Raw genomic sequence first — 71299 nt, forward strand, 5'->3', positions numbered from 1 at the left:
GCGTGATTCTTCACCCTGCCACAGTGGTGGAGAATGCCGGCAAGAGTGTGAAGAATCACCAACCACCCCGGAAAATTTTTTTTTTCTCTCTCACACAGTCAACAAGGATCGAAAAAAAGGGAGCGGCGCCTTTCCCTCGGAGGGTGGTCCAGGAGCGACGCACGGCTCCCGGCCCCGTCAACGAATCAATGCCCACGGAGGAACCGGCCCCGCCGGTGCGCGCATGGTTGGCTGGCTGCAGCGTCCACCAGGACCCGCCCCGCGGAGCTCCGCGAGCAGAGGTGAGGATCAACGGGCGCCCGGCTCTGGCCCTCCTGGATTCCGGGAGCACTGTCAGCCTTGTTCAGGCCGCCGTCCTACCACCGCAGAAGAACTCCAAGCCCCAGCTGCCTATCACCTGCGTGCATGGCGACACTCGTCACGTTCCGGCCCGGCAAGTGACGATCTCCGCTGGCCCCGGCACATGGCCGGTAGAGGTCGGCATTGTGAAGGATCTTCCTCTCCCTGTGCTCCGGACGAGACTGGCCGGGTTTCGAAGAGCTGCTTCGCGCCTCCACCCAGCCCACCAGCCCGCACCCCATCCTCTCCCGCACTTCGTGGTGAAAAACGGCCTGTTGTACTGTGTCGCCCAGCAGAAGGGGGAGGTAAAAGAGCTGCTTGTGGTGCCAAAGCCGAAAGTGGAGATGATCATGGAGCTAGCCCACAGTCATCCGATGGCCGGCCACCTGGGACCCGCCAACACCGTCCAGCGCATCCAGGACCGTTTCCACTGGCCGGGCTTGGATGGAGATGTGAAGCGGTTCTGCCAAGCCTGTCCGACCTGCCAACGGACCGCACCACGAGCTCCTCCCCCCAGTCCACTCATTCCGCTCCCCATCATCGGGGTACCTTTCGAGCGGATTGGAATGGACCTGGTGGGGCCGTTGCCTAAGTCTGCCCGAGGACATGAACACATCCTGGTGATCGTCGATTACGCCACCCGGTATCCAGAGGCACTTCCCCTTCATAAGGCAACGGCAAAGAACATCGCCAAGGAACTCTTCCTCCTCTGCACCCGAGTCGGCATCCCAGCGGAGATACTGACGGACCAAGGGACCCCCTTCATGTCCCGGCTAATGGCTGACCTCTGCCGGCTGCTGCAGGTAAAACAGCTCCGAACCACCGTCTACCATCCCCAGACAGACGGCCTTGTAGAGCGGTTTAATCAGACCCTGAAGCAGATGCTCCGGTGGGTGGCCGCAGAAGACAAGAGGGACTGGGATCTAATGCTCCCCTACGTCCTGTTTGGAGTCCAAGAAATTCCCCAAGCATCTACTGGTTTCACTCCGTTTGAGCTGCTCTTCGGCCGTCAGCCAAGGGGCCTGCTGGATGTGGCCCGCGAAGCCTGGGAGCAGCAGCAGCCGGCACCTCTCCGCTCGGCCATCGAGCATGTGAGGGAAATGCGTGAGCGGATCGAGAGGGTCATGCCGTTAGTCCGGGAACACCTCACGAAGGCGCAGCAGTCCCAACAGCGGCTGTACGACCGGGCGGCTCAGCCACAGGAATTCCAGCCGGGCGACAGGGTCATGGTGTTGGTCCCCACCTCGGTGTGCAAGTTCCTTGCGACCTGGCAAGGTCCGTTCACTGTCGTCGAGCGAGTGGGACCGGTTAACTACCGATTGCGCCAGCCGGGTAGGCGGCGTGAAGAACAGTTGTACCATATCAACCTGTTGAAGAAGTGGGTGGGGACCCAGGACCAGCTGGCCGCCCTGGCCTCTGTCGCATCCCTGGTGGTGGACGTCGGAGACCAGCTGTCTGCCGCCCAGAAGACGGAGCTGAACCATCTGGTCCGTCAGTTCTCTGATGTGTTCTCCCCACGTCCCGGGCAGACCAACGTCATCCAACACGACATCCGCACGCCACCTGGAGTCATCGTGAGGCAGCGGCCCTATCGGGTCCCAGAGGCTCGGAGACAAGCCATTGAGAATGAGATTTGTGAGATGCTCAAGTTAAGGGTAATCGTACCATCGCGCAGCGCCTGATCCAGCCCCATCGTCATGGTACCGAAGCCGGATGGCACCCTCCGCTTCTGCAATGACTTCCGCCGGCTCAACAAGGTCTCGGAGTTCGATGGCTACCCGATGCCCCGTGTCGACAAGCTGCTGGAACGTCTGGGGAGGGCCCGGTACATCTCGACACTTGACCTCACCAAAGGTTACTGGCAAGTTTCTCTGACAGACTCCGCCAAGGAGAAGACGGCCTTCTCTACACCCAGTGGGCATTGGCAATACCGGACCCTCCCCTTCGGCCTGCACGGGGCACCCGCTACGTTCCAGAGGATGATGGACATCCTGCTTCATCCCCACCAAGCGTATGCGGCGGCCTACCTCGACAACGACGTGGTCATCCACTCCGAGACCTGGCAGGACCACCTGGAGCGGCTACGGAGGGTGCTCCTGGAACTCCGGCGGGCTGGACTGACCGCCAACCCCCGGAAATGCCATCTTGACCTCGCCGAGGCTCAGTACCTGGGTTTCCGGGTGGGTAGAGGACTGATACAGCCCCAGAAGAGGAAGATCGACGCCATCCTGTCGGCGCCCCGCCCGGAGACCAAGACCCAGGTACGAGCCTTTTTGGGGTTGGCGGGTTATTATTGCTGCTTTATCCCTAACTTCTCCACCATAGCATCTCCCCAGACAGACCTGACCAGGAAGGGGCAGCCGGAGAAGGTAAAATGGGACAGCACCTTGGACGGGACCTTCTGGGACATCAAGACCGCCCTGACCACGGAGCCGGTCTTGAGGGCGCCCGACTTCAACTGCCCCTTCCTGCTGCAGACGGACGCCTCGGACACGGGCCTGGGGGCGGTCCTCTCCCAAGTCCAGGAGGGGGAGGAGCATCCCGTCACCTACATCAGCCGTAAGCTGACCCCAGCCGAAATCAGATATGCGGCGGTGGAGAAGGAAGCCGTGGCCATCAAGTGGGCAGTCCTGGAGCTCCGCTACTACCTGCTGGGACGCCGCTTCACTCTGATGACGGATCACGCCCCGCTACAGTGGATGGCCCGCGCTAAGGACACCAAAGCCAGAGTGACGCGGTGGTTCCTAGCGCTCCAGGACTTCCATTTCATGGTGGAACATCGGGCCGGGACGGCCAACTCCAACGCCGACGGACTCTCCAGGCTGTGGTCAGCTTACGCAGGTCTGTCAGGGCACACTCCCCGCCCACCCCTGTGTTCCTCAATGTATGTGACTAACTGTAATTACAGGACCAGTGTGACGCTTAGGGGGACGCTTAATATTAACTCTTATAGTATAACTTTAATTTCCTCTAAACCTTTGTAAAATACTCCACACAACCACACTTATACATGACAATGGCCTTTATTGTCGATGAGTACAGCAATACAGCATATATTACAGTTTTGACATGTATACAATATTTTACAACATATTTACAACATTTAAACTCATGTAACAAACATTTTTGAAGTAAAAATTAAACATTTAAAAGTAATTCAAGCGTAATCAACCTGTCTGTTATCCTATTTCCACCGTATCAGCGCCGTTTCTCGAGCCTGAGATGGACTCGCGCTCTGCGGGTGGACTTTGAACTTGAGACGCCGTCCAGCGTTTCACTCGTAGCTCAAAGATGCTGCAACGCGCCTGACTCCATAACCTGCCAATAAACAAACAGTGCACAGTTTTAAGAACATTTTATCATCCAAATTAATTATATTCATTATCTTAAGGAATAAAGTCGTGTGTTTTGAGCAAGGCAGTAGCACCAGGGGCGTCAATGCAGCACTCGTTTACTCACATTGCGTCCCTGTAACTTATGTTGTTTTGCATTAAATAAAAAATTTTTAAAGGGTAACTAAACCCCTGCTCAGAGCTTAACTCCACCCACTGGCAAATTTTGAAAAATGCTGGAAAAGTGGGTAGAGCCCAGCGGAGACAGAGGGGACGAACCGAGGGCGGAACTGTGCGGAGGGTGTGCACCTGAGACCCGCAGTAACGGGTTGATTGATAGCTGTCAGACTCGTGAGTCGCAAAGATGGAGAATGACTGGAGTGACGCCAGCTTTGCAACAGAGCGGTCATTTCTCCTACCTTCACCTGAATTGGAGGAGGGTGAATTGTCTGTAGACACAGACGCAGAACCTTATCAATGCGAGCCGCTGCTCAAACTGCGTTAACTCCCGATGCCGACGATGCTAGTGAAACAGCAGAGCTGTTCAGACCTAAAAGCCTATTATAAACAGATTTCCTCAAATAAGTTAGACTATATACGCCAGCACGTTACAGTATTGTTGTCCGTTACCGCATCCGCGGCAACCACTTGCGTGTCAGGGTTTGAAAGCGCGTCTCATGTATGAAAATTATCTGTACACATGACAGGCGGCAATAATATCGCAAGAAAAGCCTGACGTGTACTGACAACTGCATTATTTAACCGTATTTTCTTCAATACAATGTTAAAGCAAGTGTCAAGTTAGTTTCATTCATAATGTTTCTACTTCATGTAACATGACATTTCAAACTGGAGTGAAGCCGTTCTCATCATGTGATTGGGGGAAACATTTCTGAGGGCGTGGTGAGCTCGTGCTAGGGGCGCGGATAGTGAGCCGTTGGAAGTGCCATCCTACGTCACAATGTACCACAACGTCCAATAGGAAAATTCAACTGCAGTAGCCACCGTTCAACCTTAAGAGGGCAGCACTTTGGCAGTTTTACACCATATTTTATAGAATTAAAACACTTTATACTCAAATGTCAAAACATTTACTCGAATCAATGAACAGCATTTATAAAGCCCCAGTATTACAGATCATTAACTAAAAAAAGTTGGTTTAGGGTTTAGTTACCCTTTAAGCTCAGTACTGATTTTATAGATAAAATAAAACACACAAACCTGAATTTCACAGAGGAAATGTTCCAATTCTGCGACGCTGAGAAGAAGGAACTCCTGAGAGGAAAACAGCAGCGCTCAAGCAACCGTCGAGCCGTCGGCACGTCAAGGGGCGGGGGAGGGGTGCAGTGTTATAATCAAGTAAACGTACTAAATTTCTTCAGTGCGTGTTAAATATTAATAATCTTGATTTTAATTAAGTAATATTTGTGGTTCTTGAAACAGATCGATTTAATTCTCCTTTCTCAAATATTTTGATAGAAATTTCACAAATATGTTAAGTATATTTGAAATAAATAATTGGTTATTCGAACACTAAATTCTTTTAGTGAAAAAAACTTAAAGGTCCCATGGCATGGCATTTTTCTATTATTTTATAATGTTTCCTGAGGTGTACTTATATTGTTAGTATGATTTTTACATCATAAAATGTCATAATTTAGAAATAAAAGGCATTTTTTCTATACTGCTATTTGCCCTGTGGCTGTAGGCCCTGTTACAAGAGGCGTGTCTGCTGTGAGACTTCATTAAAAACGCCCACTGTTGTGATTGGCTGACATCTTTGCATTTGATATGAGCGGAGGGGATGTGGTTTAACGAGGTCTACAAGGCACGAGCAGGCACAAGCTGCTGCCAGAGAGATGGATGGACCGGAGTTCACTTCACATCGGTTCTGTCAGTATCAGATCAGTGAACTGTTTTAGTTACAGCATATACTTCAGGTTATTAGTCTATTTCTAGTCGGAGGGACTGTCACTCATGTCAGAAAGTTAGTAACTTTAGTAAATTATGGATCAGCGCTGACTGGAGATGCGAACCGTTTAGAGCGATTCAGTCCGATTTGGTGAACTGATTCGGTTCACTAAAAAGAACCGGTTCAAAAGAAAGATCGTTCGCGAACCGGACATCACTAATGTACCAGAGACTGAGCTCAGCGATCGCTAACAAAGTTATTTATAGTAACTACTGAGTTATGAGAGCGCTGTCAGTCAGCGCGAGTTTATTGTGTTTGTATTTGAGAGTTCTGAATAAACACGAGTCCCAGTCACGCCGAGTCCATCTTCATCATTATTACCAACTTTGTAACACATGCAAAGTACCATTACAGCTGTCGAGATGAACGAGTTATGAGTAAGTGTTGATAATAGCATTATTTTTAGATATGTTCCTATCATATGGAAAGCGTCAGTGACGCGCATTGAGTACACAGCGCAAACAAAGTTTTTTTATTGTGGGAATAGCTGGCTAGCCCAGATACCCTCACGCTTACCCCCGTTCTGCTTATTCTCGCGCCGCGTTTGGTGCCTCTGCTGTGGGCCAGATGCAGTACTGGGGGTCGGGGATGTTGGAGGCCGACCGGTCAGTGCATCCCGAGCTTCGGCGTGCGTGAGGTTTATCTCTAAAGATGTGGCTCTGCTGATGTTGAGCAGAAACGACTGTATGCACATTGTAGAACAGATAGACGCGACGTGGACGTACAAAAACACTGACTCACAAGATAGAAAACACGAAAACACCGTTCTGTCGGGAGAGAGAGAAGCCGCTGCGTGTGCATGAATAATAAATAATTAGCTACACATAAGAAATCCCTGATCAGAGATCAGAAGGAACTGAAAAAATACTTCTGTTTTCATTTGTACATCCAAACACTGAGAAACTGCCAGCGTTCACTCGTTGCCAGAACTCGGGTTTACACCGATCAACATTTCTATCCACTTGGGGACAATATTCAGGCTAGGGGAACTCATATTAATTACATATTAAATTAAAAACCTCATAAAATTAAAATTTCATGCCATGGGACCTTTAAATATAACTGTAAATTTGAGACAAAATTAACTGTTGGATTTTTTGTCAATTATGTTGGTATGTTCAACTCAAAACATCAAATAAATGATATTTAGAAATTTTATTAAGTTAATAAAGTTAATTATTACTGTGATATTTACTAAGCCACTGAATATTTTTTTAGAGTGTATATGTTAAAAGATACACTATATTACCAAAAGTATTGGGACACCCCTCCAAATCATTGAATTCAGGTGTTCCAATCACTTCCATGGCCACAGGTGTATAAATCAAGCACAAGGCCTGCAGACGCTTCTACACACATTTGTGTTAGAATGTGTCGCTCTCAGGAGCTCAAGCGTGGTGCTGTGATCGGCTGAAACCTGTGCAATAAGTCCATTTGTGAAATCTCCTCACTACTAAATATTCCACGCTCAACTGTTAGTGATATTATAACAAAGTAATTGGGAACAACAACAACTCAGCCACGAAGTGGTAGGCCACGTCAAATCACAGAGCGGGGTCAGCGCATGCTGAGGATCACAGTGCGCAGAAGTCGCCAACTTTTCTGCAGAGTCAACAGCTACAGACCTCCAAACTTCATGTGACCTTCAGATTAGCTGAAGAACAGTGTGTAGAGCTTCATGGAATGGGTTTCCATGGCTGAGCTGCTCATCCAAGCCTTAAATCACCAAGTGCAATGCAAAGCGTGGGATGCAGTGGGGTAAAGCGCGCCACCACTGGACTCTAGAGCAGTGGAGACGTGTTCTCTGGAGTGACCAATCAGGCTTCTCTGTCTGGCAATCTGATGGACGAGTCTGGGTTTGGCGGTTGCCAGGAGAACGGGACTTGCCTGACTGCATTGTGCCAAGTGTAAAGTTTGGTGGAGGGAGGATTATGGTGTGTGGTTGTTTTTCTGGGGTTGGGCTTGGCCCCTTAGTTCCAGTGAAAGGAACTCTTAATGCTTCAGCATACCAAGACATTTTGGACAATTTCATGCTCCCAACTTTGTGGGAACAGTTTGGGGACGGCCCCTTCCTGTCCCATCATGACTGCGCTCCAGTGCACAAAGCGTTGGTCCATAAAGACATGGATGAGTGAGTTTGGTGTGGAGAAACTTGACTGGCCTGAACAGAGTCCTGACCTCAACCCGATAGAACAGCTTTGGGATGAATTAGAGCGGAGACTGAGAGCCAGGCCTTCTCGTCCAACATCAGTGCCTGACCTCACAAATGCACTTCTAGAAGATTGGGCAAAAACTGCCATAAACACACTCCTAAACCTTGTGTAAAGCCTTCCCAGGAGAGCTGAAGCTGTTAGAGCTGCAAAGGGTGCGTCAACTCCATATTAAACCCTACAGATTAAGTTAATGTGCATGTAAAGGTAGACGTATAAAACCTTTTGGCAATATAGTGTATGATTTTTAGTATGATTTTAGTATCACAGATGTTTCTTTTTTTTTAAGATTACTGGTATTACCCTAAAACGCAAATGTATGCATTTCTTTGTTAACTGTAGCATAAATGTTACTTAAGTGCTTTTTTAACAACAATTGTATGCAAAATCCAATCTGTCCATTAATACAGCCACAATAATAGCTCGAAACCACCAAAGTAATTTGAACTATAAAAAAAAAATAATGTTGCCTGTTGATTAATTTTTATTTTGTGTAAAAATGGTATTAACAAAAGGGTTTTTTTTCCTTATACTTTAAGATCAATTTATTAAAAGGGATCATTTGATTCTTGGAGGCACTGGATTTGTCCTCATGCACTTTCATTCTGAGAGTTTAAAGTTCACATGAACCTCTTATGTTTGGTGAACATAAAGTGGCATATAATTACGTTACTCAGTGTGACAGAGGAAATAATATAAAAAGGATATTAAATATAATTAATATGAAATCGTAAGCAGTGATAGATTATGACTGCATATTAACTCAAGATCATGAAATATTTACAGACAAACCCAGAGTAACTGTGAAGCCCCAGAGTTCAGTGTTCACTGGAGACACAGTTACTCTGAGCTGTGACGCGAGACGCTCAACTGAATGGAGGATTACCTGGTACAAAGAGTCCAAGATAATAAAAACAGGTGATGAAACGAACACACTGAGTGATGTGAGAGTCTCTGATGGAGGAGAGTACTGGTGTGGTATACAAAACCTAACAACACCAGGTCCAGGAGTCACGCTAACAGTGAGAGGTATATACTGTTTTTAATAGTATAATAATGTCATCCATCAACGCATTATCTTGTGCTGTCAGTTAAACATCAAATCTTTGCTCTTTGTACAGAGAGACCCAAAGCTGTACTGCATGTTCATCCTGATGGACGAGTGTTCAGAGGACAGACGGTCACTCTCACATGTGACATACAGGAGACGGACGTCCCTCACTGGACCTACAGCTGGAATAAAGATAATTCAGAGATTCATGACGGTCAATCACAGGAATACAGAATCGGTTCTGTTAATGAATCTCACACAGGTCATTACAGCTGTAGCGGAAGAGAGAGGCGAGGATCACGACACACACACACCAGTGATGAAGTTACACTGATGGTTTCAGGTGAGTGTGAGAATGAATCATCTTCACATCAATCTGACTACATTCAGACACCAAACCAAAGCAACTCTGATTTTTCAATAGACCAAAACCTTGCTGAAATACAGCATATTTACAGTTCAGCGTTAGATTGTGTGATTATACTGCAGAGTTTCTATAAATAAATCAAAAAGACTTTGATAACTTTAGTGTGGTTGCTTTGAAGATCAATTAGTGCTAACTTTGTTGATTTGGATAAAATTAGCTGTTATCAAACTCCATGATGGTGCCAATTGAAATAAATTATAATCAATAGCTTTACTGAGCCCTACATGAACCAGAACTACACCAGAAATCAAAGAATTACATTTTCTATAAAATACATAAATCTGATCAGTCTGTGCTGAAATTGTTACATTAATTCATAATTTGGTTGTGTTTAGTTTTTACCCTGACGAAATCGACACAAAAATTGTGTATTTAGACCACTGTATGTGTATGGGAAGCTTTTAGATTTAGGTAGGCCAAATCCAGGCGGAAATGGTCCCAGAGTAATTTTGTGTTAATAAGTTACTTTGTGTAAAACAAATGCCAAAGTGATGCATGTCTCCAGAAAGTAAGCTTTCAAATGGTACCACATATGAGGTCAGAGCTCCTCCACAGACATTTAAAATTTAGTATATGTACTTGATGATGTCATTCCGGACAGGGTCCGCAAAGTTTAAGGGGTTAAAACTCTTTTAAATATTATGTGCATCGAAGAATAACTCACTGTATGCTCCTTTTAAGTATAAAATATGAATTATGAACAGTGACAGATATGTTAAATATTCGTTGATTTAAATGTTGGATCAAATTAGTTGTCAAAGAAATTCAAATCAATGGCTTCACTGAGCCCTACATTACACAAGAATATTTAAAAGTTTCAAGCAGAAGAAAACTAAAATATGAGCAGTTGGTGGCGCTAGAGGGCACATAATTTTTTCTTATAGATAAGACAATCTAACAAGTTTGGATGATGATGAAATAATTTGGTGTTTAATGTTTTCAGGTTCAGAAGCTCCATTGCCAGGTCTCAAACTGATCAGTTTTCTACTGGCAGCTTCTCTATATCTGCTAGTGACCGTCATTATAGGAGTCAAATGTTACAGAGCTCATGGTGAGATTCTCTCTCTCTCTCTCTCTCTCTCTCTCTCTCTCTCTCTCTCTCTCTCTCTCTCTCTCTCTCTCTCTCTCTCTATCTCTCTATCTCTCTCACTCTGATATGTTCTCTGACAGATTAATTTAAACCGATCTTTCATTATTATAAATTGTTAACTGTCAGCATCCTGCCTCTTGTTGTTTGTCTCCGGGCCTCTAGAGGTCCCCTGTGTTCCCCTCTGCCTTAGTTCTTCCTTGTGTGTCCTTGTTAACGTTATCCAGGTCAGCTGTGCCTTGTTTCCCCTAGAGTATTTAGCTGTGTTTTTTCACTTGTTCCTCACTCAGTTTTTGAGTCTTGGCTAAGCGTGTCCTGCTGTGTCCCCACTGAGTCCTTCCAAGCTGTCTCAAGTAAGGTGTTCTTAGTTATTGGTGTTCTCTGTTTTTGTTTTTCTCCCCTCGTGGAGTTTTTATTTTCTCCTGTGATTCTTTGCAGTATCACTATTTTTACCTCAGTCTGAGAAGAACTTTTGTTGGATTTTTTGTGACTTGCAAAGTTCCTTTTTTTTATTAATAAACCTTCCTTACCTGAAGTGTTGCGTGGAGTGTTTCGTTTGGGCCCAACATTCCTGCCTCTGTGGCTAAGTGGTAGATCTCTCACTCACCACACCAGAGACCCGAGGTTGAGCCTGGCTCGTGACAGTTAACATGTCACTTATTCCATATTTTGTGTGTTTTACAGCTCAGTCTGCTCCGATCGATCAAAATGCTGTCACGGAGTGAAAGTCTGGATGAATGAATCCCATTGTGTTTTTCTCTTTTTCAACATTATTCAGTTAATGTTTCTGAATTTGACAAAAATAAGGCTCAAATTAAATCTGCCTGAGTTATTGCAACTTCCCTTTGAATCATATCTTTATTGTATTTTCTTCTTCTGTTTTTCAATGTTCTGAATATGTTGAAGTAATTTGTCAAATGTTTATCCTCATTGTTTGCCGAAATTATTTTGTAATTAATATGAGGCTACCATTTTAATTCCAGATTAAGTCTTTATTTGTTTCACAATATTTTGCATTTCTACTCCATTTAATAAAGAAGACTATATAACATATATAGAGGAGAATAGCTCATCTTTCCCAAATATATCTTCAAAACACATCAGTGAGTGACGTTGGTGTTGGGAAAGTGACTCAAAATTAAGTTAAAGTCACTGGTTTTGGGTCACTGAATGCTTGTGCTGGTCTTTGTGGTAAGATTTGGTTTTCTGCCAGTACATAAGTTATATTTAATGCAATATTAGTTTTTGTGCATGTTAAATCTGAAGTAATGTGAGTAGCTATTTAGCAAAATAGTCTGTCATAAAAAGTATCGCTCAATTTTTCCAAGGATACTAACTATCCAGCTAACAGGGATCGTTCTCATAACTCAAAAGGTTCTCTCAAAGTTATGAACTGACATTGTTCCAGTAATGTTAAAAGAATGTTTGTTTGTTAAATGTTATCTTGTATTTAATAATGTTTTCAAAAGGTTACCACAAAAATGTGATTTATACATTGTCTGTCCTCATAATGTTGGGTGAAAACGTTCTTAGAACATTCTTGGAAAATCCTTAACCATTCAGAATGACAACTAACTTGAAATGAATACGGTTGTGTGTGCTGTTTTAAAAGAACGTCCTTGGAACTTGGGAAAGTTTTGTAGCCTGTCCCGTAGTTATTGTTCTTGCATAGGCTATGGCTATAGTGTTAGAATTAAACCATTTCAAAACAATGTTGATGAAATAATCACATATTACTTCACATATCACGCCTGATGTTAATGAGTAGAATCACTGAAGGGAAGAGGAACAAACATTGTAATCAGTGTTTCGTGTCGACTTTAGATTTTTTGTATTAGTTTTTCCACTGGCTGCAGTATTAGTGTGTTCTGAAAGGTTTTGGTTACTGATATAACCAGTGGTAGTTGACACAATCACTTCAGCGAGAGCCCCCTCAACGAGTCGTGCTTACGAATTGAAGTGGAACCTCTTTGTTGATGGGTGTTCCTCCCGCAGGGCAGATCCCTGTAGATGTCTGATCAATGTCATGCTTTCTTTACTGCAAGACGGGTTGGAGCAAAGGCTGTCTCCCTCCTCCCTGAAAGTGTATGTTGCCACTATCACTGCACATCACAACGCAGAAGATAGTAATTCTTTGGGGAAATACAACCCGGTCTGGAGATTGAATTCTCCTCTGCCAAGCCTCGTCCCCTCTCTCTGGTGTTCTACAGAGAGCAACCTTTGAGCCCTTGCAGTCATAGAGATTAAGACCCTTAAGACAGCGGTCCTGACTCTGCTCACATCCATTAAGAGGTATGGGGACTTGAAGGTATTTTCTGTTAACAAAACTTACAGGGACCAGCTGGTGAACTTGCAAGCGCTGCCCCTGTAGGAGGCAGACCCAGCCTTTGCATTGCTGTGTCCTGTGCACGCCTTATGTTTGTACGTGGACCGCACACAGAGCTTCAGAACCTCAGAACAGCTCTTTGTCTGCTATGGAGGCCAGCAGAAGGGAAAGGTTGTCAGATAGTGGATGCCATAGTCTTGGCACACCAATCCCAAGACGAGCCGTGCCTCTCACTCGACTCAGTTGTTTCTTCCTGGGCTAGAACAAAAACGTTATTTGCATAAAAAAGTTTTGTATATGCATGCATATGCACATGGCGCCTCTCTGGCAGACATATGCAGAGCTGCGGGCTGGGCGATACCTAACACATTTGAGCTGATCTCTTCCCATGTGTTGGGTACAAACAGGTTAGGTAGGTAGGGAATTGATTGATTATCCTTTATAATCTCCCTTAGGAGACATTTGTCTTGGGCAATCGAGAGACATAGTACGAGAGTTCACCTACTATTCACTATACCAATACACTTCATCCATACAACACCAAAAAAAAAAACATAAAACTATTCCAAATGACACCGCACTTCAGTCATTACACAATACTAATATTACACTATACCTACACTTAAGATATGACAATACCCAACACATTTCCCATTAACCCTCACCCCCACACAGAGATAATTTCTTATTATTCAATCATTTGTGGAATCAGAGAGAATTTAAGAGACTGGAGAATTAGAAAGAATTTATAATTATTTAATTCACAGATTTCTACCCTATATCTCCTGCCTGAGGGCATCAGCTCATACTCCTTATGAAGGATATGGCTTGGATCACCAATCATTTTAATGCTCTGCTTCTTCTTTACAGACCTCTCAAAAATCTCCTGTAGAGAAGTTAGGGGCAACATACCAATTATTTGTATTATTGATCTGTGAAACAGTAGCAGAATACTTGTATCCACCCCATAGCCTTCGCAGGAAGTGCAATTGCTGACTAGCTCTTGTACAAACATACTCCACTTGATGGCCCCATTGTAGCCGAGAATCAAATTAAATGCCTAATTTAATACTTATATGTTGTAACATGCTCAACTTCCTCCTCATAAATTGACAATGGGCTATGCTCATCCACAAACCTTAATTTCTTTCTTTTTTTTCTTTTTTTTACATATATAGTTGTGTTCCTTCCACCACTGCACAACCCCTTTTATCTCTAATTTATATGAAACAATATCTGAGTCTTCTGTCAATAAACTAAGTATGGCTGTATCATCCCAAAATGTTATAGTATAATTGTTTGTATGCTGATTCCTACAATCATTTGTTTACAGTATAAATAGAAGGTGTAACTATGCAGCCTTGATCTCCAATATTTGTAATCTGAAAAGAATGTAATTTATTGTCACCTGGTGTTGTCTTCCAATAATAAATGCATAATACCATTTAATTATATAAGGACTCACTTCCATTTCTTTGAGCTTGTTTAACAAAATATGTGGAAGTATGATGTTAAATGCTTAACTAAAATCCATATGTCACGGTTACGGTTTAGTTTTCATGTCCATGTTTTAGTTTGTTATTCATCACATTTATTCCTTTGAGTTCCTGATTGTCTTCTGTCTCCATGGTCACACATCATTATGAGTTTGTTTGGTTCAGCTGTGTTTAATTATCACCTTCTTATCTGCACTGCTTAAGTTCCGGCTTTTCTTATTTTCATTGCCCTGTATTATACACGTATGGTTGTGTTTGCGGTGCCTGTCTTTGTTATACTACTTTGTGGAATATTATCAAACATCCTTGGAACCGTTACAGAAGACCGGACCCAAATTGGTTTATACAGCGAAGTTTGCTGTAGTGGCTCAAATGAGCCTAGACTTTTATGTGTTCACCAACCAGTTCTTTCGTCTTGAAAGAACATCACTGCCCCTACAATGAAGTCTTTGTTCTGGATCAGGGCCAATTACCACCGCCCGATAGATCTCCCTGACACCACTGGATTAAATTGGAGAGAAGCCATCATACGGTGTCTGGAGAGCATCTATCCCGGGTCCAGAACACAGCCGGACCAGAGCCTATTTCACCACCTGTGACCACAGAGAAATCACGTGAGCCCCCTGCATATAGAGAGCGACCACCCGCCACAATGTGTCAGCCAGAGCCAGAGAACAAGTGGACAGTGTTGACCCTCGCCCCGGAAGAAAAGCCCCCCAATGAGTCTGACCCAGGGGTGCGAGCCCACGACATTGGTGGCTGAGGGTATACTGGTGGAAATAGTAACTGAGGACTGGCTGATGGATTTTGATTCAGAGGTATCGTCGCCCACCCTATCCCACCCCATTTCTCATTCTTCACCGCTGTTTTTAGACAGCAAAATAGACTGTTTGGACTGTGATTTAGCAGTTTCCTCTGAACCCTCATCACTGTTTCTAAACAGCACAGAGACTATACATTACCTTCACCATCAGTCTCCGTCACATACCTTCTCAGCCAGTCCTCCAGCCCTGCTTCTGCTGGAGGTTTGCAGCCCTTCACCATCTCCAGATTTGCCAGGCCGTGATGTTGAGCCTCAGGTCAAGCAACCTCCATCAGCGTCTCAGAGAGTGGATCCTGTGGCTTCGCCTCTGGCCCCTGATCGGCTTGCTCTGTCTCGGCCCGTCACCCTGGCTCCTCCCATCTTCAGCTCCACCAGACCCCCTCGGCCTTTCGACTCAACAGAGTTCCCTTGTCCCTCGCTGCGATGTTGCTTAGGCCTCCGATGCCAGCGACGTCACTCTGCTCCATCAGCTCTCCATCTGAACCCTGGGATCCATCGGCTCCCACTCCACAAGCCACAGGTGGCTTACTCAGAGCACTGGAAGTGGCAGAAGTTGTAGCATCTTCCATGGAGATCCCAATTCCCAAGTCTTAAGGCAACTCATTTATTTCTCCAGAATTTAAAAAAAATGTCTTGGAAATATGATACTTCAAACCTCTCAGGCCCCAAGTTCCCTTCAGCTCTTCGCTATCATGACCAAACTATTTGACATTGTGTTGGATGAGATGTAGGAGGCATTCGTGTAATTCAGACAGTTGTGCCCATTAGTGGTTCCACCTTCTCCACCAACCATGATGTGAAAATATATACGTGGCACTATTACTTCCCCTTCAGCTTAGCCAAACGTGCAACCAACCCTCCTCACATGTTCTGTGCAGTTGCTGTTCTTTGTTGTAGTTGTTTTTTTTCTCTCTGTTTCAGATTGCTGTATTATGACAAGCCTTCCAAGAAGTCCTCGAACATCACTTAAATCAATCTCCCCATTGCTTGCATCTTCCCTCATATTGTAATCTTCAGTTAATCGGTGACCCATTGCGTAGTATGTTTTGAACAGTCGTTGTATGAGTCATTGTAGTGTCATTCTCATGGTTCCTGTTGGGGTTTTACAAGCTATACTTGAGTTACTACAACAGGACCGTATAAGGAGCCAAACCACCAAAGTCAATTGTGATTCGACAACAAAGTTTGTATTTTATTGCTAGAGTGGTCCTGTTTGAAATTATTTAATTCAATGAAATTGTTTGGAAGGTTGGAAAGTGAGATGAAATGCATCTTTACATAATAGATTTTTAATTAATTTTTCATAAAAGTGCGGGGTCACATAGTGATCATTGTGCTTAAATTTGAATGTTACACTTCTTTCTGTAAGTGTTATATACAGATCAGGTGATTTCGGCAAGTGTAAGGATTTGAGCGAGTTTGACAAGGGCCAAATTGTGATGGATAGACGGCTGGGTCAGAGCATCTCCAAAACTGCAGCTCTTGTGGGGTGTTCCCGGTCTGCAATGGTCAGTCTCTATCAAAAGTGCTCCAAGGAAGGAACAGTGGAGAACCGGCCACAGGGTCATGGACGGCTAAGGCTCATTGATGCACATGTGGAGCGAAGGCTGGCCTGTGCACTCAAATCAAACAGACGAGCGACTAGAGCTCAGATTGCTAAAGATGTTAGTGCTGGTTCTGATATAAAGATGTCAAAATTCACAGTGCATCGCAGTTTGTTGCGTATGGGGCGGCATAGCCGCAGTCCAGTCAGGGAGCCCATGCTGACCCCTGTCCACCGCCGAAAGCACCAACAGTGGCACGTGAGCATCAGAACTGGACCACGGAGCAATGGAAAAAGGGCCTGGTCTGATGAATCACGTTTTCTTTTACATCACGTGGATGGCCGGGTGTGTGTGCGTCGCTTACCTGGGGAACACATGGCACCAGGTGCACTATGGGAAAAAGGCGTGGCGGCGGAGGCAGTGATGCTTTGGGCAATGTTCTGCTGGGAAAACTTGGGCCCTGCCATCCATGTGGATGTTACTTTGACACGTTCCACCTACCTAAGTATTGTTGAGACCATGTACAGCCTTTCATGGAAACGGTATTCCCTGGTGGCTGTGCGGCTCTTTCAGCAGATAATGTGCCTGCCACAAAGCACAAATGGTTCAGGAATGTTTTGGTTTGAGGTGTTGACTTGGCCTCCAAATTCCTCAGATCTCAATCCAAATCGAGCATCTGTGGGATGTGCTGAACAAACAAGTCCGATCCATGGAGGTCCCACCTCGCCACTTACAGGACTAATAGGGTCTGCTGCTAACATCTTGGTGCCAGACACCACAGCACACCTTCAGGGGTCTAGTGGAGTCCATGCCTCGACGGGTCAGGGCTTGGGACCAACACAATATTAGGAAGGTGGTCGTAATGTTAAGCCTGATCGGTGTAAATCCAAAGTACTAATGCAAGTGTAAGAGTGGACTCCTCTAGGGGTTCAGGCTGGAGGGTTACCGAACAACTAAAGAAACGTTATCAGAAAGATGGAAGAAAACTGTACATTTCTCGTCTATTTCCACCCACTGCAACTTAAGCGCAGTTACAAAAGCAAAATATGTGGGAGAGCGTTGCTATAGTGTGATGATATTGTATTGCAATAGGGAGCACTTCAAAGTCAATACTAAATCAAAACTAGTTAGCACAGTATTCGTAATAGAAAGGATTTAATTACAAAATCTAGTTGGTTACACTTAAAATAGTTTCAAAATAGATGTATGAGATGATAAAAATGTATACCATTAATCGAACCCAGCATGAATAGAATGTTACCTGAGAGAGAGAGAGAGAGAGAGAGAGAGAGAGAGAAAGCAAAGAAGAAGGCCCAAAGACCTCAAGAGCCAGAGAATAAAAGAGAAAGAGTAACAGATCCAATCTTATTTTATCTATTCCTTGACCATGTGACTGAAACCAAATGTATTAATTTAAAATGACCAATCAGACCAAACTCCCCTCACTGTACTAAAGGTGTGACCCACATTTGGCCTGCAGGCCTCTCTATTGTCTTCCAGATGGCCCTTCTGTTAAGGAATGTGGGTTGACAACAGTAAAGCAAATTTCTTTGTTGGATTTCAAATATCATATTTTTCAATTCCTTCACAAGTAATTAGCAAAACAGCGAATGAATAAACGTAGCACACATGCATGCATACTTGATGGAAATATTGTGCAACTATTTCAAAATTCATCATATTTGTTATTGGAGGATTTACTTGAGCCATAACTGAAATCCGACATGTGCCATTTTTTTATAAAAAATATTAAGAGTAATCGAATTATTGAGAGAAATAAAGGGGATTTTACATAGTGGTTATGGTATAGCGATATATGCTTTTGTGCCACATACAAGCATGAAGAGGAAGCTGGAGGAGTGGCCGTGGAAACCACAGTCTGAAATATGAGCCGAAGCAAAAGTGAAAGCATCTTAGAAAACCTATATTCACGTCAAAGCCCAACACAACAACAGATTAGAGATGGCAGACAACGAGCACACTGTGTTTTTTGAGGCGAATGATCTCTCTGATGCAGAAGTTAAACAAATACAACAATACTTTAGCATAAGGAGAAAATCAGGAGGAGAACAGTGTGATATCAGCAAAGTGGGTGACAATACTTACAAGATAAGTTTTATAAACAAAGAAGGTAAGTGTTTTTGTTATTGCCATTTTTGCACCTTGTTTCAATCAGTGTTATACTTTTATCTCACTTAAGCTTGTCAAAACAACTCTAATAATAATATTCCATTTAAAATGATGACAGTTCTTTATACTCATCAACATGCATTTTTGTATTCAAAGCCCAGGAAAGAGTACTAAGGGCAAGGGATCATGTCATCAAAATACATGGACGAGAGGCGCTCCGTGTTTCATTAAGCCGTGACAATGTTGCTGAAAGCAGCAAACAACCTGAAGTATCTGCCAATCAGGTAAGTGGCACAATCATAAAACAAACAGATATTTAGCTCAGATTTATATGCCCGCTCTACCTTGTTTTCTGCTGACACAATGCAGTCAAACCTGTTTTTTCTAGATGCCCAGAGAGACTATCTGCGTAGTTAAAGTAAATACCTTGAGTGGTTCTCGGAAATCACCTGGGCCCGGTTTTTCAAAAGTAATCCACTAGGATTTTGGATAACGGATTGGATCAAATCTTGAAAATGTGTTTTTCAAAAGAAAAAACGGATTACATAATCGGATTAGATCACGTAATCCAATCTTGGTTTTGATCCGGATCAAATCTTTAGTTTGGGTTTTTCAAAACTTTCTTGTAGGATTTGGATCACTTTGATCCAAAAAATCTGGATTAAACTGATCCCATCAGAAGGGTGGATTCAGCGTGGATTTCATGCCCAAAATGTAATGAAAACTTAAAAAATGTATCAAATAATACTATATTTGGATCATGCAGTATCTTACAAGATATCCTTTTATTCAAAAGGTTTTAATTTTATCTGTTCATCCGTCAGGCTACAGTGATTATGTAGGCTTTAACGTATTCAGCCTTTCAGTATAGGCCTACAGCAAAGTAGAAAGAGTTTGGCCTTATAAAATAATCCCCCAAACAGCTGTTAAAATTGAGCAAAAACAATACATTTTATTCTGTCACTAATTGATATATATATATTCACTACAATCGAAAATATTTTTGTTTTTAGAATATTTATTAGTGATGCATGCAAGGATTACAGAATAACCCAAAAAATGCAAAGAATGGCAATCACTGATTTTTGAAATCCCAAACAAATCCAAATCAGAAATAGTGTCTAACTATTGCGTCCCTTGTTGCACGTCCTGTTTGCTCGTTCTGGCAGAATGCAGGAGGTTGGTTAGGGTCTCCAAGGGGCTCAGGTGCATCATTGTCAGCACAGAGAGGGACATTGCGCTTAATAGCGATGTTGTGCAGGACAATACAGGCAAGGGTTTTTTTTGTTTTTAGTTTTTTTTAAATGTGTGTGTTTTCATTTCAAATAAAAATTTATTTATATTGACCCCACACTGGCTATTCTACTTGTTGCTCTTTACATATCTATAGTTCTATATTGTGATTTCCTATCCTGTTTGAGCACTGGTTATCCAGCACTGGTTATCCAGATTTGGTGATCCTAAAAAGTTCCTATCCGGATCAGATTGATCTAATCCGATGTTGCTTTAAAAAACTGGCTCCAAAAGTAAGCTGGATTACGTGATCACGGATCGCAAAAAAAGGATTACTAAATCCGGATCAATTTTATCCGGATTAAACCTTTTGAAAAACCGGGCCCTGCTTTTTAAAGCTTGACAATAAGGATGGCCTAGTACTAGTTATAATTATTTTATTCTGTGCCATCACTATAGTTCATAAAAGTGACAAATTAAAGGCCCATAGTTGCATCTTTAAATTGATTTGCAGACATTTTAGCCTTTATACAGGTTTTTTTCTTACCTTATTACATGTATACATAATATTTTATAGCCTGGTCCTACCAGACTCTCATACATTTCATTTGTACAGAGAGTCTGGCCACTCTCCATTGACAAGCGTTTACTTCCTGGAAGGCGGGAACTCTGATGAAGTTTAAAACTATTGGATCTGCCCAGAGCTGCTCTGGATCTGCCATAACCAATCGCTAACGTTTGGTCGTGACGCATGTAATGCGCCGTTCGCCTCTGTTTCTCACATGGAAGTCCGTAAAAATAAATGTGCAGCCACCTCAGTGATAAAAACTTGATCATTCGGATTGTGATTTATTCATAGTGGAGAGGAGAGTTTTGTGATCGGGAACGCGCTGCTCACGTGGTCCATAACATGATTGTACACTGTAAATAAAATGTCATATGCTTGGTATGATAAGAATAAATGCTGCGGTAAATAACGTCCCGATTCAAATGTTTACGTGATTTTCTTCTTTTCATTTTTTGAGCGGTGATGAAATATTTTGCTCTTGAAAATACTTGCCAGCGTTTAAAGAAATACAGTCTAGAAATGCAACCAAATTACAGCGAAGCGCAACCGTACGGTGCTCTGCAGTGATCAAAAAGGATATAAACAGTGAATTTTGAAGTAATATATTCTTGAAAACGCAGATTTGTGGATTCAGACAGCAATTAAATCACCACATGACCTTGTAAACAGGAGGTAATTCGGCCGGGGATTTTTACACGGATGGTGGGAGACGGACGGCAATAAAATCACTGACTAGCCCCTGTAAATGATGACAATACCTCCCAACCCCACGCGAAACAATTACCGGGGCTTCAGCCAACTCCTTCACCACTAACAGAGCACTGCATGAAAAGTGGGATTTTCGACCCCGTAAACGCCTGTAGACTCCCGGAAATCTCCCTAATTTTCGTCAGTTTTCGACAATTTAGAGGCAGCGAACGTCGCGTTCATCTGTGCCACAAATTGTCGTAAACGAACCATGACGTAGGTGGAGAGCCCCCCGCTGAGAGACAGCGCGGAGGTACATTTAACTTAAATTTAAGTTAACATTTTAACTTAAACTTTAAACTTGTTTTAGTTAAAAATTTAGTTAAAAATTCAGAACCTAGATAAAACTCCCCCTGCTGCTACTCTGATTTGCATTTGTGTAGCTCACAGCATGTTCATTTACATGTTAAAGCCTCCCCTAGAATTAAGGGGAGGGGGGGTCATGGGGGGACAACTGCCAAGCAAGGCCTACATCAATTTACGGCAATTTACGGCAGTTTTCGGTGTGGCCTGCAAATTGCCGTGCACCCACTTTTTATGCAGTGGAGAGAGCTGGAAAATCAAACTTTTCCCGGGACACAACATCATGGCCACCAGCAAAACTTAGCAAAGATTGTTCTTGCTTCGGCTTTAACTTCTGGATATTCGGCAGCGGTGCCACAACGGACCGAGCGTCTTCGCTCGCATCTTTTCTCCGCCGCCATTACTGAACTACAACTCAAACTAGCGCACAGCATCAACGTCATCGTTCTCAGCCACTCCCTCTGTTCGCTGATTGGAGCAGTTCAAATTTGTTCTGAAAAAACCTAAGAATATACCGCAATCCGAGACGGAGTACTGAAGGAAAATGAAAATTGAGCGGAAGTACATAGGAGGGCGGAGCCAGGCTAAATATTTTATGTCAAAATCGCACAAAATCAAATAGAATTGTTAAAGGTTATGTCCAAATCACGATCGAATCAGTCTTTTGAACCAGTTCACCAAATCAAACTGACCCCGTCAGAAACAGTTTACAGCTCTAGTCAGCACAGATCTAAGAGTTACTCAATTAAAACACACTTCCGGTCGTGCCTGACAGTCACTCCGACTCTAAATGAGCCATTATACAAGAGTATAGAGCTCCGGAGGTTGACATCACACAGCCTAAACTCCGCCATTTTGGCAGGCAATCAGGGGAGCGCTAGAGCGGGTGTTGCATTGGTATCTATAAAATCATTTAAAACCGGTTTGTTTAAACCTTACTATTTCAACATGATGGACAGCTGATGTGTGCCAGGATGCCAGAACAGGCAGGGGAAAGCAAATGGGAAATCGTTTTATCACAGTAAGTTGTTGAAATGCTGTGAATTTCAGTTTATTCCTTATTCTTTACTACTTTTGCCTTACGTAACAATTGTTAATAAATACAATACTTAAAGGTGAACTATGTAGGATTTTTGCAGTAAAATATCCAGAAACCACTAGGCCAGTGTTATATATTTTGTTCAGTTGAGTACTTAGAATATCCCAAATGTTTCCAACTATTTGTAAATCGTGAGAAATTGCTATTTTAACCAAGGAACCGGGATGTGTGCTATGCATGTGAGGGAGTCTCCTGTCGATTGCGTCATATCTGCGTCACCCTCGGTCTCCGGTTTTATTCAGTGAAACACTTTACTCTCACTGCAGTGTGAACAAGTGTCATAGCAGCCGCCGAGCGAACGTCATAACTTCCTTTTCAACACACTCAGATATATCTATGCCATAATAACAGTCCCGCTCTTCAATCGCTCCTGCGGCCTTGCTCAGCTCCACAACACTCGGTCCTGCTCTGCTTCAGACTACAGTAATGTTAATAATCGCATCCATGAACATGATTTCTGCCCGAGTCCTATCCTGACTGTTTTCCACCGGCTGTGAAGTGAAGACCACATGTCCCAAGATTCTGCGCTCAAACGTGGCGTCATCAAACTACGCCTTTGTTTTGAACAGGCGACCTCTAGTGGACGGAAAAGTTCCATAGTGTAGCTTTAAGTCTTAATTCAAGTCGAAAGCCAATTTAACCACTGCCTTTATGTCAGCATTATCCTATACGTGTAAAGAATTGAAGGGTGCGTCTCAATGAGCTCCCTAGCTGGTTCAGTAGTCAGGGCACTGATCAGGACATATGGCAATTGGCTGACTCCCTGATCAGTGCCCTGACTAGTGAACTAGGGAGCTGATGGATACGCGCCCGAAGTCTGTCATGTAAAACAAGAGCGTATTGATGCAGTTCAGTCTGCCTGCTATTCTGTTAATGTTACTCCAGATCGGAGGCTTCCGTAAATATTTAGTTTATACATAGATTTAGGCTTCAACTAAGTTTAACTAAGTCTAAGTTTAACAATTAATGCATGTTTTTTATCGTTGTTCTTTTTTCTTTCTTTTTTTTAGAAATGTGCAAGCGCTAAAAGTGTGGAGAAGGTTTTTAAACTGGACCATTATCTATTACGCTATCTCAGCGAGTGTAAAAATGCGAATTCAGGCTTGGAGAAACTTCTCTCTGCGCTCTCCAGCACCTTTGACATCCACATTGACTCTGAAGAGGTGGTGGTGAGTAGGGACCCGGCAGCTGAAGATGTTTGTCCCCTGAAGGAATGGGAATCTGCGGTCGACCAAGTGTTCGAGACCTTAAAGTCAAGCTATAATATCTACTTCGAGGTTGATAGGGAAAAATCTGAGATTCTGAAAGAACACCTTTGCCTCGCTGGTGAGAACTTGAAAATCTATATTGAAGAAGCGACGTGTTTAGCCGTTGTGGTTGGAGAGAAGAAACAAGTGGAGAAGATTTTAAAATTTGTAAATGGCTTGTATGATCAACAGCAGATTGAACAAGAGTGTCCTGTGTCTGAGAAGCAGTTCGCCCTCATCAAAGAGCAGTTTGAGTTTTTTAATTTTTCAGCAATTCAGATTGTACAGGGAAAAACGGGTGTAGTTTTGAAGGGTCCCGAAAAAGAGGTCCATACAGGCAAAAAAGAGCTTTTAGACTTGGCAAAAGAAATCAAAGAGAAGAGGATCCCATCACATCGTCCTCTTGTGACCTTCTTGGAATCAAGTGGCGGTATACAGCACTTCGAAACCCGATTTCAGAAGAGCCTCCGCAGCCCGGTTATGCTCGAGACTTCAGGTTCAGATCTCCTTCTGTTGAGTTTGTCTGACGGAGCGCTACAGGAAGCGGCCGCTGCCATGCAGAGAGAACTGTGTGTGGAGACTGTGCGCCTGGAGAACACTCAGAAGTCGCCTGCGTTTAATACGCTGAAGGAGGATTTGAGTGAAGCCGTCAAGCAGGCCAATCGTGGCAGTGTTAAAGTGGAGCTTAAATACCTGGATGAATCAAGTTCAGACCCCAAAGTGCAAATGGTGGGTGACACTACTGAAGTTAATACATTGAAGAACATTGTGCAGGAATACAAAAGAAACCATATGAAACATCATGAAACCCTGCCTCTTCCCAGGCCAGAAATGGCCGAACACTTCCCTGAGATCTTGTCGATGGCTGGCTTGAAGAAGAGCAGCGTGGAAATAAAGCCAATGAGTTCGCCTTCCCCTTGCATCCACCTCACAGGACCTCGTTGTGAAGTTGAGAGTTTGAAGGACAGCCTTGAGGCGTTTCTTCACTGTCTTGTGACTAAAGAATTTAAGGTGAAAGGACCTGGGGTTCAACAATTTTTTCAGGGTGATGGGTCAAAGACTTTGAAATTAGTGAGGGATTCTTGTCAGGTTCGGATACTGCCAATTGAGGATGGGCGTAAAAGCGGTAACATGCCCAAATACAGGAGCAATATGAATTTGCAGAACTTACCATCTGCTGCATCTTCCCAAGACTTTCCTGACAATGAGATGCACATTAAAGTTGTGGTTGGTAGTCTTGAGCAACAACAGGTATGGATATAAAACGTATCTTTATTTCAAATGACCTTGCCTTAAAGGGATACTCCACCTAAACATAGAAAATATTTCATCATCAAAATTATGAGCTACACCTGTTTAAAGTTGATAGAATCGGTCAATTCTGGGAAAAATCTAGTTAAAGTTTCCAAACTAAATTACCTAAAAAATATCCCTGGTAATACCAAATTTGGCACACGCCAAGTCAAAACCAATTTCTATAAGAAGAATATATATATGAATATATTTTTATCCCATGATTCCAATACCACAATTGTTTGATTAACATGAATAAGACATACAGCCTATATATCAAGACTTATTGTATTGCACAGATCCACTGTTATGTAACAAATCAGATGTTTTTGCCCAAAAGTTAACTAAACATTTGTTTAATGCATAACAGATAATGTTTGCATGATTACTTGCAAGACAGATATTTTTAAATATATGATATGATATGAAGTGTGCAAAGTTACATATTTTAGCAACTGTGTGAAAGTGAATAGCACATAACTCTGGCACAACAGCGATATAAACATACATATCTATTGGTACAATATGCGTCACATGACTAAACATGCATCATAGTTTTCAAATACCTCCGTCTTCACAGTCCACACTACAAAGCGAAGACAGCGTTTTCAAAGTTATCCGCTTTGGAGAGCGTTTTCAAAAAGATACATTTTCATCGACTTAAAATGCCATCTCAGTGTGGACGGAAGGCCAAAACGGGGAGAAAAAGATGCGTTGTCAAACGAATTAGTCTGGACATGGCCTTTGTGCGCACGCTTCAGATCTGTCAGTCAGTGTGAGTAAGATCATTTTGTTTACATTAGTTTGAAAATCACATTTCATTGGTTCAGAGTCAAGAATTCTCTTTGAATATTCACAAAGTTGGAAAGCTGCGCTTTACAGCGATACTAAACTTGTGTTGAGAGAAAGCACCAGTCGTCGAGTAGTGAGCAGAGAAATTATTAGGAAGGTAGATAATTAAAGATAATACTTTGTAAGGGCAATGTTATTTGTAGTACATCCTATATTGTTCATCTCTCCTCGTCATCTCACTAACACACCAGTGTGCGGGGCTAAAGTTGCAATGATGAAGTAGGCGTTGATCTTCATCTGCAGAGCGGCCTTTCTCATATAGGCACATTCCACAATGAGTCGTTATCTGGGCTTGGTTAATAAGGAAGTTTTCAGTTTTGAAACTTTCAAGATATTCTTATAGTATGATGACCTCTTATACTGTATGTCAAAAGCTCAAGGAAATTTTGATTTCTCCGTTCATGAAGAAAATTCTTTTCCGGGTGGAGTATCACTTTAACAAGTAAAACAGACCAGTATTTATAAGTTATACCTCTCAAGCAACTCTTCTAAATAATGTTTGTGATATGCATCATTAATTCAGGCCGATGTGATTGTTGCTCCGATGATAAACACAAACATGACTTCAACCTTGATTGGATCATCCCTGTTGAAAAAAGCCGGACAGCAGCTTCAGAGTAACTTCAACAGTGTCAAGGGAAAACGCACACTTGCGCCTGGAGACGTGCTGGAGGTGGATGCGACACCATCGTTGGGATGCTCAAAGGTTTTCTTCGTAGAATGTGTGCCCAAAGGAAAAAAGCTCAACGGTGAAAATGTAAGAGGACGTATGACATTTAAAAAGGTTTAAGACGTGTTTTGATGAGAGAAATGATTGAATGGATTGGATTTACAGAAAAGATTTAGTAGGTTTGCCATCAATAATATATATTTGATGACCAAGATGGCGGCGCGAGTAGATCGCGAGGCTCAGCGTCTCTCCAGATTCTGCAATTCTGCGGTATTTTTCTTGCTCATCTCGGGTCTGTTCGTACAGAACAGTTGTGCTTTTACATCGTACACCCGCTGTGAGCTTTTGGATATTGGTTTGCGAATTTCCGACAGTTTTATGGACAATCTTCAACTCCTTCCTGAGATCGCTAGGACGCCCGAGGCGATGCGCTCTGCCCGGCCGGGCGGAAGTGCTAGAAGGCGGCGCTGTGATCGTAAACAAAGACGGGGTAAGCGTGGAGGTCTAAGAGCTAAGCTAAGGCTAACTCCTTACCGGCTCTCTTTACCCAGCATTTTCCTTGCCAATGTACGATCGCTAGTGAACAAAATGGAGGAGATTCGACTCAGCATTACACACAGTAAGAAACTTTTGAACTGTAACGTCCTAATCTTCACTGAAACCTGGTTAAACAGCGGAATACCGGACACCGCTATTGAGCTAGCGGGACGCCACACACTCCGGGCGGATAGAACACTAGATGGCTCCGGGAAGAGCAGAGGGGGTGGATTGTGCATTTATATTAACAAAGCTTGGTGCACAAACTCTGCTATTGTTGGGAGTCATTGTTCAGCTAACCTGGAGTTTCTCATGGTTAAATGTAGACCGTTTTATCTACCGCGGGAGTTCACCTCCACTATTATCACTGCAGCCTATATTCCCCCGGATGCTGATGCCAAGCTTGCTATGAAAGAACTTCACGCAGCCATCAGTAAACAACAGACTGATCACCCGGAAGCTGCGTTTATTGTTGCAGGTGACTTTAATCATTCAAACCTAAAGTCAGTGCTACCCAAGTTTCACCAGCATGTTTCCTGCCACACCAGAGGAAACAAAACCTTAGACCATGTATATACAAACATGGCTGGAGCTTACGTTGCGACACCCCTCCCCCACCTGGGACAGTCAGACCACCTCTCTTTGTTTCTATCACCCAAATATTCACCCCTCATCAACCGTGTGAAGCCATCAGTAAAGACCATCAAGGTGTGGCCTGCGGGGGCAGACTCCACACTCCAGGAAAGGTTTCTAAACACAGACTGGAGTATGTTTGCTTCTCAAGCCACCAGTGGCGCTCACACGGACATTGACTCATTCACTTCCTCTGTATTGGATCATATCAATACCACCATCGACAGTGTTACAACCCAGAAACAGATCACCACATACCCTAATCAGAAGCCTTGGATGAACAGGGAAGTTCGACTCCTGCTGAAGTCACGCAATACTGCCTTCAGATCAGGTGATGCACAAGCCTACAGTACGTCCAGGGCAAACCTGAAGAGGGGCATCAAAAAGGCCAAGCACTGCTACAAGCTAAAGATAGAGGGTCACTTTTCCAACTCTGACCCTCGACGCATGTGGCAGGGCATCCAGGCCATCAGTGACTACAAACCCCCCCACTCCACCCCCGCAGCCACTGATGTCAACTTCCTGAACGAGCTAAATTACTTTTATGCTCGTTTTGAAAGAGACAACAGAGAAACTGCCACCAAGCTCAAACCCTCAGCTGACCACCCACCAATCACACTCTCCTCCACAGATGTCTGCAAGGCACTGAGCCGGATCAGCGCACACAAGGCTGCTGGACCAGACAACATCCCTGGACGTGTGCTCAGGGCATGTGCGGAGCAGCTCGCTGGGGTTTTTACAGACATTTTCAACCTGTCTTTTGCCCAAGCAGCTGTACCGACATGCTTTAAACGCACTTCCATTGTGCCAGTGCCAAAACACTCTAACCCGAGGTGCCCTAATGACTACCGCCCTGTAGCACTCACACCCATCGTCATGAAGTGCTTTGAGCGGCTGGTCCTGGAACACCTAAAAGACTCTCTACCATCCACATTGGACTCACACCAGTTTGCCTACCGCAGCAATAGGAGCACAGAGGATGCCGTTTCCATGGCACTGCACTCTGTGCTCACCCATCTGGACCATAAGAACACGTATGCACGCATGCTGTTTGTTGACTTCAGCTCCGCATTCAACACTGTAATCCCATCCAAGTTAATAGCTAAACTTGGAGACCTGGGCATCAACACTTCAATGTGTAACTGGATTTTGGACTTCCTAACTGACAGACCCCAGAATGTTCGTTCAGGATTCACCTGCTCCACATCCATCACACTCAACACTGGTGTACCACAGGGCTGTGTGCTAAGTCCGTTTCTCTACTCCCTCTTCACCGCCGACTGCAAGCCTGTGTATGGATCTAATTCTATCGTCAAGTTTGCGGACGACACTACGGTGATCGGGCTCATCAGCAACAACGATGAGACTGCCTACAGGGAAGAGATCCAGCACCTGGCCACATGGTGCGCTGATAATAACCTGCTCCTCAACACCACCAAAACGAAGGAGCTCATCGTGGACTTCAGGAAAGAGTCAAGAGGCACACACGACACCATCCACATCAATGGAATGGCTGTTGAACGTGTCTCCAGTTTCAAGTTCCTGGGGATCCACATCTCGGCGGACATGTCGTGGACGACCAACACCTCCAGCCTGGTCAAGAAGGCTCACCAGCGCCTCTTCTTCCTGAGGACACTGAGGAAGAATCAGCTCTCCTCGGCTATCCTGGTGAACTTCTACCGCTGCGCAATAGAGAGCATCCTGACCAACTGTGTGGCAGTGTGGTATGGGAGCTGCTCTGTTGCGGAGCGCAAGGCACTGCAGCGGGTGGTGAAAACTGCCCAGCGCATCACAGGGACTCCACTGCCTGCCATCGAGCACATCCAGAGGAAACGCTGTCTGCATCGAGCTCGCAGCATCCTCAAGGACTCCTCTCACCCAGCCCACAGACTGTTTTCTCTCCTGCCCTCCGGCAGGCGTTTCAGGATCCACCGGACCAGGACCAGCAGACTAAAGAACAGTTTTTTCCCCAGAGCTGTCTCTTTATTGAACTCAAACCCCCGTTGATCCACTTCCCTCATAAACTGATAACTCTCCTACCTCACATCTTCCTTCACTTTGTTATTTGCACTACCGACTGTTTATCACAGTAACAACTGTTTACATATGCATCTTACACTGCCATATCTTAACTGGATTATGCTCATTTGCACTGCCGACTGTATTTATAGTACCAATGTTTACATTTGCATTTTTGCACTGTACTTCTAAATGTAATATGCAACCACTTTCCACTGCACTTTACACTTTTTTTTCCGGATAGCTCTGTCCATAATTTATTGCACTACCCTAATCCACTGCTATTCCTCATATTAGCCTAACATATTATTGTATACCTCTATCTGTAAAATTCTGTTTATAGTAATAGCCATCTGTATATTGTATTCATAGTACATATTCACCTGTAAATTCTGTTTATAGTAATAGCCATCTGTATATTTATTCACTGTACATATTCACCTGTAAATTCAGTTCTGTTTATAGTAATAACGTCTCTCTATTTATACATATTTATACATATTCAGTACATATCCATGTCCTGCACTTACGCATCCATTGTATATCCTGCACTTGCTGCTATTGCACTTCTGGTTAGACCTAAACTGCATTTCGTTGCCTTGTACTTGTACTTGTGTAATGACAATAAAGTTGAATCTAATCTAATCTAATCTAATCTAATATTTTGTTATAGGCACTTCACTGCGGACTTGGCAGGGTTTTTACACAGTGTGAGCTGAACTCTTGGGGTTCAGTTGCACTGCCAATAATCGGACCCGGCATAGTGCTGTCGATACCAGTCAAAGATGCTGTCAATATCCTTACTCATGAGATCTGCAAATTTTTATCCACATCCACTGGTTGCCTGCACACCATTTGTATCGCAGTAATGCCTAATTACGCTAATTCTGAGGAAGTAAGCAATCTACATATTATACATACTCTTTGCAATGACGTTTATTTCAGTGATGTTTATTCCTAACCCTATTTTTGGAAATATTTTGCAGATGTTCCAGACAGTCTGTGGGAATCTGAGTGCAAAAATGGTGGACAACCAAGGACAAGGCAAGAGATTCAATAATTATATATTGCATTCATTGATCCTTGTTCTTTTGACCCGCTCCCAACTTATCAAAAATAATGTGTTAGAAAATATAAGAGCAAAACAAATATTTGTAGTTATTGCACATGGGCGTCAAATAGCATGAATATAAACAAATAAGAGGATAAAAAATGTCTGTTTTCATAAAACATTGGCAGCCCAGTTCTCACAACAAAGAATCTGCAAAAAGTAAAAAAGGTATTTTACTCTCGTCACAGCTCTGTTTCACTCACTGACCTCTGACCTTGATGAGATCATCATGCCAGTAGATGGGATTGAACTTCATATAGTGTTCGGTGACATCACCAATGAGACTACGGATGCCATCGTGAACACCACTGACTTTAAGGACTTCCAGACAAGTGGTATTCATGCAGATTTCTAAATAACCAAAGCATTGTTGATATCAAATTACACTATTTAAACCATAAGATAATGTTTGTTTTTGATCTAATCTGTCACAGGAGTGTGTAAAGACATCCTCACCAAGGCAGGACCGCATGTCCAGGGTCAGCTGACAGGGGGTAAGAATATAAACCACAGCCTCTTTTATAAAATTAGCTTTTGATTTATTATTTTGTATTATTATTATATGACAAGTTTTCAAATACTGTAAGTTTGAATGCAGTATAAAATGTAAAAAAATGTGTCACAAAGTTTTATAGGCACACCTGTCGGTTTCTTCAAAGCGGCCGCTTTAATCCATTACGCCACTTAACAAGTCTTGCTCAGCACTTGCCCTCAGACTCAGACTGATTTTCACCAAAATTAGCTCAGATCATCTTCAGACCATGTGCGTAAAAAGTCATCTAAAGCTTTTTGATTGACCAAACGTTCTTGAGTAACGCATCAACAAATTTGTCTGCATGATGCCAAGTTGATTCTTAGGCTGCAACTCTGCAATGCTTTGGCGTATTGACACCAAACTTTTTATCTGTCAGTGTCATCATGCTTGCATGTCTCATTGGTCCTTTCTGCGCTTGGCCCTGATAATTGTTGCATGCAGCTATATTTTTTAAATGTGATTGTTGGTACATTTTACCAGTATTTACCATACTTTCAATATAAAAATGATTTTATTTGAAAATCATTTTCTTTATAAAAGACAAGATTTGCTCCTCAAAAAGCCTTTTTCCAAAAGGTACATCTTGAAAAGGGAGGTGGGTCATCTTATATTCAGAACAATATGGTATATGTGTATGTGACTGTATGTGGTGTGCAAAATGTGATTCATCTTTGGATAAAAGCATCTGCTTTTTACTCTGTGAGTAAACCTCACTCCTCTGATCTTGCTAGAGGCCTTTAGCTTCCTTGTTCTCTCATGCCAGCAGACCCGGGTTCGAGTCCCGCTTGGAGCGGCTGGTTCAAACAGGAGGGGTTACATTGGTGCCGTGACCCGGATGGGAGTGAGGTTTAGGGGGTTGAGTGTAACAGAGGCCAGCTAGTTATAGCTGTGCAAGTTATAGCTAAACCTCACTCCTCTGATCTCAAGAGACACTCTAGCGACTGACAGTAGAGGTAGCAACCTTTAGCCTCCTTGTTAGAGCATTAGACTCTCATACCAGCAGACCCGGGTTTGAGCCCCGTTTGGAGCGGGTGGTTTTGTAAGAGTGGACTCCTGCAGATGGTTCAATCTGCAGGGTTGCCAGAAGACTAAAGAAATGTTATCAGAAAGATGGAAGAAAACTGTACATTTCTCGTCTATTTCCACCCACTGCAACTTATACAAACGACGGAGATAAGCGCAGTTACAATAGCAAAATATGTGGGAGAGCGTTGCTATAATGTGACTATTTTGTATTGCAATAGGGAGCACTTCAAAGTCAATACTAAATCAAAACTAGTTAGCGCAGTATTCGTAATAGAAAGGATTTAATGACAAAATCTGGTTATGGTTACATTTAAAATAGTTTCAAAATGGATGTATGAGATGATAAACTTATACCATTAATCGTACACAGCATGAATAAAATGTTACCTGAAGGATAGAGAGAGAGAGCGAGAGAGAGAGAGAGAGGGGGGGGGGGGCAAGAGAGGGAGAGAGAGTGGGGGAGAGAGAGAAGAGAGCAAAGAATAGATGCCCCCAATGACCTCAAGAGCCAGAGAGAAAGAGAGCCAGAGAAAAAGAGAGAGAAAGCCACAGTTCCAATCTTCTTTTATCTGGACCACCATCTCACGACCACCATCTCAAGAGACGCTCTAGCGACTGACGCTAGAGGCCTTTAGCCTCCTTGTTAGAGCATCAGACTCTCATGCAGGCAGACCCAGGTTCGAGTCCCGTTTGGAGCGGGTGGTTTGAACAGGAGGGGTTACATTGGTGCCGTGACCCGGGTGGGAGTGAGGTTTAGGGGGATGAGTGTAACGGAGGCCACCTAGTAGTTGCTCTGCGAGTAAACCTCACTCCTCTGATCTTAAGAGATGCTCTATTGACTGATGAGGTTGCAGCCTTTAGCCTCCTTGATAGAGCATCCGACTCTCATGCCGGCAAACCAGATTTCGAGTCCTGCTTGGAGCAGGTGGTTCGAACAGGAGGGGTTACACTGACTGCATGAAAGTAAAATGCAGCAATGATATGCAACGTCATCTAACACTATCTCTTATATATGTTCGCTAGCTCAGGTATCGAGTGGACAGATTTTTACAACCCCGCCAGGAGGATTCCCCTGTAAGACGATCATGCATGTGTGTGGATTGAGGGACCCCGGTGTTATCAAGACCTTGGCGAAAGAAATAGTGGTTCAGTGTGAGCACGGCCGCTACCAGTCTGTGTCCATTCCTGCCATCTGCGCTGGTCAGTAACTTACTTTTTACTTATGATGCAAAATAATAAACCATTTGTATTTTAAGGCCGTTTAGTGTATGTTGATGTTTTTTTTTTTTCAATCTACTGGAAAAAACAAATTATTGCAGGACAAGGAGGTTTGGATCCTAATGTGGTGGCCAAGTCCATTCTAGAGGGGGTAAAGGATGGTATTCAAGGAGCGAAGCTTCAATATCTCAGAACTATTCGGATCATTCTGCTGAAGATTAATGTTTTCCTGGAGTTTAAAGCGATGGCAAAGCAAATCTTTGGTGGTAATACACAGTTGACAGGTGAGGATAAATTTGTACCACGCAGAGGCAATAACATTTTTTATTAAATATGTCCATCTCATACTTTTAAATAAATATATTTGAGTTTTTGTCCATGTCTAACAGTGTTTTACAATGAGATGTGATGTATTTTTGTAAGTTAACAGACATTAGCATCACCCTGGTTCCCTCGACAGGAAGCCAATAGGGTTTTTCCATTGGCTTTTGGATTATTGCCCAAAAATAAGCTCTAAACGCACTAAGCCATGTCACATGACCTCAACATCACCATCACTAATCTTCCGACAACTCTTCAGTCTTTTTTTTTTGAATCCCTGAATAGTTTGCAAGAGCGCAATAATAAACAATGAGGTTGCAAAAGTGAACTAGTGAGCAGATGAGTTTAAGGTAAAAGCTTTTTGAAAAATTACAAAAGAGTATTACTGATTTATTTCCTGTGGTAGAATAAAACGTGAAAATATCTTGAGCTTGTGTTACCACTTCAGGTATTTCACCACAAACCCATTAAAAAAAAACATTGACTTCAGGACGATGCTAAAATGCTAACTCGGCCTACAAAAATACGTCATCCCTGCATCCCTTTATTGACAATATTGCACTTTCACCTTTTTCAGCTCCTGCACCTACAAGTGTAACCTCCAGAGGGCGCAGTCCAAACAGGCGCAGTGGATCAGTTAGATCAAACAGATCACAATCACTTTCTGTACTAGACACTTTTGAAATGAGATCTCTAGTCACAGCTTTACCAGTCACAGAGAACACAGCAGCATTTCTAGTCGTCGGTTACACCGATAATGAAGTGTCTGATGCCTGTGGAGAACTTCAGCAGGCGTACAACAGCCAGTGCTCCACAAACTCTTTCCCCCCAGAGGAGATCGAACGCCTCACTAAGGTTGAGATGGACCAGCTGCTCTCTAAAGTCCATTCACTGCACCTGCAGCTGGAACAGAACAGCTCTGGAGAATGGGTAGTGAAAGGGCTGAAGGATGGAGTGAATGAGGTGGTCAGACTGATACAAGGTGCACTTCGCAGACAGGTGAGAAAGACAACATTAAAAGAGTCCTATAATGCCCCTTTTTACAAGATGTAAAATAAGTCTCTGATGTCTCCAGATACCCCACAGATCATTTATTATACCATCTTAAAAGTGTCATTTTTTGAGGGTGAGAAAAAAAAAACGTGTCAGAGCCTGCTTTTGTAGGACTGCATTTCTAGGACCACAGTTTTAGGAGCCTAGCATTGATTAAGTTTAATTTTTATATTGTCCTAACCAACCCCTAGCCCTAAACCTACCCATTGGTAACCCTGTTGACATATTTAAACTAATTAAGTTTAAAATGGCCGTGCCTGCTGTTTTGATAAAAGTACAGTTGGCTAGATGGTGCTGTCACACAAAAAACAAGGGTCCTAGAAATGCAGTCCTGAAACTGTGGCGGTCCTAAAAGTGCAGCCTTACGTATTGAAGGCAGATAATATTGCGTTTTTGTATGTGTCCCTTTAAATGCAATTTAGCTGCTGCTCCCGGCCCCCTTTCAAGACGAGGGTGGAGCTTCAAGAGCTCGTTCTCTGAACAACAACTCTTGGGCTGAATCCGAACTTGCCCCCTAAACACTCATTCACTATTCCCTACGTTAGTCCAGTAATATAGTTCACTTGAAGTGAATGAAAAATAGTGAGTGAATTCGGACAGTCGTTATTCGGACAGTCGTCAATCCACTATGGTTTCGGACACCACTACAAATGGCTGACCCTTCAAATACTGCCCTATTTGAAGGTATAGGTGGCGATTTCGGATTCAGCCTTCCTCTTCTCAACATGGCCTTTGTTGTGTGTTCCAGGAGGTGTGGTTTATGTATTTTATATTTCGTTTTGTTATAAATATAGATGCAGTGAAGCAATGGAAAAACTATGACAGTACATTCTTATATGAAGATATTATGATGTTGATTAAGTGATGCTTGAGCTGCTTTTTTTACTCATTGCAGAATTATGTGTGTATAATTTTGTCAATTTTGAACAAAAAAAGTTACATAGGGAACCTTTTAATAAACCACAGGAAAAAATGATAATGCAAATTTCTCCCAAACTCTAAGGTAAGAGAGAAGGAGCAGTCGTCCCTCTTCACTCAAGTCACGTGGTGCATTCTGGGTTCGCGGGGGGTTTGGCAGAAGGTGCCCATAGAGGTGAATTATAAGCTTGAGAGAGGAGATGTGAAAGATGGAATTGTGGATGCACAGGGTGTGAAATGGACTGTGGATTTGGGAAAGATGGAGGCCACAGCTTGTGATTCAGGACAGGTGACGGCTCTCAAACGACTGGAGAACCTTTCAGGTGAGGACACTTTCATGAAATATAAAAACATGACCTTAATTATATTACATACAAGTTGTGCTTGATGCTGTGTTAGATCAAATTTAGTTGTTTAGTTGAAAACCACTGATTTACGTGTACACTATTTTGCCAAAAAGTATTGTGACACCCCTCAAAATCATTGAATTCAGGTGTTCAATCACTTCCATGGCCACAGGTGTATAAATCAAGCCCTAGGCATGCAGACGCTTCTACAAACATTAGTGAAAGAATGTGTTGCTCTCAGGAGCTCAGAGAACTCAAGCGTGGGGCCGTGATCAGTTGACACCTGTGCAATAAGTCCATTCGGGACATTTCCTCACTACTCAATATTCCACGCTCAACTTTTAGTAGTGTTATAACCAAGCAATTGGGAACAACAGAAACTCAGCCACGAAGTGGTAGGCCATGTAAAATCGCAGAGCGGGGTCAGCGCATGCTGAGGGTCACAGTGCGCAGAAGTCGCCAACTTTCTGCAGAGTCAACAGCTACAGACCTCCAAACTTCTGTGGCCTTCACATTAGCTGAAGAACAGTGTGTAGAGCTTCATGGAATGGGTTTCCATGGCCGAGCGGCTGCATCACCAAGTGCAATGCAAAGCGTGGGATGCAGGGGGGTAAAGCACGCCGCCACTGGACTCTAGCGCAGTGGAGACGTATTCTCTGTCTGGCAAGCCGATGGACGAGTCTGGGTGTGGCGATTGACAGGAGAACGGGACTTGCCTGACTGCATTGTGCCAAGTGTAAAGTTTGATGGAGGGGGGATTATGGTGTGTGGTTGTCAGGGGTTGGGCTTGGCCCCTTAGTTCCAGTGAAAAGAACTCTTAATGCTTCAGCATACCAAAACATTTTGGACAATTTCATGCTCCCAACTTTGTGGGAACGGTTTGGGGACGGCCTCTTCCTGTCCCAGCATGACTGGTCTCCAGTGACCAAAGCGTCGGTCCATAAAGACATGGATGAGCGAGTTTGGTGTGGAGGAACTTGACTGGCCTGCACAGAGTCCTGACCTCAACCCAATAGAACACCTCTGGGATGAATTAGAGTGGAGACTGAGAGCCAGGCCTTCTCGTCCAACATCAGTGCCTGACCTCACAAATGCGCTTCTAGAAGAATAATCAAAAAGTCCCATAAACACACTCCTAAACCTTGTGGAAAGCCTTCCCAGAAGAGTTGAAGCTGTCATAGCTGCAAACAGTTGGCCAACTACATATTAAACCCTACGGATTAAGAATGGGATGTTAAAGTTACATTAAAGTTCATGTGCATGTAAAGGCAGACGTCTCAACTTTTGGCAATATAGTGTATAATATAAAATTAAACATCTTTGAAGATAATTTAAATTAGTTTTGTTCAAACTAAAACAAAACCATCACTATTTTGCATTTCAGATTTCTCTTTGCCCATCAACTGGGACAACATGAGTCAAAGTGACCGGTTAAAGGTGATTATTTTAGATCCACAATCTGCGGAGTACCAGACTGTGAAGACGGACTTCAAGAAGACCGTCAACAAAACAGTGCTCAAGGTTTGAAACTCAACACCATCTTAGTGTGCTTTATATGACGGGGAAAAAAACACCCTGAAGGACATAAAAACGCTTTTTTAAAGAACCACATAATGTCTTAAATATGAATGTCAAACTTAACACGCTAATAACGCATTAACGCAAATTTTAACGGCACTAATTTTATTAACGCGCGATTAGCGTAGCGCACATTTTCAGTTTGATCCGTGGCCTAGCCGTAGTTGGAGAAATTGAGAGCAGCCATAGACGTAAAGCAGGGGTCTCCAAACTCTGTCCTCGAGGGCCGCTGTCCTGCAGAGTTTAGCTCCAACCGTAAATAAACACAACTGGACCAGCTAATCAAGGTCTTACACGGTCCTAGTAAGACACTGATTAGCTGGTTCAGGTGTGTTTAATTGGGGTTGGAGCTAAACTCTGCAGGACAGCGGCCCTCGAGGACAGAGTTTGGAGACCCCTGACATAAAGGATGCAGCAGTAAACAGAAATGGGGAAAGAAAAGGTTTAACATTAACATTACTTTTCGGAAACAAGTGCAGTTATAGCCTACATAAGCTACCATTTTTCTGTTTAACTTTTATTAGACTCCAGGTCGAAATAAAAGAAAGGGGCATTTTTACACTGAGCATGTTTGCTGCAGTCCAAGTCTGAGCGCGATAGTTCCTGGTTTCCCCCGCAGCGCTGGTCAACTTGGCACTGTTTGAAGCCTGGTGCATTTGCGGGTCAATATATTGGATGAAGGGGGCTTTCTGTTGCATGCTTGCAAAGGGACTCTGAGGATGCGCAAATACACTGCAAGCACTTACAGCACATGTGTTTTATTGAACTGAATACATTACAATCAGCTAAAACGAATGCGCAGGTTACTTTTCCGAACAAGAGCGCTCCCGAGTCCGTGTTTCTCACACTGTTCACATGAATCGCGGCACACACACTTCGAGTGCAACCGAAAATCAGAGCACCTTGTAAGGCTTGTGTCCGGATGAAAAAAATAGAGATAGCTCGATGTTAATGCAAACATGGAGGCGATTAACATTAAACAGCTCGCACTTTACTCCCCGCGAAACTCTCTCAAGAGTGCGTCACACAGGGGCGGTTCTAGGATTTCACCCTTAGGGGGGCTTAGCCCTCACTGCTGATAACACTACTGAGTGTTATGGCTGTGTATTGCAGAATGTTGATAGCACCAATATAAAGGATAGCACAAATGTGCTCATAGCTGAATTGCATTAGTTTAAATAAACCTAAAACTACAAATTTTACAGTCTTTGCAAGAAAAAAAGTTCTGGAATACAGCTGAATTGTGCGCACAGAAACACTAGAAAATGTTCAGTCTACAGTGTTTCCCACAGATTAGAACCCAATTTGTGGTGGCGGGCGGGCGGGGGTTGAGGGGTATTTGGGGTTGGCGGTGATTGGCACAAATATCGATTTCGATCTCGATTCAGTATCAATTCATATAGCCTACTGGTACATTAAAGGAAAAATAAGTTTGCCTTTTTAGCACAATTTTAAACATTTCTTGGGTTAAATTATATTTGCTCACATTCATTAATATTCACTTGTGTGTGCTTATATAAGTATCATTAAAAAATATTAGGATGTGAGTTATTAACGTTTTTTCACATTTAAAGAAATCTAGTGTTTGATCATGTCTAAATATGTATTCAAAAGCAAAACCTAAAAATAAGTAAGCAGTTATTATCTGCAATACTTTTTTGAGCAACTAGAATGTATATTTATTAAAGAGCCTTACAGGCACCTAGGTGGGTAAACGATGGCATTACAAATGAAATGTATTATTTTTCCAGCCACAAAATGACTCTAATTTGCCTCTTTGCATTGGAATTCTCTATTTTAACCTTAATTACACAAATTGTAATATAAATAAGAAAAATATTAGAAGAAAAATATTTTAATTAATTAAATGGTCATTAATGGACCATAATTATTGCACAAATAGTAGGCCTATTTAGTACCAAAAGATCTCCTCAAAACATTCAATAAATATTATTAAACTAAAATATAGAACATTTATTTAATTGAAAAATAGTTAAGGTGTATGGTCACATTTGACCACCAATGAGTATAAGTGTGACCAATTAGTAAGGGCTGAGGGCTAAATACAAGAAAAACATTAACATTAATGTTCACAATATTGCGTCTCCATCACTCTCCATAATAAAATGATACTTTAAATGTGGTTGACGTAATCAATGCACACTGTGCTGTACTGTTTACCAAAAATTGCTGCAAATACCTGTATAGTGAAGCTGTTGTATATCCGCTTAAGCCATTCAAACGCATTGGTATTGTATTGACCAGGTATTGACACAGCGCTGGAAGTATTGAGAGCTCGATGAACCACGTGACCGCGCGTCGCCGCGAGATGAAAGCCTGTCGCAACTTTTTTTCAACGCCTCTGGCTTTAACTGTTATGCCACATTAGTGCCAAAACGCTATTTATTGTTTGAATTTCGTTTTAAAATTTTAAAAGCTTAGACTTTGTTTCATATCAAAAGCAAGTTTAGCGAGAGACGCGCATGAGTGACAGAGAGACTGAGGGAGAGCAGGAAAAGGAAATGCAGCTGAACGTGTTTTGAATAACGACGCGCAATATGTGGCGGCCGGTGTTGATTCTGTGATTCCCACTTTTCAATAAATTTTGATAACATGATAGTTGATAGTTTTAGGGGGGCTGGCATGACAGACAGAAGGCCAAGCACTGCTAAAAAGGGTCTAGAACCGCCCCTGGCGTCTCACAGGGTTACTAAATAAAACAAAATAACTAAATGTGAGCAACAGAAAATAATCTGCACATATGGGAGTGCTCGAGGCGCAGTGCGCACACACAAAATGCAGGCAGTTCAACAGGGAGCGCACAGCTCTTAAAAGAGCCCCACAATATATTCCTACTCGTTACAACCTCCTCCAGGTATGGTGTGGTGCCCTGGTGCACTCCCAGGTCCGCATGACAGCTTTCACATTACCAATTTTTCATACAAACTGTGCCCCATTCTGAACTAAACTGCCAGTATAAAAACGCCCTTTATTTCTATTTTTAAAATGAGAGAAATCACTGCTTATTCTGATTTTTTAAGCTCAGGCTTAAGAGACACAAACAAGTTCTTTGAAAAACATCTATGACCTTTAATACATGTCTAGTCTTCATTCTCTGTTGAGTATGGTTTTACTAATAATAAACATACATTTCCATAAAGCATGCATATTTGTCCATACCCATGTTGATTAGAGTATTAAAAACTTGAAACGTATTAATTTAAGGTACATTTAAAACTGATAAAAATGTGCGATTAAGCTGCGATTAATGGCGATTAAATATTTTAATCGATTGACAGACCTTGTCTTAAATCATCTAAACATGCAAACGTTTTGTATCTCTGGGTTAGAGTTAGTCTAAAGAAAGGCTAGATTGCTGGACTAAACAATCTATTTATACATTTTGTTTAATTTTAAACCTATTGAAAGTGTTTGTCTGTTGTGTACAGCAGTATAGTGTGAATGTGAAGTCCATTAAATATATTTGTTCAGGGTTGTTTATGTATTTCAATAGATCGAGCGCATCCAGAACATAAGTCTTCGGCAGTTATACGAGGGACGTAAAGGAGAGCTGGAAAACAGAAATGGTCCCCCTGTGGGAGCAGGAGAGAAGATCCTTTATCACGGCACATCAGAGGCGTCCTGCTCAACCATCATGAAGACAAACTTTGACCGCAATTTTGCTGGGCAAAATGGTAATTTTTAACCAACCATAATTAAATGTTCATTCATTTAAATTAATAGTTCACCCAAAGTCATGAATTCTGTCACTATTTGTTTGTGACCGATATATATCGCTATGGCTGAAATTTGACATTTTTAATGATTTAAGGTTTTTCTGTTTGGCCAATAAGTGTCATAAGCAGGACTTTTATTTTGTTGTTTTCAAATTATTAAAAGGATTTAGGATTTGTTCATTGAACAGCAAGTCATGTCAGAATTGTTATATTTGGGTGAACATTACCTTTATTTCATCTGATGAACTTCCTCTTTAAATAATCTAGCCAACTGATCAGCCACTGGTGATCTCATTGGGTTTTCATTTTGAAGACTAATCGATTAACTCATACTGGTGACTTCTCATTTATTCTCAGCCACCATGTACGGTAAAGGGACGTACTTTGCTGTGAACGCCAGCTACTCTGCCAATCCTACCTATGCGGTTCCGGCAGCAGACGGGACTCAGCTCATGTTTGTGGCTCGTGTGCTTACGGGTTATTCTGATCAGGGTCAGTCGAACATGAGGACGCCTCCTGTTCGTCTCTCACCTGACCACTGTTATGACAGCGTGGTGGATAACACACAGAATCCCTCCATGTTTGTGGTTTTCCATGACTGCCAAGCTTATCCAGACTACCTCATCACATTCAAATGAACTTCAACCAAAACCAACCTTCCCTGTAAATTCAACAGGATGAGCTCTGGATGATTTATAAACCGTTTGTTGATTTAACGTTCAAATATATTCACTTTTATGCAAAGGTTAGATTTATTTATCACATAGCAGATACCTCTTTAAGCTTTCTGTCATGCTCATTGGATATGGAGTAGACTGGGTAAACCCAGCCTGATCTGCCGGCGATTTGATTTCGCCCTTTAACTCAGTCTGGAAACCTGTACATTAATCTCTACTGCATCTGTTACACTTTTGCGGGAATCTGACGCGCTATCTTGTAGTCTGATTGGTTGAAGGACTATCCAATTGCATACAGAGTCATTTGAATTATGCTCGTTTATCACGCCTCTTGTGGTCTGATTGGTTGAAGGACTATCCAATTGTGTACAGATTCATTTGAATTATGCAGTAGAAAATGCATAGCAGACTCCCCAGACCAATGTTCAATTTTAAATTGAGCTTGGTCTGGTGATAGCCAGACATGATATGGAGTGTTTCAGTGACCAATATGATTACAATTATACAATTAAATGATAGCAAACCTCAAAATTCACAAAAACATACAAGAGAAGAAAAATTGATAAAACTGTTAGTTGATTATGGAACAATTATGCAAATTAGTTGTTATCTGACAAAACACAAGTGATATTTAGCAGAAGAGAAACAGATGTAACAGAAAAAGATGTTGTCTTGTGTCATTTAACTCAAGTTCTATTTTTCTTTCATTTTCTGAAATTAATTTAGTTTATTAAACTGCAGAATGGACATTTTAATGTTAATAAAATTAGCAGTTATTTATTTCATGTCTCCGAATGTATTTATTGTTTGTAATTTCACCTATTGTGTAACAACCCGCGCTCTTCCCCAAATGTGCTGAATTTGTGAAACGCGAGGGGAAGGCTAATCCATAGCCGTAGACTTGTGCCTCTGTTGGTACAAAATTTAGAGTATTTCACTTTCAGCGATTAGGAGTGTTGAGAAAAGTAACATGGCAGAGGAGGCTAGCCTCCCTTAGGTTGTGCATCAGCCAATTATTGAAGAAATGTAAATTGTATTATTAGTTTGAACTGCTACCGCTGATGTACCAACTAAGTATGAAGAGTAGAGATATTGAATATTTGATCACAAACACATTTATCAAACTGCCATTCAAACATTTGTAATTTGTAATTTAATTACAAATTAAATTAAAAATGAAGGATAACCCAACGCCTATAGGCTAAAACGGCAACCTCCCGCAGTTTCTCTTGAAGCCAATACGGAAGTGACTTAAACTGCAGTTCATCGACAGGCCACTAGAGGCAGACTCCAGAAGGAGCAGAATCTCATTGAGCTCATGTTAAAATGCCCAACTTTACAGCAGAAGAACACATGTTTACAGTCTGGGACAAATTGTGGTTTTGGACTATACGGCTAATTTTGCCCTTCATGACGACTGTGAGGGGGGTGAATAACTCATTTTTTATAATTCATTCGTTTACATTATATAAAGCCTTAAAGTTCTTCATAAATAAGGGCGTGGCCACTTTGAGTGACAGGTGGATAGCCATTTGTCTGCTGTCTGTTAGTTATCACGTCACCTCAGCTCCACCCACGTCCCGCCTATTTGCCCATTTTCTGTTATCCGAGAGTGACGTGCGGTGACACGCTGCCAAGATGGCAACGGCTGACTATGAGGCTTCTGGTGCTGCGTTCCAGTTGGTTTTCATTATGCCCTTCACTCGTTAACTTCCCTCCGTCACGTTCACTTGGATGTATGTCATTGCTTACATTGCACGAACGCAGCCAAAAACTCTCTTCAGAAACCTACGGGTGACGCCACGGACACGTCCATATTTTTTTAGTCTATGGCTAAGATATAAGCTACATATGGAAGTAAAATAATGCCACATATTTTTGAAACAAAAAAGCTTGTTGAATTGCACTACTTGGAAAAGTATATTGTGGTTGTAGTATATTTAAGATGTGAGTATTTCAATTCAAACCATTTCACACACATTATTAAAAATCCAATAATCCACAATCACCTCTCAGATTTTACTTCAAAAATATTCATTCTGTTTTAAAAAATACAACCTATAATATTCAACAGGCAATTTTCGGACTAAATAATAAGAATAATACTACTAATAAGGTAAACCGTGTTACATAATACATATGGCTTACATACATTAATATACACAGGTATTAAAAGGCTTGCTTTGTCTATATCTGCACCACTTGCTGTTCGTTGATGATCCTTCTCGTGTTTCTTGTGTCTTTCACTCGATTCATTTAGTAAATCTCAACAACTCGCTTGCATTTTAAATACATTTATTTATTGCGCAATTGATTTGCCAATATTACACCATTTTTATTTGTACATGCACCGATAAATAACAAACCACTGACCTCGCTTGGCATCTTGCCATGACAGTCGGCGGTTAGGGCATCAAAATGCTGTTTACTTTATTAGGATTGTGCGCTCTTTACCTGCGGGAACGCCAAAAAGTCAGCAGCACCCAAGATGGTAAAGAGGAAAACGTGGATGATGGTAAGTGAGATGTTCATGTTATGTAACTCTTTTTTGCTTATTGGAGTCTGCACTGGCTCTACGCTTATGTTTGTTTCAAGGTTTTTTGGGGGAAAGTCAAAATTTTGAAGCACAGTTGAAGTCATTTTATTAATACTGTAATATTTATGTCATTACCGTCTTTAGATGAGCTTTCTTATCAGGACCCTGAAGTACTCTGTACAGAGGAACCAATCACTGGTGAGCCTAAAGTGGATGATGACCGGAGTCAAGACCGGTCACTGGAGGACCCTTTCACTGATGAGGAGGACTCAATAATCTAATAACCTAAAACGTACAATTTTCACAATGTTGAAGTAGCCTATTAAAATCATTCAGATATTGTGTGCCCTTGCGATATGCATATCGCGATATGTACATTTGCGATATTTCGACTGTGGAGCTAAACGATGCCGGTTCCAGCTCACGTGCATAAAACATTGCGTTTGTTCGCTTCATTTCACCGCGGAATCGACTGTAAACAAGATAGAGATTGAGACTGGATTTGCAGACATATTGAGATTAAAACACAATGCTGTGTCTTCTATATTGGATCCGACATTAACGGTGCAACACACTTATGTGAGTAAAACATGTTTTTATTTGTGTTAGTATTGCATTGTTACCGATCGATTGATATATATTGATTACATACCTTAGCACGCGGTCACAGGCTGGAGAAGCTGTTATTGGTTCATTCGTGATCAGACTCGGACTTGTAACGCCAGCTCGCAAAGCCCAAAGTCCCGGGGCTATGTATTTTTCAGCGCGCACGCACGTGTGTGTGTGTGCGGTTCGCGGTTATATTCACTGATGATCGGGGGAAATGATACAGAAATAGCATTTCAATCAATCGCGGGTGGATGAGAGATAAATCATTGTGTTTGTTTGATAAAGACATTTTGCGAGCCCTGGCTGTCACTAGCCGCGTTTCCATTACCCTTCAAATTGCGCAAATTGAAATTGCGTATTGAAAATACGCCCAATGCCCAATCAATTTCGCAAAAACTCCCATATATCGCAAAAAAGTTTTTACGCTCGCATGAGGTGGTTTTTCAGGCCATTCGAAAAAGGAAATTTTTGCAAAACTGCAATGGTTTTTTCGCATTTACAGGTCATCTGGTAAGGTCATGCATTGCTCTCACATAGGGCCTACATATAATTTTTTTTTCCCACTCAAGTATGTCTAATAACGAGATCTTATGTCGTTAAAACGACATATATTTTCTCCTAATAAGGAAAGTAAATTTATAATGACGGACCCCGATGCAACCACAAATATCAAAACTATCTATAGGCCTACTGTAATTAAGACATATATTCAAGAAATGTATTAAAACAGAAAGATGCTATAGTTTCAGCCTTGCTCAAAGACTGAGGAAACAGGCCAGTTACGCACGTCAATCCATTCCCGATGATCTTGGTTTGCTTCTTATTTATTAAATATACATTCAAATAGTTGATTAAACATTGATCAAAATTAAAATACAATTTATGCAAAACAAAATTAATTTTAAAGAAAGACTTTCTAGAAAACACAATTCAATGAAGTGCTCAAAATCCACGTCTCCAGACATATGCACATCTGATTATGACCCTTACTCATGCTGCTCACTTTTCATAATCGACATATGAAATTAAAAGATTATAATATTTAAACATAGACTAACTATGAAACTAAATAGGCTACATTTTCTTTAACCCTCTGTCCAACGAAGTCATCAGCGCCTTTTGATGGATTTTTTCCTTATTCCAGCGGAAACTCAATACTCCGTCATTTTTAGCCATACAGATAAGTGCAAGATAACGGCAAAGGCCGTGGACTCAGGAAAAAAAGGGATTATTTTGCACTCCACTCCAAACGCTGTCTTCATTTCAAAAATATATTTTGTTTATTAAATGCATAGTTTTATAAAGCATTTCTAAATTCAGTTTATATTCCAACACAATTCCGTCACAATAATCTGGCGTATGTAAAAGTCGATCATTCTTTACAGATGATGGTATGTTTGGACAGAAGACAAGTTCTTTATTAAACTCATAAAAAACAATAGAATATAAAATGCCACAATTTATCATAACACCTCATATGTGCCGCACAAGTATAAGGTGCTTTCCTTGCCATCAGTGCTTGGATTACACACACGTCTCTTTCCATTAAAAAATAATGGCGTGCGGTGGCTGGGATATACATAAACCTAACAACATACGTAGCATGATTTTTGGAATGATTTATCTCAAGAGAAAAAAAATTGTTTTAGTCGCACAACATCAGTTAATAGAAATGCTGTCATTTCACAATATTTTTTTATCGACTTTTAGAACAGTACTTTTTAGAACATAACGCAAAAGTTTTGCGCAAATCTGTAATGGAAACGCGGCTACTGACAGGGGAGTAGAAGCTCATTAAATATGCAATCCTAGCCGTGGGTGTTTACTTCCAAGTCTTCAGTGCGGCACGCCCATCAAAACCGACCGATTTTCAGAGAGCCTCAAAACCAAGGCAGAAAATAGCCTATTACTTATTCATTACGATGTTTCTGAATGTAAAAACCACGCAAACGTCATAAATTGACCTCAGACAACAGTATAAAAAAATGTAAAACAGCAGTTCATGACCCCTTTAAATGTGTGTATGTATGGGTGAAGTTGTACATTTTACACTGATTTTTTGTAATGCCTACTACAGTTTTCTTAAATAGTCATGTAGTGATGAATTTAATGACACAAGTATTCAATTTATTATCTCAATTAATAAATGAATCAGACAAATCTTGTTGAGATAGTTTTAGATGAAGTAGCTGCTGTCACTGCTTGACATTTCATGTCAACACCTCTTCTTTTTCTTTTAACTGACATCAATTTCCTCCGCTATGAAATCGGCATTCAACTGGGTCGAGGAGGATTTGGAACTGTTCATGCAGCAACTCGTTTGAAAGATAACCTTCAGGTATCAATTTTTATTACTTACAATATCTATCTAGATAATTATTGTTGTATTATACTCGTCTGACTCTCTCTTATCCAAGCACTCTTAGTGTGTCTTATTTAGTGCACTTGACATGTCTAAATTGTCAAGACCTGTTTAAATTGTCAGACATGCTCTACATCATGGGCATCAGAAGCAAAAATAATGTGGGTGGGTCCTCTCTCAGAAACATTTTACTGGAGTAGATACCATTTACATTAAGAAAAAATATACCACCTTGCGTCTGGTTGGGCCAGAAAAAAACTATGGAAATCACCATATTATCAAGAGCACCAATAGTGTCCAGGGGTAAGACGCATGGCATCAAGTTTTGACGCAAATCAAACCAAGGTTCAAATCCGCCTTTTGCCGAACTCACTCCACTCCCTTTTCCCATCACATATCAGAACGGAAAGGCATTTATTTTCAATAAAAACGAAGAAAATATTAGAAAAGTGGAAATAAAGCTTCTATCATGTGTTTAATAATAAGTATTTATCTGTTAGGGGTATATGAACAGACATGTGCTGAATTAGAGACGATAAAAGTGAGTGGGTCCAAAATCATTGATCGTAAAAAGAGGGTGGGTCTTGTCCCACCCACATACAATGGTTACGATGCCCATTCTCTACATGTTTAAAACTTTATTTATGGAACTGTACATGTCTGTTCAGGTTTAATGATTGAAATATGTGAACTTCGAACAAATTAATTCTAACGCAAATCTTTTTCTTTTCTCTTTCATCAGGTGGCGGTGAAATTCTGCTCCAAAGATCATGCAAGATTTGTCAGCATTGTAAGTAGTCTGTGCTCTCTCTGTTTTTCCTCTCAGCCACTGCTTTTTAATTTCATACATCTCATATTAGCAGGTTTTTGAATAGACAAACTACCACTGTCAACAGTTTGTCCAGGACTAGTCTAAATCCTTCTGCTCCTCATAACATCTGTGTTTTTTCTAGGACCGTTATACCACACCAGTTCCGCTCGAGGTTGCTCTACATATTCAAGCAAATGAGCCCAGGGTTCCTCAAATAATCCAGCTTCTGAACTGGCAGAACGAGGCTGACCGCTACATCATGGTGCTGGAGCGGCCCATGCCGTGTCAGTCCTTGGATTACTTTTTAATGAGCTGCGCGGACACCATGGATAAGGAGGATTTAGCCCGTGTTATCATGTGGCAGACAATATTTGCAGTGCAGACGTGCTGCCAGCGTGGAGTGTTCCACAGGGATATAAAGCCACAAAATTTGCTGATTAACCCGGACACTCTTGAAGTCAAATTAATAGACTTCGGATGCAGCGAAATGCTTAACTCCGTGGGTTACACATCCTTTGCTGGTATATATGGCTTCTCACTTTAGAATCAAATTATTTCTTGCAAGGTAATGAGTTTTCTACTCAAAACTTACAAATCTTTTTCCTCCAGGCACAGAAGATTGCTTCCCTCCAGAGCGATGGATAAATGGCAGGTATTACGGGGAGCAAACAACAGTATGGTCACTCGGCATACTGTTGTTTGTCATACTGTGCGGGCATTGTCCCAAGAGACGAGACTTCGACAAGATCTTCAAAGAAAACATCTGGAGCAGAGACGGCTTGTCTCAAGGTGAGATCTTATTTTGAGCAAAGGATCATTTGAATTCTGAATCTTACTAGATAGAACAAAGCTACTATGCAGAAAAAAGGAACACGTGAGCCTAGTGGCGTTTGTGAAGTTTAAAATAATAATCAGACGTCCTTCCCATCTTTCTCCACAGAATGCTGCGATTTTATTTGCTCTTGCCTGCAGCTCGACCCGGAGAAGTGGATTGAACTGAACAATGTCAATCTCCACAACTGGTTTAAGGTATTAATTACATTTTGAAGCTTTTGAAGTCTTTTTGATTTGGTTTACTTATCAGACTGTTGACATTAGCTTTCTTATGTGCTGCAACTGTCATCTAGTCAATCCTCACACAGATGACAAGTAGCGCTGAATGTGTAGACTTTCTGAAATATTTTTAATTGTGTTCTTAAATTTCCTTAAATTTTTAAAGAATGTTGCCTCTCTTTGTTGCACATTTGTTTTATATGCAGTTTGTGTAATGTATTCAGACAATAAACCTGTTTCTGATTTTATTTCATATTGATGACTTGGAGAATAACAACATAACAATTATGGGTCAGTATGTTCTTACTCAGGAATGAAACCAGCACCCCATGCTGGACCAGCAAACTAGCATCCCATACTTGACCAGCAGACCAGCAAACCAGCATCCCATACTTAACCAGCAAACCAGCATTCCATACTTGACCAGCAAACTAGCATCCCATACTTGACCAGCAAACCAGCACCCCATGCTGGACCAGCAAACCAGCATTTCATGCTGGACCAGCAAACCAGCATCCCATACTTGACCAGCAAACCAGCATTTCATGCTGGACCAGCAAACCAGCATTCCATACTTGACCAGCAAACCAGCACCCCATGGTCATTCGTTCCCCGCGGCTCTGGGGAAATCAATGCTGTGCTCCCGCCGTTTACAACGCTTCGGTCCTCGTTGATTTCCTGCGCTCGTGTGCCACCTCTGTTGCCTCCAGTGGGACTTGCGACGGGGCAGCAAATGCGAGTGCACACCAAATGTCTTTCTCAATCGAACCCTGCCGGTTCACCGCTTCAGGGGGTAGTGAAAGAGGTTTGGTGGGTACCAGAGACCAGCCCAGAGGAAGGCTGGTCCTTCCGAATATCTCTGCTTGGGCCCTGCGTACTGTGGGCAAGGGGTACAGGCTGCAGTTCAGCGTTCCACCACCGGGGTTCAACGGTGTGGTCTGGACTGTGGTGGCCCCAGCCCAATGGCAGGTTATGGAACAGGAAGTTCGCTCCTTGCTGGCGAAGGGGGCCATAGAGAAGGTCCCTCCGCTGGACAGGGAGTCAGGCTTTTACAGCCGTTACTTCATTGTTCCCAAAAAGGATGGGGGTCTGCTTCCTATATTAGATCTGAGGTGCTTGAACCGTTCTCTGAGGAGATTCAGGTTCAAGATAATCACTATCCCAGCCATCGTGAGTCTGATCCAGTTTGAGGACTGGTTCGTCACGATAGATCTAAAGGATGCATACTTTCACATCTCCATCCTTCCTGCCCACAGGAAGTTCCTGAGGTTTGCTTTCGGGGGCGAAGCATACCAGTATCGGGTTCTTCCTTTTGGCCTAGCTCTCTCCCCTCACACCTTCACCAAGTGCATGGATGCAGCTCTGGCGTCAATCAGACTCCAGGGCATCCGTGTACTAAATTATATAGACGACTGGCTGATTTTGGCCAGGTCGCGGGAGATGGCGGTTCGGCATCGAGATGTCATCCTGTCTCATCTAAGGTGCTTGGGGCTGAGACTCAACACAAAGAACAACGACCTTGTTCCTGGGAGTGGTATGGGATTCAACTACGATACGGGCCCGAATGTCCACCATGCTTATCGAATCCATACGTGCGCAAGTCTCAGCGGTGAAGCTAGGCCACAGCCACACTATGAAGCAGTTCCAGAGACTGCTGGGTCTCATGGCAGCAGCGTCCAACGTTATCCCGTTCGGCCTGCTATACATGAGGCCCCTCCAGTGGTAGCTGGGTATGATCAGGGTAACGCGCGGGTGCCTTCGTTCCCTTGTCATATGGAAAGATCCTTGGTTCCTGTCCCAGGGACAGGAACCAAGGGAGCGTCATGTTGCAGGAATATCCTTTCAACAAGCGCTTCCCTCACTAGTTGGGGCGCGGTCATGGAAGACCGGTTCTCGAGAGGTCTCTGGCGGTCTACAAAGTTCTGAGGAGTTTTTTTCCCGGACCTCCGTGGCCACCATGTCCTGATATGATCCGACAATATGTCCGTAGTATCGTATCTGAACCACCAGGGGGGTCTGAGGTCGCGCCCTCTATGCAAGTTGGCCCATCAGGTCCTTCTGTAGTCACAGAGGAAACTGTCGTCCCTCAGGGCGATGTACGTCCCAGGGGACCAGAACCAGGGAGCAGATGTCCTGTCGAGGCAGGGCCTGAGGCCCGGGGAGTAGCAACTCCACCCCGAGGTGGTGGAGGCCATATGCGAGAGGTTTGGCCCAGTGGAAGTGGATCTGTTTGCGTCTCGAGAGACTTCCCACTGCCCACTGTGGTTCTCCCTCAGGGATCCAGCCCCGCTGACCCTTAAGGTGGCCTTTCTGCTCGCCATCATTTCTCTAAGGAGAGTGGGGGATCTTCAGGCCTTGGCGGTGTCGCCAACTTGCTTGGAGTTTGCCCCTGGCGGGGTGAAGGCCATCTTATATCCCAGGCCAGGCTATGTGCCAAAGGTTCCATCCAGTGGGATGCGGTCAGTGGTCCTTCAGGCTTTCCATCCTCCGCCTCACGTGACGGCAGAGGAAGCCAGACTTCACCAGCTCTGCCCGGTCAGGGCATTGAGGATCTATCTGGAGAAGTCTGTTCAGTGAAGGAGATCGGACCAGTTGTTGATGTGTTTTGGCTCATCCAGGAAAGGGCTGCCTGCTGCTAAGCAGACAACCAGTAATTGGATTTTCCAGGCTATAGCCATTGGCTTATTGGGTGCGTGGTTTGCCTTCACCCATAGCCGTGAGGGCTCACTCCACGAGGGGCGTTGCCTCCTCTGTGGCCCTTCTTTCTGGTTTGAGATCTGGTTTGACGATTGAGATCTGCGAGGCAGCAGGGTGGGCCACCCCTCACACCTTCATCGGGTTTTACAGTCTGGATCGCCCTGCGACGCCTGGCTCCAGGGTGCTTGCGTCCTAGGTTGTGCCTGGTCTTCCAGCTTCACACTAGGACGGGCGTGGTTCGGTGTGGCCTAGTGGGTATTCGTTCCCAAAGTGTCTTCGGACACAGTTCGAATTCCCTCGAAATGGAACGTCTCGGGTTATGACTATAACCCTTGTTCCCTGAGAAAGGGAACGAGAACTGCGTCTCGCCACCACACCTCACCACGTGGGAGCGCCTGCTTCATCGCAAAAGAGCTACCATTACTATGGGCTGGCGTGCATTTGTAGCTTCCGGGCTTGCCGTCACACGCTACGTCATGACGCAGCACCAATCAGGAACGATGACTGATTTCATTCATGCTTCAGACGCACTATGCTAGAGGGCGTATCCAAGTGTCTTCGGACGCAGTTCTCGTTCCCTTTCTCAGGGATAGGTTTATCTTTTTCAGAGAAGGACAACAGTTAGAAATTAAAAAAATAGTGCTAACTACTAAAAGAGCCAAAGCAATAACGGTGCAATCACGCCAATTTCAATGGCTGTCGTCAGGTCAGGTGACGTAGAGTAGTGTGTCATCAAGACTAAAACGGCATCTCCATTTTACAGTGGTCAGCTGCTATGTCTTCAGGAAGCCGCATGTCTGAGTGTTTGTCATATTGTCAATCTATTTTGTGTCAAATTGTGCATTGCCATGCCCTTGTTTTTAACCAGGATGACACATATGATCTATGTTTGATCTGTCTGGGAGCGGGGGCAGGCTTGGTCAGCTCTCGTGGGAGTGGGCTGTCCTCATTGCGAGCGTTTCTTCCTGAGGAAGCTCCACTCCCGTCTCGCTCTCTTCTCAAGGGATGGAAGTCAGGCATCTGAACGCCGTCATGGTTAGAGTTACGTGTCTGCTGAGGCAGCACAAGATTTTTAATCATGTGGGCTACAGGTTGAGTTGACAGAGCGTGAGATGGGTGTTCCCATTTCTCTCACTCTGTCCCCTGACTCTGATATTCCCGAGTTTGGATCCAGCTCCAAGCTCGCTTGGCGATCTCTTCCGATCTAAATATAGACCAATTGTTAGCTTTATCCGGTTCTGAGGAGGTTACGGGTGTTTCAGAAGAGCAGCAGCCTCCCTCTCTCGCTTATGAGGAGCTGCTTGGAGTTGTGACCTGTGCGGTGGGCAAAATAAATCTAGACTGAAAGATTTTTATTGAAAGATAAACCAGGAAGTGACTTGCAGTAAACTAGATGAGCACTTCCTGACTGGTAAAACTCCCCATGGTAACAGATATCTGCTTAATATGCATTTTCCAGAGAGTTTTAAGTCATACATTTATGAATTATTAAACACTGAGCATTAATGAGATGAGTAATATTAGGGTAAAAATACTACAGAAATGTAATAAAGTAATCAAATGTAAAATAAAACGACATACACTGTAAAAAAAAATCCCCGTTAAATTTACAGTAAAAAACAGTAGCTGAAATTTACCAGAAATTTAACGGTAGCAACATTTTAGGTTTTATGGGACAGCACTTAGTTTACTGTCTATTTTACAGTTCAAACCCGAATAATTCAAAGGGTTATATTGTAATAATTATGTGTACACTGTAAAAATGTATGTTAAATTTACAGTAAAAAAAACCTATTTCATTAAATCCAGCGTATAGCGCTAGTTCTGGCAGGGCACGTTAGTCAAGCTGGCATCAGCTGTCTGTCAGCTGATCACGTCTACCTATAGGAATATATCTATCACAGCGTGCATATATAAGCTCCTTCAGTATTATCAGCTGCTATCGCGTTCTCCGGAGCTAATTAACCTCCTCCATCCCCAGCTCCTCCACTCGTCAGTCAGGATTTGGCATTCTGATTCCCCCTGAATCAGACTAAATTCCCGAATTGGGTTGTACATTTTAATATTGACATTAATGCTATCTGCAATACATCGTTGCTTCTGTTCTGTTTACCCTAAGGGGGGTTTATCACTGCTCTCCCTGCTCTTATGCTAGACTGCATGGATGCGCAGGGAGTTCTTGCCCAGAACAGAACCATACCGCCAATCTAAACTATATGCAAATTGACTATCACTTTGACAATAGTGATCCTGACAGAACTGAAATAATGTTAAATTACCAACCCATTGAAATACTAATATCTGTTCTGTACCTTTGATACTAACAACCATCAAACACAGTGATGAGAGTCACATGATGAATCAAAGCTCATCACAAGCAGCTTTTAGAAGGACAATATTAACCACTATCATGGTAACGCACATGTAAGAGTGGACTCCTGCAGATGATTCAATCTGCAGGGTTGCCAGAAGACTAAAGAAACGTTATCAGAAAGATGGAAGAAAACTGTACATTTCTCGTCTATTTCCACCCACTGCAACTTCTACCAACGAAGGAGATTAGTGCAGTTACAATAGCAAAATATGTGGGAGAGCGTTGCTATAATGTGACTATATTGTATTGCAATAGGGAGCACTTCAAAGTCAATACTAAATCAAAACTAGTTAGCACAGTATTCGTAATAGAAAGGATTTAACAACAAAATCTGGTTATGGTTACACTTAAAATAGTTTCAAAAAGGATGTATGAGATGATAAACTTATACCATTAATCGTACACAACATGAAATGTTACCTGAGGGATAGAGGGGGGGGGGGGGGGCAAAGAAGAGAAGCCCCAATGACCTCAAGAGCCAGAGAGAAAGAGAGAAAAAGCCACAGTTCCAATGTTCTTTTATCTATTCCTTGACCATGTGACTGAAACCAAATGTATTCTTTCAAACTGACCAATCAGACCAAACTCAAACATGACATTCAAACTGACCAATCAGACCAAACTTCCCCCACTGTAAAGGTGTGACCCCATGTGGCCTACAGGTAGCTATAACAGGCGTTGCGTCTCTCATGGAGCGAGAATGAATGATTAAATTATTAAATAATTTAAGAGTTGACCCAATTGACACAATTCAACAAGTCTCCTTTCACTGCAGCCACAGTTGCGCCACATAGCCTACATCATATCTAACAGAAGCATCGATACTCTCCGGGTTTTCCGTGCATTTGTGAAGTAGGCTAACGTCACCTTTTGCGTTCTCCGACCACGGAAAGCAAATTGTGCATTTTTTTTGTGCATATTTTACACGAAAGAAAACGTAACAGCATAAATGGTTCTTGAAAAATCTTACCAACAGTATGACAAATTTATTTCAGGTGAGGTTCAAAGATAATACAAAGTTTTTTACATTTAAACCCCACAAAACTGTATTTTAATAGTATGGAAATGTTATAAATAATATATCAATAACGAAAATAATAATAATTATACGTCGTAATAAATAGACGTCTCTTTTTGTTCTCATATCGCTGACATGCTTCATCTTTGACAGGCAGACGCATTGCTTGCGCACGGATGGGAGGGGCGGGTGACATTCATTTTCGGTTTACGTTTTCGGCTGTTTTTTTTATTTCGGCCCGAAACCGATAATGCCATTTTCGGCCGAACATTTTCGACGGCCGAAATTTCGGTGCACCCCTAGTATATACAATTATAATGTTATGAATATGACAGCCCCAATCCTAGTTATCATGTTTTGCGTTACTGTTTGAGCGCGACTGAAGCTAAAGATGATCAACGGTCCAATGAAGCGATGCGGGTTATGTACCTCAACGAAACACATCTCTATTAGATTAATCATATATTTATACTAAATAATTTAATATTAGGATTTATATCTGCTTGAACTCATCAGACTGTGTAAGCCGTAGACGCGCTCTTCCAACAACAACGCAATGAAACAACGGCCGTTTTATTAGAAGTGTTCTCATTATAATGTTATTTATATGACCTCCTCTTGGTTAATAAAATATCATAAGTCATCTGTTACGGATGTCTGGTGGAGCAGAGAAGAGGCGATTCAGGACTTCCACAAAGAATGGCTTTATTCAAATAAACATAGATCAGCACACCAAATAGCACTAACATAACGCAGACCGGACAAAGCAAGAGTGAACAAGAGGGAACTAAATACAAACACTAATGACTGACTAACGAGGGGCACAGGTGATACAGATGAGGATAACTAAACACAGCTGAACAGAACTAGACTAACGAGGGTAACCAAGGAAACAGAGAAAGTGGCGGGAAACATAGACAAAGGAACATGTGACCAAAGCAAACAACACGACAGAAACACAGATATGTAACATCGTCACTGTGTCAATGTATTAAACACATCACTCTTTTAATTATTGGCTAATTGTGTCTTTATTTTACACAGACATTTATTTCTTGTGTTTAGACAGTTTTCACACTCACAATACTGCAGATCTATTTATTTTTTTTAATTTCCATAATACTCCACTTTAAAATAAGCTCTCATTTGTTAACAATTGCATTAACTAACAAGTTTTACAGCCTTTATTAACCCTAATTGTTCATGTGAGTTCACAGTGCATTAACTAATGTTAACAGATACGACTTTTGATCTTAAAATGTATTAGTAAATGTTGAGATTAACATTAATGTTAATAAATTAAATCTTATTGTATACACTCACCTAAATAATTATTAGGAACACACACTAATACTGTGTTTGACCCCCTTTCGCCTTCAGAACTGCCTTAATTCTACGTGGCATTGATTTAAAAAGGTGCTGAAAGCATTCTTTAGAAATGTTGGCCCATATTGATAGGATCGCATCTTGCAGTTGATGGAGATTTGTGGGATGCACATCAAGGGCACGAAGCTCCCGTTCCACCACATCCCAAAGATGCTCTATTGGGTTGAGATCTGGTGACTGTGGGGGCCATTTTAGTTCAGTGAACTCATTGTCATGTTCAAGAAACCAATTTGAAATGATTGGAGCTTTGTGACGGTGCATTATCCTGCTGGAAGTAGCCATCAGAGGATGGGGACATGGTGGTCATAAAGGGATGGACATGGTCAGAAACAATGCTCAGGTAGGCCATGGCATTTAAACGATGCCCAATTGGCACTAAGGGGCCTAAAGCGTGCCAAGAAAACATCCCCCACACCATTACACCACCACCACCAGCCTGCACAGTGGTAACAAGGCATGATGGAGCCATGTCCTCATTCTGTTTACGCCAAATTCTGACTCTATCATCTGAATGTCTCAACAGAAATCGAGACTCATCAGACCAGGCAACATTTCTCCAGTCTTCAACTGTCCAATTTTGATGAGCTTGTGCAAATTGTAGCCTCTTTTTCCTATTTGTAGTGGAGATGAGTGGTACCCGGTGGGGTCTTCTGCTGTTGTAGCCCATCCGCCTCAAGGTTGTGTGTGTTGTGGCTTCACAAATGCTTTGCTGCAGACCTCGGTTGTAACCAGGGATGTAGTGGAGGCTAAACGCACGTAAACGCCGTTTACGCACCTCCCAAAATTCGGAAATAGCGTTTACCCACCTCCAAAGTGCGTTTATCCAACCTCTAAATTGAGTTTATCCACCTCTAAATAGCCTACAGTTCCTAAGCCATTTTAAATTAAGCTTATGTCGTTTTAGTTTCATATTGTTCATTTTCATTGGTTGTTTGTTGTACAAATAGACGAAGTCTTTCATATTGCGCTGCAACTGTCAGTGTGAGTAGTGGGAAGTTCGGATCATTTTACTGACTCGGATCTTTGAGTCTCGTTCAGCAAAATGAACTAATCTTTTCTCTTTCCGTCTATGGGACTGACAGGACAACACATTCTTGACAGGAAGAACAAAAGACTCGGATCTCACCTGTCGATTCAGAATCAGAACCCATATGTTGCGTAATGCGCACACGCGGTCAACACAAAATGAACGAATCACTCTCTGAGACAACTCGGTAGTCCCGAGACATATTAAAGATTCGTTCAAAATGAACAAATCATTCATGAACGACACGCAACCAAGATTCAAACATAGATATCCTGCAATTTTTTTTAGCGCCGTCAAGACAGCAGCGCTGCAGCCCTCCTCCTAATGCCAGCAAACAGACTCGGCTTCAAGCCCAAAGTGAGTGAGCTCGGGAAAATAGTACTAAACTTTATGTTTTTGGGGTTAATTTGGTTCACGGTTAGATTCATGCCACTGACTCAACAAGTCACCTCTTCCTTTTCCCATTAGCCAATGTAGGCCTACAAGTAAAATTCAGGATACATTATTATCAGATAAATAACTGGATGTAATTATATGCATTCTCTGGTATTTAAACCACTGAAAGTTTGTGACAACAAGCTCACTTTGCTAGTCAGCTAGCTAGTTATTGTTATCGCTACAGCCGTTCGCGGGTACGGTAAATGTTTCTATGGTAATAACAGCGAGTTGGACCAATCAGAGGCGTCGCTGTTAAGCTCAGGGCTGTGGGTAGTGTAGTTTTTCTTACAGACCTCTAGCTACAGAAGCAGAAACTTTCGTTTCACAACTCGTGGTCAGTCTACCTCAGATGTTTTAGACATTATGGCTGATAATCTAAATCCTTATGGAGAAAAATCAATGGGAGTTTTACTTCCTGTTTGCGTCTGTAGATTTCTCATAAATTCATCAAAAGTTTACATTCTAAATGCAATCGCAAGCGATCGCTGTCTGCACCCTGTCATCATCAACACAAAGCTCTCGCTCTTCTTCACCAAATTCATCCTTCTGTCGTTAATCTGCACCTGCCTCATTAGCAATTGGCAAAAACTGTAATCGACAACTATTTTGATAATCGATTTGTCGGCTTGAGTAATTTTTTAAGACAAAAGTAAAATTCTTTGATTCCAGCTTGTTTAATGTGAATATGTTCTAGTGTGTTCTCTCATATGTGACAGTAAACTGAGTTGTGGACAAAACGAGACATTTGAGGATGTCATCCTTGGCTTTTGGGAAACACTGATCCACATTTTTCGGACATATAGACCAAACAACTAATCGATTACTTGAGAAAATATTCAACAGATTAATCGACTATGAAAATAATCCCAAATCTAATCATTATGTACATGTGCATTACATTGGAACCCCTGGATATAAGCCTCCCCTCTCTATCTCTCTTAAATATTTTTGTTCTCTCTAAGAAAAATAGCTATCATCAGGAAACGCTATACACCGGTAGTCAGTGGCCCACCTTACCGTGACCACGATGCGGTTACCCAGAATTTATAGTTTACCCACCTCTTTTTTTACGACTACACCTCTGGTTGTAACGAGTGGTTATTTCAGTCAAAGTTGCTCTTCTATCAACTTGAATCAGTCGGCCCATTCTCCTCTGACCTCTAGCATCAACAAGGCATTTTCGCCCACAGGACTGCCGCATACTGGATGTTTTTCCCTTTTCACACCATTCTTTGTAAACCCTAGAAATGGTTGTGCGTGAAAATCCCAGTAACTGAGCAGATTGTGAAATTACTCAGACCGACCCGTCTGGCACCAACAACCATGCCACGTTTAAAATTGCTTAAATCACCTTTCTTTCCCATTCCGACATTCAGTTTGGAGTTCAGGAGATTGTCTTGACCAGGACCACACCCCTAAATGCATTGAAGCAACTGCCATGTGATTGGTTGATTAAATAATTGCATTAATGAGAAATTGAACAGGTGTTCCTAATAATCCTTTAGGTGAGTATAGTTACCATCATTTTTTTTATTAGTCATTTGAATTGTTGCATTTGCAAAATATAAACTTGGAAATACAATAAGCTCATTTTTTGATCACTAGTTTTCAGGTGTAATTTTGAGAAAGTCAGTTTGAGATTTGAAATAAAATTATACAGCACAAACATGTGAATGTGTTAGTGTGTAATGCATTTGGCTTCAATTAAACACAATTTTTTTTGCTGTTAAAGTGTGTTTCATACAGTGCATCCGGAAAGTATTCACAGCGCTCCACTTTTCCCACATTATGTTATGTAACTGCCATATTTCAAAATATTTTTAAATTCATAATTTTTTTCCTCAATTCTTCAAACAATACTTTATAACGACAACGTGAATTAAGTTTGTTTGAAATCTTTGCCAATTTATTAAAACATCACATAAGTATTCACAGCCTTTGCTCAATACTTTTGTTGAAGCACCTTTGGCACCAATTACAGCCTAAAGTCTTTTTGAGTTTGATGCTACAAGCTTGGCTCACCTATTTTTGGGCAGTTTCTCACATTCTTCTTTGTAGGACCTCTCAAGCTCCATCAGGTTGGACGGGGAGCTTCGGTGCACAGCCATTTTCAGATCTCTCCAGAGATGTTCAATCGGGTTCAAGTCTGGGCTCTGGCCGGGCCACTCAAGGACAATCACAGAGTTGTCCTGTAGCCACTCCTTTGTTATCTTGGCTGTTTGCTTAGGGTCATTGTCCTGTTGGAAGATGAACCTTCGCCCCGGTGTGAGGTCCAGAGCGCTCCAGAGCAGGTTTTCATCAAGGATGTCTCTGTAAAGCTGCATTCATCTTTCCCTCGATCCTAACTAGTCTCCCAGTTCCTTCCGCTGAAAAACATCCCCACAGCATGATGCTGCCACCAGCACTTCACGGTCTGGTTTCCTCCAGACATGACGCTTGCCATTCAGGCCAAAGAGTTCAATCTTTGTTTCATCAGACCAGAGAATTTTGTTTCTCATGGTCTGAGAGTCCTTCAGGTGCCGTTTATCCACTCCAGCATACAGGCCTGATTAGAGGAGTGCTGCAGAGGTGGCTGTTCTTCTGGAAGGTTTTCCTCTCTCCACAGAGAAACGCTGGAGCTCTGTCAGAGTGACCATCGGGTTCTTGGTCACCTCCATGACTAAAGCCTTGTTTATACTTTCGTCTGGCTCCGCAGCACGAGCCTCCGCTGAGTGTGCGCGCTCTTCCCCAAATGGACGAGGTGTTTATACTTGATGCGCTCGCCGTTGCACTATTCTTTGAAACGATAGGGGGCGATTGTTCAGTTTGCACGTACCAATTAGTTGCTTATATTTACAAAATGAGTCTACAAAAGCATAAACCTTTTTATTGAAAATAAAGATCCATGTTCAATTTTTTTTAAATCACGAAACGAAATGTTTTGTGAAATTAGGAAATATTTAAGAAATTGTTAATTTAGTTTACGTGTGCATACATTTTGTTCTCATGTCACAAGTAATAATATCAAGGTTTACTGGGTTTTACGCGATTCTTTTGTAGTGTGGTTTTTGGTGAAGTGTACTAAAATAAATATCATCACCTGTGTACATGAGCCTACTTCTACTCACCTGTTTCCTGGTGATTTATAGAACAATTACTCCGAGTCGCCCTCTGTCGTTTCAAAGAATAGTGCAACGGCGAGCGCATCAAGTCAGCGGAGTCTCGCGCTGCAGAGCCAGGTGAAAGTATAAACAAGGCTTCAGCCCCTTCCCCCCGAGTCCTGGTGGTTCCAAACTTCTTCCTTTTACGGATGATGGAGGCCACTGTGCTCATTGAGACCTTCAATGCTGCAGAACATTTTCTGTACCCTTCCCCAGATCTGTGCCTCGATACAATCCTGTCTCGGAGGTCAAGAGACAATTCCTTGGACTTCATTGCTTGGTTTGTGCTCATGCACTGTTAACTGTGGGACCTTATATAGACAGGTGTGTGCCTTTCCAAATCATGTCCAATCAACTGAATTGACCACAGTTGGACTCCAATCAAGTTGTAGAAACATCTCAAGGATGATCAGTGCAAACAGGAACACCTGTCATGGGAAAGGCTGTGAATATTTTTTTTTTATATACATTTGCAAAGATTAAAAACAAACTTCTTCCACTTTATGGGGTATTGTTTGTAGAATTGAGGGAAACATTGGGTGAAACTTTCCAGATGCACTGTATGTTGCTTTACTCAGATATGTTTTTCTCAGCAATGCCACATCTTGCAGCTTTAGATTAAAAATAACATTCACACTGTGTGAATATGTATGTGTTTGATTTGACTTGACATCAAGAAGGTCCAACAAACAGCACTTTGAGAAGGATCACTTGTGGAAACATCTCTGAAGAGCTCCATGCTGCTCTGTCTGCTGCCCTGAGGGAATGGGAACAAGAGATATTCCTCTTCTCCATCTCCATCTAGAGATCACAGAGAGAAAGAAAATTATAATAATTAAGAATGCAATCAAGAAGAAATGTACTTGTGCAATTTGTGACCTTGGAGAATGTAAGAGGTTTTCAGTCCCATTGATATTTGACAGCCGAAAGGTCTGGTTATGGATTTATCCATTCATCCGCAGACCACTCATTCCAAAGTTGAACAGTTTAATTAAGTGTGGTTTCTTTGATGCACACACACATGTGATTAGTTAGTATCGCAGCATCGCGGATGCACTGGCTTTATCATCACTTTCGTCTCGCGCTAGTAATAATGATGCCGATCATAACTAAAACTAAACTGCGTCAGCGTCCGGGAGACAGTGGTCTTGGAGAGTGAGCTGCAGAGTGTTCTCTGAGGTCATGTCTGAGCTGATGGTTCTCCTTCTCCAGATCCTTCAGGCGCCTCTGCAGTACTTCAGGAGAGAAGTGTGGATTCCCCTCATAGGCAGGAAAGTGATCAATACCAGCAACCAGGGTGTTGTTTAGTGGTAATGGACCTCCTGTAGCCCCTATTAAATGTTCTCCCTTGTTGGAGTAGTCTAAGTGTGTGTATACCGATCGCTGCTCTGGCACATAATCCACCTCATAGTTCATAAAACTCAAAACAATGCAACAATTCAGATTACTTAAAATGTGTCAGTTTTGTGAACTCAAAAGAAAAAGAAAGTTCTAAATAAAAGTTCATTTGATTTATTTGTTTAATTTGAGTTTGCTCTACTCAAACCAATTATTGCATTAGGGTTTACAGTGAAAAAACAATTGCAGCTCTTCCTGATCTAATAAAAAATATATAATCATTTGTTTTATTATTATTTTTATTATTTTGTTAAGACTGTCTGGGTGGAACAGGTTGAGAGACGGGAGCGTGATAAATTGAAATCCCTCCGGCACGAGGACGACCCGTTTAGATCTGCTCTGGCGGATATATCTGTAGAGATATCCCTGGTGGTTCAGTCCAGGAAGATTTGTCTGTAAGGGTAATGTTTAAATGCACAGTTACCTGACATATTTTTAACGTAAACCTGACTCTCCATTTTCTTCCACTCCAGATAGGGGTTATACTATATATATATATATATAATTTTTTTTATTCACTTACGAATATTTTCATTTAATTTCTGTGTAAAGCACTTTGAATTGCCACTGTGTATAAAATGTGCTATACAAGTAAACTTGCCTTGCCTTGCCTCTTTTTATTGGTTTATATAAAAATCCATAGCCGTAGACAGCGTTGGTAGCCTAGATAAATTAGCCAATCACCATCGAGTATTTCACTTTCAGCGATTAGGAGTGTTGAGAAAGAAACATGGCAGAGGAGGCTAGCCTCTCTTGGGACATCAACCAATGAAACATATATTATGAGATATTAGTTTGAACTCCTACCGCTGATGTACCAACTACGTATGAACAGTAGAGATACTGAATATTTGATCGCTAACAAATGTATCAAACTATCGAGAAACGGCTACAAATTAAAAATGAAGAAAGACCCCACACCTGTAAGATAAAGGCTGCAGCAACGGTCGGCTCTTTTTACACGGACATTTAAAGGACAGGCTAGGTGAGTGAAATTGTCTTGCTGTGTATGTCATTTTCTACATACATGTCAATAATTACTCAATGTTGAGTAGTTATTCTGGGCATCGCCACAAGAGGGCGCAACTAGCACGTAAATGCTGTTCTGAGACTGCCGAGCGGATGTGGATGGTCAGAGACCAGATCATGGGTGCTTGTGAGGTGGTGGTTTATATGGCAGTCCTTGATGAATGACAACATGTGGAGGTGATCATAATTCTGAATTCATAATTCTGAGGATTCTATGGATTTGTGTCACTGAGATTATACTGAAATCATCTTTGACTGATAGGGAAAATATCTCTTTCAGAGCTTCCAGTCGAGCTAGAGCTGTTCTTTTCTGATATTCCCCACCTCTTTCGACCACACTTCTTTTGAAGTGGTTGGTAGGCCTACATATTTGTACTGTACAACATCTGAATTCAAAACGTCACGGTCCATTAGCACATTTCCTTCCTTTTGTTTTCGGAAGGGACCGCTCAGTTATCTTTCCTCTTTTTGACACCCACTCTCAATGGTCTGAGCTTTGCTGTTGCCTCTTCATAATCATTAGTGTCTGACTCACAATTGGGGTTGCAAAGGGGTGGCAAAAAACTTTCCACAGGAAATATTCAAATTTGGAAGCTTTACAGGAATTTATAATTCATTGAAACTGTATCATATATAAATATAAACATTTTACATGGACTTTTTTTTGCATATTGATACATTTTCCTATTAATGACTTCTAATTAAAGTAAATGTAAAATAAATATATTTTTATTGTCATGTGTTATTTATTTCAGTGTCACGTGAACCTTCAGAAATCCTTCTAATGTGCTGATTTAATACTCCGTTATATTTTTGGAACCTGTGATACTTTTTTCAGGATTCATTGAGAATAAAAAGTAAACAAAAAAATAAAAAAGGAAGCATTTATTCAAAATATAAATCTTTTCTGACAATATAAGTCTTTACTTTGTATCACTTTTTATCAATTTAACACATTCTTGCTGAATAAAAGTATTCATTTCTATCACCAAAAAAAAATTAAAGACAAAAGTTACTGACCCCAAGTATTTGAATGGTAGTGTAGGCCTATATTGTTACAAAAGATTTCTATTTTAAATAAATGCTTTTCTTTTTTAACTTTTTACAAAAAAATATATATTAAGCAGCATCATATCAGAATGATTTCTGAAGGATCATGTGACACTGAAGGGCTGATTAAATTCAGCTTTGCATTACAGAAATGAATTATATTTTAAAGTATATTAAAATAGAAAACATTATTTTAAGTTGTAATAATATTTCAAAATGTTATATTTTTTCTGTATTTTTGATCAAATGTTATGGAGGAAAGCACAGTGCATGCAGGGGGTGTGACCTCAATTGCCCTTTAGTAAGAAGTGTGCTTTGTGCATGTGATTGGGGATTGTGCAGGGTAGAAATTCAGCTGAAAGTGCAGTAAATCTGGTTGTTTTAACCAAGATTATGTTGCAAGACTTTTTTTCAACTACATTTAAGTTCCCTGTTATTGTCATGTGTTTGGTTTATTTGTTCCGTTTGTTTATGACCCGTTCAGTTAATGTGAACAGAAATTAGTTTCTTTGTTATTCAGTTCTCTGGAGTGACCAATCACGCTTCTCTGTCTGGCAATCCCATGGATGAGTCTGGGTTTGGCGGTTGCCAGGAGAACGGGACTTGCCTGACTGCATTGTTCCAAGTGTAAAGTTTGGTGGAGGGGGGATTATGGTGTGGGTTTGTTTTTCAGGGGTTGGGCTTGGCCGCTTAGTTCCAGTGAAAGGAACTCTTAATGCTTCAGCATACCAAGACATTCTGGACAATTTCATGCTCCTGACTTTGTGGGAACAGTTTGGGGATGGCTCCTTCCTTTTTAGAGCTTACATCGGGCTCAGAAAATCCAGCCCTACCCTACCCGAGCCTGTGCACCTTGTGTCCGAGCCTGGCCAGGCCCGACACATTAACTTTAATTTTGAGCCCGAGCCCGATTTAAACCCGACCATTTTTTAACACGATGGCATTCTGACGAGAACGAGTATAATGAGCGAAGCGGACCGGTGTGATGCTCAGCTCAATAATCCGCTCTGACGTTCGCTCAAATCCCACTAAGCATGACATTTATCTGTACTGTAGCCTACTATACTTGTTGTAGCCATTAAACAATATATTTTGTTTCATATTTATGTTTAAATATTATAATGTTATTTTTAAATTTCATCTGATTATGAAAAGTGCAAAGATTTTGTTGGTTATTATATTTTGTTTAATATTATGTTTTGTTTTGTAGAAAGCCTTTATTTAAAGTCAATTTCGTTTTGTATAAATTGTATCTTGATTTTAATCAAGGTTCCGTCAGCCAATTGCCTGGATTTAATAAATAAGAAGCAAATAGACTGTAGCAGACAATAATCGTGACATGAAGGCGCCTGAGTGATCACTAGCATTGCTCACGAACTGGAGCGCGTCTCAAAAATAAAGGAGGCAGGAACCGGCGAATTTTTAACAACTTTAATTCCAAAATATAGCTGCAAGCAGAAATACCGGGGCCAAGCACAACAGAAGCAAACAAGGAAGCTAGTAGCAGACCAACTGAAAAAATGAGTGAAGACATTTGAAGACAATTTTAATAAAAAATGTTAAAACCCCACATTAAAACATTGAGTTGTATAGAGCCAATGTCATATTTTGTTCTATTATAGCGCCACTTAGAGGCTCAATCCTACCATTTTGTTTATGTGTCTTCGGAGTGAGCCAATAAGACATGCCAACATGGCTGGGAGGCTTAGACCAACTGCAAAAATGAGCAATTAAATCGGTCTCGACCGAACTAGCGGTTTCAAAGATATCAACGTTTTTTAAGCGCTAACTTACCGCGCTGCACAAACCATATGCTGAAACCTGGCAAGTCTGGTATCGTTGGACTCGGCAAAAGTTACTATCATGAAAATAAGTTAACCACACCCAAAGTTATAAGCAATTGAAAACAAAAATCTCCACTATGTGGCACTGTTTCGAAACTTCTCTGGCTCCTTCAGGGAATCGTGCTGATGACCCATACCGAGTTTCGTAACAATCCGTTCATGCGTTCATAAAATACAGCATTTTAGCACATAATTCAAAATAGCTGATATGGTAAATTTGGATATCAGAGGACTCAGCATGCCGTCTTGAATAACGAGACCACTTTTATGATTTTTGGACAAACGGTTTAGAAGTTATAAGCAAAAATAGCCATTTTTCATATATCCGGACCAGTAGGTGGCGCTGCGCCGAAACGCTGCATGTTGCCTCAAGTCATGCTTGTGCTGACATGTACCAAGCTTGGTTTGAATACGATAAAGAGTTGCGGAGATATTGCCTTAAGTGTGTTTTCGCAAGCGCTACATAAAATTTGTTCACGTGTTTATCAAAAACAATTTGACAAATCAACTTGAATTCCATAACTTTTTATCAGCCCTGGCTGAAGATGATCTGGTTAAATTTTCGTGCAAATTGGACGAACCATCTAGGACTAGTTCGTAAAAGTAGGTTTTTGGGAAAATTCCAAACGGCGGGAAATTTATAATGACGGGAAATGACATCATAGTGCGATCGAATCGGCATGAGCTCAGGAATCAGAGGAATTTTGTTTCTAGCCCTTAAGGTTAAAAAGTTATTAGCATAAACATGAGTCTACATTTGGACAGGTGGTGGCGCTAGAGGGATTGAGTTAGAGACACCAAAATTGCTATGGTGACAGATCAGACTGTTCTCTATTAGTGTGCCAAATTACGCAACTTTTTACCATACGGTTCTATGGGCTGCCTTAGACTCCCATGGCGGAAGAAGAAGAATACAGGAACGGTTTCCAGAGGTGCCTGGCTTTATTTATCGGATAGCTTTTTGCAAAGTGCTGGCGAGGGTATGACTGCGGAAGTATGTGTTGACGTGAACCCTGTTACAACTCAGGCTGAAATACTTGGTACTTGTGAGTTCCCAGTACAATTAGGGCGTGAGCAGTTATCTGCTGCACAGAGAAATGATCCTTCACTGACTGTGTGTATCGCTGCGGCGGATAACGGGACAGTTGTTGATAGGAAGGTGCAGCATTTCTTGGAAAATGATCTACTGATGCGTAAATGGGAGAATGGTGATAGTGTTCACCAAATTGTTATTCCTGTAGGGTATCGCTCTCAGATACTAATGCTTGCACATGACCATGTTCTTTCCGGTCATTTAGGGATTAGGAAAACATACGAGCGAATATTGAGGTATTTCTTTTGGCCCGGACTTAAGTCCGATGTTACTGCTCATTGTCGTTCCTGTCATTCATGCCAGTTAGCGGGAAAGCCGAACCAAAGTATACCTCCCGCGCCTTTGCGTCCAATCCCTGTGATCAATGAACCGTTTGACCGTATACTAATGGATTGTGTTGGTCCATTGCCTAAGTCTAGGGCGGGACATCAGTACATTCTCACTATAATGTGTGCGGCTACGAGCAGGGCTTAAAAACGGAAAAAAATATAAATCGGTTCACTCCGAGCAGAATCGATATTATAGCGTTTCCGTTTTTGCGTTCCTCAATAAACATTACTGTTCCGAAAACGGTTTGATATGAAAAAATACCGGTTAATAACGCTATTTTAATTTAGCCTATACTTTAAACAAATATATATAAATAGACTTATTTTCACTCAATAATAATATAACGCATGGTAATTAAACTTGAATATTTATTTCATAACATTTTTAAAACCAGAAATACATGCATTAATTACAAAGCATAAACAGCGGGACAAATATTGACCTGTTTTAATGGAGCGTTAGACAATCTAAAGTGGCCTCTTATGCCAAATTATTTTCAGAAGAGTGATAACATTCTTTGTACATAACTTTTTTTCAACACGACTTGTTTTAAAAATTGCATGAATAAAGAATAAATAAACTGGATAACCATTGCTCTTTTAATGCATCGTCAACTGCTAATTTCAAAGCAAACACTGCATCACATAATCAAATTCAGTCAGCTAATAAAGCTTGATCATTTAATACAATATAACATACCATTTAATACGAAGCATCAACCGTCTATATAGAAAACATTGACCTGTCCTGTATTGGCAATCTGACAGACTATAGGAAAAATGTTTGATAGATGCTAGTAGCCTGCTTGGACAGGCTTAAACAAAATCCATAAACTAGCCTAAATCAGACTATTTGAGCTTAAAGTCCGTACTGCTTATTTAAACGTTCGAAAAGAATGTCCTCCAATACCTGCACATTCATTGTAGACCTCAGCGGGGAAAGAAATGTACTTGAGGCATGAAAATGCGCGCTCTACACTGACTTGCGTACCGGTAGATTCATAGATGATGGTGCGCGGGCATTTCACTCACGCTTGATCCGTCAACGTCACATGCTGGACTACTCAATTCATGATTGGTCACTGCCAAATTAAAATATTAAAGAGAACGATAAAATAACGTTATTAACCGGTTAATGGTCATTTCAAATTAACGTTTCTGTTCAGAACGATTCAAATTGATTTTGATTTCGTTTCCGTTTTTGTTCCTCTTAAAATTTCGTTCGTTTCCGGTTTTCATTTTCGTTCCTTGAACCGGTTCAGAGCCCTGGCTACGAGGTACCCTGAGGCGATCGCGATGCGCAGTATTAAAGCAAAGGCGGTAGTGAAGGAGCTAATTAAGTTTTGCTCCGTTTTTGGGTTGCCAAAATTTATTCAAACAGATCTGGGCTCTAATTTCACATCCACTTTATTTTCACAGGTTTTGCGCGAGTTATCAGTCAAACATCAGCTATCAAGTGCCTATCACCCCGAGTCCCAAGGTGCTCTAGAGCGGTTCCACCAAACGCTTAAATCTATGCTGCGCACATTTTGCGTGGAAACAGGCAGGGACTGGGATGATGGGTTACCGATGGTAATGTTTGCCGTTCGTGAAACCGTACAGGAGTCTTTAGGGTTTAGCCCTGCCGAGCTGGTGTTTGGTCATACAGTTCGTGGGCCGTTAAAGCTGCTTCGAGAGCAGCTAGTGAGTGATAGTGCCCCTCCAATTTCAGTCTTGGACTATGTGAGTAAGACACGTGAACGTTTGCATAATGTGTGCGAGATGGCAAGAGCAAATTTGGCTGTGAAGCAAAAGCGAATGAAACAGCGGTTTGATAGGCGTAGTATTAGTCGGAGTTTCCAAGTGGGCGACTTGGTATTGGTATTACTGCCTATCCCAGGGTCAGCATTACAAGCCCGGTTTTCTGGTCCCTACCCAGTGGAAAGAAAACTTAGTGAGACCGATTATGTTATTCGTACCATGGATCGTAGGAAGAAAACCCGCGTTTGCCATATTAACATGCTCAAGCCTTACGTACAAAAACCCAGTGACGCTCAGATCGATTCGGTTCCCGTTGCTCTAGTGTCGTCTGTGGTTGAAACTGATTGTGATGGCTGGGTTGATCGGGAGGAAGTGACTGTACCAACTAGACTTGCGAATTCCGAAGTGTTGGAGGGTATCGATGAGCATTTATCTTACCTTTGTGATTCTCATCGGAGAGATATTGTTCTGTTACTGAGACGGTTTTTGTCGCTTTTTTCTGACACACTCACTCCATGATATTGATGTTGCTGAGTCACCCCCTATCAAACAGCATCCTTATCGGGTCAATCCGAGAAAGAGAGAGGAAATGAGGAAAGAGGTAGATTATCTGCTGCGGAACGGTCTGGCTGCGCCTAGCTCTAGTGCGTGGAGCTCGCCCTGTCTTCTTGTGCCAAAGACAGATGGCACGTTTAGGTTTTGCACAGACTATCGAAAACTTAACAGTGTTACTAAACCTGACTCTTTTCCCTTACCCAGGATGGAGGATTGCATAGATCGTGTGGGTGCGGCGTCCTATGTCACCAAGCTGGACTTGCTAAAAGGTTATTGGCAAGTGCCACTCACTGCTCGTGCCTCTGATGTCTCTGCCTTTGTTACGCCGGATGACTTTCTGCAATACTCCGT

At 42.1% G+C, this 71299-nt stretch overlaps 1 protein-coding gene across 1 annotated transcript; it reads left to right on the top strand.

Annotated features, from left to right (window-relative positions):
• Positions 1–18566: 18566 nt before the first annotated feature.
• LOC307122504 (protein mono-ADP-ribosyltransferase PARP14-like) lies at positions 18567–43250 on the top strand. The gene is made up of 15 exons (XM_079810469.1): positions 18567–18738; positions 18894–19021; positions 23698–25185; positions 26603–26836; positions 30612–30833; positions 30925–30982; positions 31238–31384; positions 31484–31543; positions 33634–33810; positions 33930–34112; positions 34727–35148; positions 36206–36443; positions 37852–37988; positions 41560–41740; positions 42140–43250. Exons 1-15 carry the CDS (start codon positions 18570–18572, stop codon positions 42418–42420), a joined length of 4125 nt encoding a protein of 1374 aa, XP_079666595.1. The 5' UTR covers positions 18567–18569; the 3' UTR covers positions 42421–43250.
• The last annotated feature ends 28049 nt before the right edge of the window (positions 43251–71299 follow it).

The sequence above is a fragment of the Gobio gobio genome (assembly GCF_949357685.1).
Source record: "Gobio gobio genome assembly, chromosome: 2".
NCBI classification, from domain to species: Eukaryota; Metazoa; Chordata; class Actinopteri; order Cypriniformes; family Gobionidae; genus Gobio; species Gobio gobio.

Excerpts from the sequence above, each read along its gene's own strand:
- LOC307122504 (XM_079810469.1), top strand. The coding sequence starts at position 18,570 with ATGGCAGACAACGAGCACACTGTGTTTTTTGAGGCGAATGATCTCTCT. Across the intron at positions 25,186-26,602 it reads GTAGTCTTGAGCAACAACAG|GCCGATGTGATTGTTGCTCC; the intron begins GTATGGATATAA and ends TCATTAATTCAG. Across the intron at positions 30,834-30,924 it reads ATTACGCTAATTCTGAGGAA|ATGTTCCAGACAGTCTGTGG; the intron begins GTAAGCAATCTA and ends AATATTTTGCAG.